This window comes from Coffea eugenioides, chromosome 11, assembly GCF_003713205.1.
Source record: "Coffea eugenioides isolate CCC68of chromosome 11, Ceug_1.0, whole genome shotgun sequence".
In the NCBI taxonomy this organism is placed as follows: domain Eukaryota; kingdom Viridiplantae; phylum Streptophyta; class Magnoliopsida; order Gentianales; family Rubiaceae; genus Coffea; species Coffea eugenioides.
In genome coordinates, this window is record NC_040045.1 from 43648647 (window position 1) to 43719391 (window position 70745).

Genomic DNA, 70745 nt, shown 5'->3' on the forward strand with positions numbered 1-70745 from the left:
ATATGGCGTATGTCTACACTCGTTCATGTATATTTTGAAAAAAATTACTCTTATGTATTTGTTTATTTGCCGAGGCATTTGAGATGCAAATATAACTAGTTGTTCTTTCTATTTTCCCTTCTTGATAAATTAGAATTAGGAGGCACAAGTAGAGGACGAGCTAAGTATGAATATAATTTAAAGATTGCTCTCCGAAAAAAAAAAAGGAATTATATATCATCACAATTGGCTTAACCATTGCTCTCTATCATGGTGCTATTTGGCAATGGTACAAAATCTTTCTAGTATGCTTCGTAATTAACTGAAATTCATCCTAAGAATGAATGAAAAGGAAGATTCTGGTTTAGCTTTAGTAATCATCAAAAGGATTCTCTCTATAGATGTAATCTTAATGCTGGTACTATTTGTTTTGTTTTCTCCTTAATTCACCGCTAAGATGTTTCCCCGTCCCGGCACGGTAGTCAATCATTCGGCATTATTGAGGAGGAGATGGAACAGAATCAAAGGTCCTATTCCAAAAACAATTAATGGATGTGGTTTCCAATAAAATTTTAATTAATACTAGTGTTTGAGTTTTCGTACCGATGCAATCGGACGCTGGTGCCAGTTCTCAGTCAGTTTTTGGGGTCTAATGCAAATATTTTATGTATTCTCTGACCGGATTGCTACCTTTGAAGCTGTTCTGAGACAATAATGAAATCGCCGGTCCATTTCTGGAATCTAGAGTTAGATCCCATTAAGTGAGCCAATCAAGCAGAACAAGAAACTGCACTGTTTTAAGCCAGCCGCATCGGGGTGCTTCATTTATTCAAAAAGAACAATTCTAGCATCTTATTCATTCATTCAAGGTTCAGTTTTTTTTTCTTCTTCTTTCAACACCAGTACAATCTTTAAGCTGCTAAAGCAACGGAAAGAAAGTTAAATGCAGACTATTCTCTTTTATTGTTTTCTTTGCCTTGTCGGCTTTATTATTATTATTATTTTTTTTAAAAAAAAAAGAAATTTGATACAAGGACTGTGTATAATTTTTCATGGACGAACACGTAGAGTGTGTTAAGATACTCGAACAGAAAAGAGTTAGTATTTGCTTTTTACAAGACAAGAAGCATCGGACAAACAGCTCCTTCTTTTTTTTTTTTTTTGGTAATTGGTCAGGATTCATATTCGTATTCCCACCATAAAATAAAACCTCTTGATTTCAAGAATAACTCTCCAAGTCTCAAAGCATTCAAGACTTTTTTTTTTTTTTACAAAAGAAAAAAATGAAGGTTGACTGAACAGCTAGGGAGGCCTACTGAGGTAAGATCTCCATTTCGTGCAACGACAAATATGCTACTATTAACTTAAGCATGTGTATATATAATTGAGCAATCATCTACAAAGATGTAGATGGCATGTGATGTACATAACCAACATCTGATTTGCAGTTTCCTTTGAATCTGCAAATTTGACGTGCACAAGCCCCACCTCAGATGAACCATTGATTTGGAACTAATTGATGAGAGAAGTAGTGATTTGAGGGGCTAGCAACTTAGCATTATTGTTAATGTGAATTGAGTGGCACTTGTCTGGATTCTTGCCGATGCTTCCGGTTCATTAGCTTTGCTTAATTAATTGCGAAATGAGTAAAAAAGCATTTGTTTGCTTGATTGATTTGTTTATGAGATGGTGGAGACACAAAACCCCAGATGATCTATCATCTGACTGCACACCGTAGTAAGAATTTTACTGGCCAAATTCTTTCAACTTCCACAATACAATTCCTCAACCATTAACTTAGCCTCAAAAATTCATGATGATGCTAAGTAGAAACTGGATGCAGAGGGAGTGTTACGAATAAGATATACGTACATTGAATAATGAGGTGGTCAGGTGTGCGGTCTATTACTTGTATACTACTAAAAGACAACAAACGTTTTGTTTAGCATCCGATGTTAATAAATATATGGTACTGCTACTTGCACCATTCCAGCACCATGGATGGTGATGATGATGATGATGATGATGATGAACAAGGAGACCCCACGTGGACAGCCAGTGGTAAGAATGGGATCATATTCCCATGCAATTGTGTCATGCACGTGGTAAGTGGACCGTCTTCTACTTTCATTCATCAAGTGCTCTCCTAAACTAAATGTAGCCAAAAAAAAAAAAAAAAAAAACACTTGCAACATTGGGCTCCAATCCAAGGCCCCAGACCAGTACCATAGGAGTACTATCTCAGCTGTCGTCTTAAATTGTCGATCCATTCTGGCATTAGTTATACTCCGTAGTCAGGTTCATAAAAGCCAACTAAATCCAGGTCACGGCCGAAGCATGAAGATGTTGCTGCAACTTTGCATAAGACAGCTGCGTCTCAACCACTCGGCAGATTGGACCACGTTATGGGACGTCGGTTGCCGCGCCCCTCTGGGTTCAATCATTCTGTTAGAAATGTTCTTCATGACCTGTTTGGATTGAAAAAATTTTTATTTTTGGCTGGAGCTTTTATAGAAAAATATACTGTAAATACTTTTAGCAATTCAACAAAAGGTTCTAGTAAATTTATCCCAAATTGAGATTCCATGTTCTTGTTACTGCATAAAATGGCCATATAAAAGAATAATATCTTGTTCCCCAGTGAAGATTTTGATGCTTACAAAATTCCACCACAAAAAAAAAAAAAAAGTCTGTGGACAAATTTGTTTGCTCAAAATAAGATGATTATAAGTTTTCCAAACCAGAAACTGTTGATTTCTTCTTATTCACTTGTCACCTCTTCATCTGAATTCAGAGCACAAGTAAAAGTTGAAACAGCCCGAAACAGGCAGATAATAGTAGTAATTTATTTGGAATAGTTTTTTGAGACAAAAAAAAATACTGTAACACATTTTTAATATAACGTATGCAAGATAAAAAGATGATTGAAAAATGTGTTGATGATGCAAGCGAAGCGAATAAAATAAAGATCAGAAAATAAACTATAATCCAAACAAACCCGCAGCGTTGTTTCATGTCACATTCGGATTGCTATTGCTTTTAATTATCAATTGTAATGGTTTGTGATGATTAATATCAAAAGGGATTCGATATCTACCTTTTATTTTTAGGTCGCATATCATGAAAGATTGGATATGGAAGCCATGATTAAGGCATCATCAAAGAGGTTCCCACTAGACACCGCTATATAAAGTGGCAGCTGTCAAGTTCAGTTGAGGGGGGGTGGGGGTTATATGCTAAACTAAATAATGTGCCACATGCTTTTTGATGTTTTATGCACTAAGTAAAGCACTAAGCAGTCGATAACCATAGTACTTCCTCTTGCAAGTCAAATGACACATGAACCTAGTCTTGAACAATATGGAACTCATACATGCAAAAGGCTATTGGTCGTTGAAGATTCTTGGAGGATTTTTACCATTTCTTAACTAAATTTGACGCTGTTTAAAACTGTTTGTTTGAGCTGTTAATGAACTCAGTTACGGCTCAAAACTTTGATATGCTAAGCAAAAGAAGAAGACAGTGGCCGGTTTTTACGTCTACAAGTTGGCAGCTTAGGTGGTCCGGTCCGCTCCTCTTTATCTACTACTTAAGCTTTTTATCAACTTGCTGGTTGCAACTTGGCTACTTGCTAGCTGTCCTTTTCGGGTTCGGTAACTGTCTTGTTTTTGTTTTTATGTTAGATTTTGATGGACACAATTGTTTGTTGTCGGCTATATCAAAAAAATAAATAAATAAAAAACCGTCTATGTTTATGTCAAGCATTTTAAGATGGGTTTTTTTTTCCCAAAAAAAAAAAAAAGTTTTCGATTCAAACCTTATTATTATTATTATCGGACAAGGTAATTTTACAAGACAACTATATACACATGCTGAATCCCATATGGTTGCTTTGATTTCTCCCAAAATAGAACAAGAAACAAGCACCAGAGCGACATGCACCATTGAGCATTAGAAAAACTTCTCTTTCCCCTTGTTGTTATTGGGAATGAGATTGCGCCGATTGCAATTAAAGGTTGTGGGCTATGTGATTACATGTGATTTTTACAGCTAATAACGCCAATTGTCTTTTGCTTTGTTAGACAATTATAGGACCTAAATCATACACTTCACAAAAGTTCATTTAAACTTACTAGTGTGCATCAAACTGAGGACCCATTTGAATTGGTGAGTTTTTCAAGTGTTGGTAATAAACTTTATTATAGAAGCTGTAGAAAAACTTTGTGTAATTGAGGGTTAACGAAAAAATTTCTCTTTTTTTTTTGTTTTCTTTTTTTTTTTCCTCCTTTCTTCTCCTTCCTCCCCACACCACCACTACTCTTCCTCCTCCCTCCCTCCCTACAGAAAACTTACAGGCCCTAAATTTTGGGCGGAAACTTATTTTTCCTGCGGACCCATCCCGCTACCAAACATGGATTGAGGAGGACAAATTCACTAAAGTTTAGTACTTGCATGTGTTCCAATTTCCCATCACGTTTTTCGTCTGTTGTCCACAAAAAGCGTTGTTGATTAGTTTTGTCTAGGGGTGAGCAGACGGTACAAATTTGGTAATTCAGTTAGTTGAATTCGGTTATTTGACTTATAGAAATCTAAACCGCTTTCAATTTCGAATTGGTTATAACCGAATTCATTTCGCAACCGATTTCGAACTCGGAAATGGTAATGAATTCGGTTATAAAAAAAAATTGATTTTTAAAAAATTATTACTGATTTGATCCCCAAATTTATTCATAATTTAACACATTACTTATGTTCTGATCATTTTGTGGTTTAATTTAATTGGCATTTATTTGATCACTTATACCTAGAATCCTTAGTCTATGATTTATGGAACACATAAAAAGTGATTAATTTAAACTAGAATAAACCTTAGACTATACAATGATTAGTTATAATTTATGAATTTATAATTTACAATGATTAATAATAAGTAATATTAGTTACAAACTTACAAATTACAATGATTAGTGATAAGTTATATTAGTTACAAACTTATAATTTATTTCAAATCAAAATAAAACTTATTTACTTACATATGTTATTGTGAAAGTCAATACACATTAATACTTGCAAGTTATAGGTTACGCATTCAAATATTCAATAATTCAAACATGAATGATGTATCAAATTACCAATATCTAAATTCTAATTACTAATTATGTTTATAGTTTAATATTTAGTATTATACATATATGTATTAATTATTATCTGATTCTAGTCATGTTACTCATGCATAAAATAATAAGTATTATAGTTATGTTATATTGTTATGTATTACTATATATTTGTATTATTATAGTCATATAACAATTAACAAATACTAAAATAATATATTGTACATTATTATTATTATAAGTGCATGATAATACCATATACTAACTATTATTAATAGCATTTACCTATATAATATAATAATATATTAGTAGTATATACTAATACTAAATAGCATTTATCTATATATTATATAATTTTATAAACTAATTTGGTATTCAAATGTGGTAATGCGATACCCTATTTCATATTACAGAATTTGAATACGAAATCGGTTATTACCAAATTCATAATCTCATTACCTATTTAATACCATATTAGAATTCGGTGAATTCGGTATGTACCGAATTTGTACCAAATTACCAAATACCCGATTTCAAATTACCAAATTGAATTTGAATTCAGTTATGAATTCGGTATGTACCGAATTTGCTCACCCCTAGTTTTGTCTTGCGTACCAGCTTAGGTATTAAAACTGAAGTATCTTTCCCTGTTTGTTTTTGTCCAATTTTCTTGTGTTAAACTTGATCATGTAAAGTATATATATAAAAATAATAATAATAAGGAGCCGTTTGGTTCAAATTCCACAATCACTATCGCTATCGGTATCATAAGGTGGTCAATAATAATTAATTTTGATGAAAACCCATAGTGTGTTTATTAATGTTGGAATGGGTTTTACAATTCATTATTTTTCTTTTTCATTATTTTTTTCTTTTCTTTTTTTACATATGTTGAAATCAACAAAAACGGTGGCATTTTGTTTTCTCGTTTTCACATTTAAGGAGAATAAAACAGAAAATCTAAAGATGATCACCTTATATCCCAAGATAACAGTCAAAACGTTTCAAGACTTCAGCCCATCTGGGTACAAAATCCAGCTTTTAACTGATGGGCTTCCGACGACCAACTTAAAAAATCGTTGGACTGGGTGTCCTGGCTGGGCTTCCAAACTTGGTCAGCCGAAATGCTCTAGTGGATAAGAATCTTTGTTTTCCAGGGATCCAGTTCTGAACAGTGGAAAACAAAATTTCAGAAAAATAAACCCAAAAAATCGATCAATACAACCTAGATGAGATACTTAGATTTTGGTAAAATCGATTTATTTTCTATTTCAAAAGTTTGATAAAACAGTTCTTGATTACCAGCCAAATCACCAAATGTAATACGTTAATAGTATGAATTAATCTTCCATACACTAACATTGTATACACTTACACCATTAAAATGCATGACACATAATCCGAATTTGAATTTGAAACCCAAATTTTTGCAAATGTGTCATGCACCCGATCGTGATAGTGTATATACTGTCAGTGTATATAAAATTTACTCTAATAGTATATCATATGCTGCTGGCAAACTTCAAGACCCTCTTATCTATCTTTAGTCACTTTTGCAACTCACAACCTTGTAGTTGCAGCATTCCGCGAGGCCAGTCCACATTATGCTATTGCTCCATCTCTGGGGAATTCTCTGAAATGGTCCACTGCTCCTCCTCATTTGAAGATTAATTTTGATGCTTCCATCTCCACTGCAGTAGAGTCTTTGATATTGGAGTAGTCATCCGTGACCACGAAGGATCATTCATTGCTGGTTTATCAGAGAAATTTGATGGTATAGCGAGTGCGGAATTGGCTAAAGCTTATATTGCTAGAGAAGCTGTTAACCCTGCAGAAATTTTGATGATCCCAAGTTTTTTTTTTTTTTTGGGGAGGGAGGGAGATGCCGCCTCTATTATCGAGCTAACTTATAAGTGATAAAGAGGACATCACGTCTAATTTAGGTCCGATAATAGAGAAAGTTCGTCTAATTTTGTTAACCAACATTACATTACATTGATGTTAATTGGGATTTCAAGAAAAGCAAATAAGGTCGCACACTTCAACCACCATGCTAAATGCGCCAACCTTTTTGAATCTCTTTGAAATTCCTCCTCAAAATTTGTCAAACAATTCGTGCTGAACGAAGCTCGTTAATAGAATTTTGTTTGTCTTTTTGTTAAAAGAATAATACTCTATATCATGTGCATTACGTACCGTTTAATGCATCATGTTGCCATAAACTAATCTACTAATGTTATAAATTAAAACGCTTGTTGCCATAAACTTATTTTGTTCCTTACTAAATCGGCATGTAATCTGAAGGCTAAAAGCAGCACACTTCTGAACGAGATCCTCACTCACCAAAAAATGATTAGAAGCCTAGCAATTTCTTTAAACAAAAGTATTTAATATAGAATTTTTTCCAACCTCGGGAACATCATGCCGACTGCATATAAATGCAAGGAGGGTAATAATTGTTGGCGTGTGCACATTAATAATGTGATTAGTGTGGAAAGGTTAGTGGCGGTAGCATAGCATAGCATAGGGACGATGAAGAGATGGAGTAAACTTCTGTCGTGTACACAATTCCGAATAAAGTAAACACCCACCATCTATTAAATCCACTTTCAGTAGAAAGGTACACAATTCTTGGTTCACTTGCACAGCAACACTTGGCCTTTTGAATTATTCTACCAAAGGACATGGCAAGGAGACTGGAAAGATGACGACGAACCAAATTGTTATCTGTATAATGTATTACTGCAACAAAATCAAGTATCAAAGAGAGAGAGAGAGAGAGAGATGAAACATTAAACGTCTGTTGACTGCAAATAGTGGGGAACTACTCGTCAACAAACTAATTGTACTTGCTAGATGCGAAGCGGTCCGGTAGAGTAGCAATGTAGCGGTTAAACCTCCTACTGCTTATGGATATTAAGTGCAATGCAGCTTCCATACTAGACATATAAATGCCAAAAAAGCCAACAATCCCAAAACTCAGTACATATTTCTTCTTGGAGTAGGCCATATAAAACTGGAAGATCAGAAGACCTATATAAATTTGGTCCAATCTCACCAAAACCAACTTTATTGCCTGTTTAGGAGTAAATCCCACCAAGCCTAGGTATATTCTTGGCTCCACATGACTTTTGTTACCAAGCATAGAGCAGAACTTGTACCAGGGAAAAGACCATGCAAAACCCTGCGCATAGGATTTTGGGTAAATCTTCCATCTGTTATGATCTACTACTATAAAGGCTTGCCATGATACCATCCACGCTAAATAGCTTTTATACCATCATAATGAGGACGTACTACAGCTAGTATGCTCACAAGTCAAAACCAGAACACAAGAAAACGAAGTGGGACATAGTAGTACATTAAGGAGCATGTTGAAGAGCATGCAGATGATTTTTTTTTTTTTAAAAAAAAAAACAAATTCAACCATCCATAATCTGGTCAGAGAATTCAATTAAACGCAACCGCAGAACTCCATCAATATAACGATTTTCGGTTTAAAGCCCTATATCTTGAATCAAAAGGTACCAATGAAAAGCCCTATTTCCTGAATTAAAGCCCTATATCCCACCAACTCCAGTACCAATATATGTGCCACACCAGGAAGGTATCTCCTGTATGTGTTCATTGAAATGAAGCAAGTCTGATACTTTAAAGCTAATCCATTATAGTTCCTGCATTAGTCTCTTTGCTTTAGAGTAAACTTACAGCAAACTTGACAGTATCAAAAATTCCGAAATTATATATGGAATGACTAAATAGAACATGCAACTCGAAGTTAATACATTATGTTACAGAAGATTTTAATTTGAACATGAATCATGGACTAAAAACTAAATGTGATTTTGAGATGCATTAGGTGATTTTAATAGCTTGCAGTAAATGCAAATTCGAATTTCAGAAATTCCTTAGAGACAAACAGCGAGCATGCGAACATGGGAGCTTAAAAATCATTTATGCATCAGGAAAAATAGTTCACAGAGATCATTAAAAAGTATTCTATCCTACACCTTTTTTCCAGTTAAAACATTATTAATGTATCAACCAAAATCTAGGTAATATAACCGCCTGTGCTCCTATTCCTTGTAAAACTAAGCATGTTCCAACTTTTATAGGGGCCATGCAATACTCAACAATGAGAACACAAGCTATGATGCAGATGACCTACCATTTTGTCACTGTAAATGCCGTTAACAAAGTGTTGAAAAGTGAACACACGCTGAGAGTCCAGAGAATGTAGTTCAGTGCCATACTTGTTGAATACATATGCGTAACTGTACTTAGAATGCTTTCATTTCCTAACAAAACAGAGAACAGAACCCCAAAAAAAAAATAAAAAATCTAATGCAAAAATCTGTTGCTGAACTGCAATGATACCTCTTGATACCCCTGCTCAAGCATTCCCTTTACAATCATCACAGACTAGGAAATCAGGAGAGAGATATGAAACTTAATTCTAAGTAGGATATTATGCAATTATACAAAACCTGTTCTCCAGAAATGAAAACATCTTTGGAAGAAGTTTGTGGAAGGAAAAGCTCAAATTTGTAGCCCATGAATTCCAACAATAAATGTATTCAGTACATATGTCATGTTCCTAGAGAACGACCTTGCATCCTTTATTTTCTCTCCTCACGACAAAGCCAAGAAGATAAAGGATTATAATACTCCAATGACCTAAATTCTTTGATTTTTCGGAAAAGCTCCAACAAATGCTATTCAAAACCTACCAATGTATGGCTCCGTAAAGTTATTAAAACTATCTCTTTGCCTGTGTTAATAAAAAATGGGGGAAGACAATTCCAAGGAAAGAAAATATAGATAGAAATTTGAAAAATGTACTCAAGATCTCTTCCCAAAGAAAACATTCTGTTGAATCTCGAGTCGAATCTGCTAATCCTCCCTATCCTTCCTCCCCCCACTTGGAAAAGGAAAAATATGATTAAAAAGAGTTGGGATAAATTACCCATTAGCAAGAATATTGTGCCACTGAATCAACCTTGTATCCGTTAGAAAAGGCACCATTTAAGTACACATGATGCCCACTGAGTCCAACTCCTCAGCATCCCATTACAGCACAGTTATAGACAAAACTTCCAGACTGCTTTTGGCCAAGCAAGTTCCACTCTGGTGGGCCTTCGCTTGGAACCCATGAATTGACTTCAATGTAGCCTTCACCAACAGTCCTTGGTCCACCAATCACAATAAGTCTGTCACCACATGCCCTAAAAGCCAACCCCCAACCATTCATTGAAACTGCTCGTTCAGGCAATCTTCCAACTGTAAACCATGCTTTATTATGTTTGTCATACTTCCTTACAGCCATATCAGCATAATCAGCAGCATACAGTTCATCATTTACAACAGCAACCAAAGGTGGTGCTTCAGAAGTAGCAGGTGTCTCAGTATCCCTAGCTGCGCCAGTCCGCACAGGGGACATATTTGGAATTTCAGTCCAAATTCTTCTGTCCAAGTCATATTCCTCGCCACAAGTCAGAAGCTTTGAATCAGGTCCTCCAATACCTCCAATTACATAAAATTTTTTATCCATGAAAACCCCGGAACACATCTTCCGTGGTTTATTCATACTTGGAAGTGTATTCCATTGTCCTGTTTCTGAATTATACAGCTCAGCAGAACTAAGGATGTTCCCCTGAGAGTCACAGCCACCAGCTAAAATTGCAACCTCTCCAAGGCTTGCAGAACCAAACAAACATCTAGGTGCATTCATCCTCATTCCAGAAGTCCACATGTTTGTCAACAAGCTGTAACAGTAAATGACATGAGACAGAACTTCCTTTCCGAAAACAAGAAGTTCAGTGCCAACTGCCAAAGATTCCTTGTCTGAAAACACAAAACACTCATTGGGATTCATTGTTGGTAAATGCATCCAACGGCGACGAGAAGGATCAAATGCTTCCCATTCGAGCAACTGGCATGAAAAATAAACCCAGTGCTCAATGACACCAGACTGCCGCCTCAATCTATAAAGCTCACCATTCCTAACTAGGGAGCGAAAACTCCTATTCAATGATGCAATGGCACCATAGTCTGATCTTGAACAATGAATTAGACAGCTAATAGAGTTGTCCCGGCCAATAGCGTGAATGAGGGAACTCGAATCAGAATTACTTCCAGCATGACGCTGATTAGTGGATTCGTCAGCTGGGGACATCGAAAGAGCCCCCAAAGTCAGAGCTGTCTCTAAACTTTTATCAGCATCTGATTGCTTAGGAACCTTTGTAGCAACAAGTTCTTCCTGCCCATCATTTTCTAGCGGCCGCTTCCCACGCAGAATGTCAATTTTTTCCCGCCTGTACATGCAAGCCCAGCTACCTTCTTGGTCACAGGTTCTTGGATAGTCCCGAGAAACCAAACAAGACCTGTCTTCTAACATGTCTTCCTTAATCAACCCAGAAAAGGAAGCTTTATGGACCTCCCTTTGATCCAAAAAAAACCTCGTCACCAGGCAGGATCCACTGCAGAAAAAACAGTAACCGAAATCCAAAAAATCCGGGAAATTTGTCAACAGAAACAAACTTGACATAAACAGCCAAAGGACAAAAAGGGGGCAAAAAATGGAAGGTTAACAGCAGCCTCCAGTTGTCGAACTGGGATAGGAATCGAAGGCCTAAATCAACAGTTCCAGATAATTTTCTTTAATAATTAGGAGCATCGAAGAACACCAGCTTATATTTAAACAGGTATTGCCGAACAGAGTAACGCAAAAATAGAAAAACTGCGACGAAGCTTCTAGTTTTAGGGCCCTATCCATAACTTTAGCTGATCCAAGTTCATCTAAAAACGATCTAAACAGATAAACATCCACAAAAATCCGACCTTGAAATCAAAGCTAATTACTTGGCAGCTCAGAGGACCCTCTGAAACAATCAAATTCCGAAATAATTTCAGCATCCCAAAATCAAAATCACCATCAAAATCAAGTCCTTTTTTTTACCAAATGAGCAAAAGGAATAAACCATAGAGCTAAACTTGCAGACACCAGATCTCTTAAATTCAGATCAGGCCCAGAAATCAAAACCTCCCAAAGTATTAACTACCAATCAAAGATAATCTTGCATTGTTTTCAATCACATGCAGTCCAATTAGATCTATTTATCAAGCTTCTTTCAGCTAAAAACAGATAGAAATTGACTTAAACAACTAATAGAATGAAAGCACAAACAGCAAACCGAGGGGAAAAAAATACAGAGGTACTTAATCGATTAACTGGGATGATAAAAGAAGAAACTTACGGATTGGATAAGAAGGAAGAAAAGGGAAGGAAAGACTCGATTGGAATATGAATACAGAGAGGGAGCTATCCCTCCTCTTTCTTTCTTTATCCTGTATGTCTGTATATCTGTAACTGAAAAAAGTCTCTCTGTTTTTTGGGTTTTTTTCCTCTCTTTTTCGCTGTATATTTGTATGTATGTTTGCGGAGTATAAGATATGGAGATGATATATATGTGTTATAAGTGCAGTTTCAGTTGTTGGCGTTCTGGCTTGGCTTTCTCTTGAGACTGATTCTCCCTTCTGTCACTGCAAATTTAAGACAGGCTTTGGCTTAGTAGGCTTGGGGCATAATCTTGCACTTTGGACTTTGGAGGACCCCCTTTATCTCTCTCTCTCTCTTTCTTCATCTTCTCTCTTTCTCACTCCCTTCTTCCCATTTCTTTCTTTCTATCTTCTCTCTTCTCTCTCTCTCTCTGTCCTCCAGTTTTACTTTTGGTGTTAGTGTCAAACTTTTATTTACAGGTAGTTAAAAATTAAAACACTCAGACATTGGTGCATAACTATCTGTACACAGATATATGTTTCCACGTATATCCCTTTTATCATCAAGACAAAAAAAGACTATGGCCGGAAATAAAACTGTACTTTAAAATTTCTAATCTAGTCCCTAAACTATTTTAAGATCTCCATGTAATCTCAAAACTTTGAAATTAATGGCCTTGTTTGGGATATAAGAAATAAGAAGCGGGAGGAGTGGGGAAGAAGAAGGGGGGAGCTCAAACTCTTGTTTTAAGATGACGAACAAGTACTACTCTTTATCTTATGCATCTTGTTATAACTGATTTTACCGTTTTGATTATTTCTCTCCTAACATCGCATCATATAAAAAGCTCCTACATGATGATATTATTGTCAAAATATTCTTTCAAATAAAAGCTTTCCATATGATGATGTTGTCAAAATATTCTTTCACCTTTTGTTAGATGGGCATGTTTGCATTTTTTGTTTTTTTTACTTTTTTGTCATACTTGTTCAAGATAATTATATTTGGAATTAAGGACCTGCAAAGTATCCTTTTTTTTAAAAAAAAAAAAAAACGAATGACCAATATAGCGTATGTAGAATTACGTGAATATCACCATGTCAAAAGGATTACTGGAATGCCAAATGAGAAGATTCGTGGATTAGTATTTCCAAAAACGGGAAAAGGTTAGGGAGAGTGTTTGGATAGATAAATTATTTCACATATTATTTCATTTGTATTATAAACACATTTTTTAATTCATTTTTTTATATTTTTTATCACCTTTTATCTCGCATATATTACATCGCATCACAAAAAGTGTTACAGTAATTATTTTAAATAATACTCTATCCAATCTCAAACGCAACATAGTTCGGAATAAGGCAAGCAAGAACGTGTAGAAATATTTGACAAGAAAATTATTTGTTTGAGAGGAAATATTTTATTGGAGTTTGATTAGCCCGAACTAGCAAAACTAGCAAACCAACCAAACTCATTTATAATTTCATTTCTTAAAAAGGGAGTAATTGGTTATTCTTGTAAAAAGATGAAAAAGGACATGTACCTTAAATTGTCTTTGCAACAATATACGTGCCAATAAATACATTTCATTTCAAAAGTTGTCAAGTCTATGTGGATAAGTTGTTATGTCTACCATCCTAAGCTCGCAGTTGTCAATTCTTAGCCCCTACATCATCATTTTTTTCCCCTAGAATTTCGTACTACTTTTTTCTTTTAACAAACAGAAGACAGGTCAAATGTAATTTTTTGTTGTCCCTCCTGCGTTTTGCTAAAGGATGAAAGAAGCTAAAAATCACCAGGTCGCACTTTGTTTTGGGAGGTTCTCTATTAAATTGCAGTCTCAGTCAAGTTTGGCCCAAGCACAACATGCATTGAGTTACATCTCGAATTGGCCATCTCGTTAAAAAGCACAAGATTTGACAAAACAAGAAAAAGAAACACAAAAAAAAAAAAAAGGCAGAAGAGGAATCAATGAATACTTTGAATTAGAGCAGCAAATGCCAATATTGCTTGTGAACGCAGAAAGTGTGCTAATGTTGAAATTTAAAGCACAGTTTGAAGATAAGGCCAGACAAAATTAGCCAACAATTGTAGAAAAGTAGTATCATTTGACACCAAATAGCGATCGATGATTATACCGCGTGTATTCAACAAAAAAGAAGGCTCTCAAGAGTTTTTCTTCTTCTTCTTTTTTTTTTTCTTTATTTCATACTGGCAGCAAAAAAAAAAAAAAAAAAAAAAGATTGAGAATGAAAAATACGCAGCAGAGAGAAGGAAAGGTGATATTATTAATTTATTATTAGAGGGCAGCAGGGAGAAAGAAGGGAACTAAGAAGAAGTGTGTAAATTTGAACAGTGGATAGATTCTGAACAATCATTTCATCTTTTTTAATTAGACACAAACAACTTTATTCTATAGGTTAAGGGATAGGGTGGTCGGCTTCAAACTTTCTTGCCTATCACCTTGAAAAATAATCATCACATTCGCCTACCAGTGTCTCTCCTCTTTTCCTTTCTTTTCTTTTCTTTTCTTTTCAAAGAAATCACAAAGGCCATTAAACTAAAAAAAACCCAACCAACCTACTTCACTTGTTGTATATATGGTCCAAGTCATCCAGACACGGGTCAATCACAAAAAGGAAAGGAGCCATTAAGCAAATGTGTTTTCATTTGGTCATCCCTGATTAATTAAGATTGACCATTGATGTGATCACGTTTTTTTGTACTATTAGGCGCCCATAATCCAAAAGCCAACTCCTTTCAAATCCCAACTTTAGCCTTTTGATCCCTAACTACTATAATCCATTCGCCATTTCTGTTCAACATTATTATTAATTTGTCGACGCCACCTTCTTCCTTCTTCTCTCTTTTAATTTGTGCCAGCAGCCTCCTCCTAATTTCTTTCCCTTTTTTTCTTCTCTTTTTTTTTTTTTTTGCCCTTTTTCCTGTGGAGAGACACAAAAGCTGACCAGATGTCCTTCACACTAATTAAATTAACTTATCAATTCTTAAGATTTCATGGACACTGGTAATCCGTAGGAGTATGATGTATGTCGTTATCTGAATGTGAAAATGACCATTATCCAGCTCTAATCTAATCTTTTACAATCACCAAACAAGCAAGGGATGGTGATGGTGATGGTATGGGTATGGTGGTATACATACAATACATATACATATATATATATATATATCTCTGCGAATGCTAATCAAAAGATTTCTGTAATTATTTTACATGTTCGTAAAATGGTCTTTCTGTAGCAGTGGTCACACCGACCCTTGCCGTGTCTTACATAATAGTTAGTTACAGTAGTCTGATCCAGCAGCTCCACCTGAGCCTGAGCGATTAATCTTCTTCCCAGCTGGAGATTTTGACCATATCTAAAGACATGCCTTTTGCTAATATATATGTGTATTTTTATAAAATAACAAAGAAATATAATGGGGGATGCGCAAGTGTTTTTTTTTTCTTTTGTTTGACTTGGCCCCCACCAATAGTCTATAGAGAGCCGTTCAAAGGCAAAACATCAGCTGCAAGATATTCCTATCAACGCAGCCCTAAGTCTAATGTTGATCCTCGCCAAACTCACCCCGTCCCAAAAGAAAAAGGGGAAAAAAAAGGCGTTTAAACCGTTTCCATCTAATCCATTTTTTCCTCAGCTGCAAGATATGATGGTTTCTTTATCTTGAATTCCCTATCAAAGTTGAGGGTTGAGGTCCCAAAAACAAAAAGAAAAAAAAAGAAAAAAAAAAGCACATGAAGTAGCCAGCCATTCGTCGGTTTTGGCAAGCGCCTAACAGAGATGATGGATGGCTACCACTTCCCAACTCTGGATTTGTTTTCTTTTTTCCCCATCATTTTCCCTTTCAAGAAGAAGATAAAAGGAGGTGGGTAGAATTCATATTCCAATTTCCAAATCAAGTATGAAACTTTTGACTGTCTTATCGCCTTCTCAATTCTCATTCCCATCCTCATGCAGATGCAGGGGTAATTTGAGGAAATTGGAAGCCAAACAAAAATAAACATAAAAACAAAAACATGGATTGATTGGTGCATCGGGACCTTAAGGTTTTTTGGCATTTGATGTACTTGACCAATTGCGTGTACGACTCGACTCGACGGCGTCGTGCAATCGTGTAGTGCAGCAGTTGTTGTACCACAAAATTCTGCCAGCTCGAAACCAACGCTTTGAGAAACATCACGTTTGCTTGCTGACCAAAGCCAAAAAGCAGAGAAACGGTAAAAGGGACAGAGTCGTCCTGGTGACGACTCGCTCGCGCGGGCGCGCCAACCGCTTGCGATTTACGATCCCCTCCCATTTCCAGTTTTTTGCATTTTTGCACAGCATAAATGCTGGAGTAGTACGCACGTGCCAGGGAAATCGGATTTTTTGGGGGCCAAAGACACTGCTGGCTTCGATCCACGAGCCACGTGTCGGCGCACGTGGGAACCCCTCTGTGCAAACATGTGTCCAAAAAGCACTATATCTTTTCTCACTTTCTTTTCTCTCTCTCCCTCTCTTTTTTTTTGTTCCTCCACCGAAACTGTTGGTGCTAAATTGTAAGTATTAATGTTTTCTCCGTTACCTTTATCCCTTGTGCGCGTAATTTCTTGCAACATTTTTAATCCTCCAAAATCAATAAATATCACTAATTAGCAACTAAAATCAATAAATACTAAAAGTTAGCTACAAATAAAAATTTTAACAACTATCACTAATTATAATTTTTTTTTAAAAAAAAAAAGAGAAAGAGATATCACTAATTATAATCAAAATTTTTCTCTGTAACCCCACGTCCACGAGAAAATGATCTTCACCTCACTCTATCCCATTTTCCATCACTTTTTTTTTTCTACACAACTTTCTCTCTATATATTCAGACAAGCAAAGTCTTAGTGATTCCAAATTATATTAATATTAGTTTTTTTTTTTTTGGCTTGTAACAGAATCGAAAGTTATGTGCCATCAATTTCTTCTGGTGATGTTTCAGAACTAATTAAATGGTGATACAGCAGAAAAATTAAAGTTAGTAGTCGTAATTGTCCCAAAACATTAATATTATATTGTCTCTTATGAATGTGAGTCAAAATCTATGAACCGCCAAGAATAGTCGAATGAAAGTTCAATTTCTAGAAATTTCAGTCAAACCACATAATTCGGTTGCATTGAAACAATAATAATAATATAAATGCAGAGGCAGTAATCCTGATTAAATAAATGCGTTCTAAGCCAACGGGTCAATAAGGATGGGAATGACTAATGAGGAGTAGGTTAGCTTAACTTTATGGGAAGCAGTGATTTGTTCTAAACTATAATTAATTACTCTCCGCCTCAGTTAATCCCTCCCCCCAAAACAGTTTTTTTTTTTTTTTAAAAAAAAAAAAAAAAAAAAAATGAGGAAGATAAGTACAATGAGTAAGAGGGTCGCATGTGTGAGAATGTCCGCCCCCTGCCGGCCTTTGCTTCCGTGTTTGCTTCGATAATTTATCCTCCCTACCCAAAAAAGATAAAAGAGAAAGAGAAATGACACTTTATTCTTTTTCATTTCTTTTAATTTTCCCGGTAATAAGAGAACTTTATGCTTGCGTCCGGAATTTTGCTGCCAGCCATTAGCAAAATTCTTCACGACAGATCGATCTTTGAAAATGTCGTCCTGTGTTTATTGAAAGTACACCAGATTAGTGAGACCTTTAACTTTTGCTTATAGGGCCAAAAGATAAGCTCAAATAGACCCAAAAAAAAAAAACCCGTATTGCAACAGCTCTCTTTTTTCAAGAGACTGTTTTGTGTGTGTGTGTACTATCTGCATTTTATTACTTTGCCCTTTTATGTATAATTTAATTCTAGCTTCATATTATATGATTGTCATTCTTTTTGGCTTTGCTCAATCCTAGCTACCACATCACTACTACTTTAAAGCTTGGCTTGATCATAATTATCTTTGTGGAGCTAGTTAAGCTTAAGCATAAGTAGCTTGATAAATTAATACGACCCTTAATCCATATTCATTATAGTAACTAAACTGGTGTACGCACATTTTATTTATTTATATCCATGGATCGATGTAGCTTTGTAAGTTAATCAACGCTAATTAAATGATATGATCAAACACGTACAACAGTCTTGCGATGCCAAAGGAAAAGCATATCCACGCTGATTGATTTTCATTCTTGAGAACTAGTAGTGCATGATTAGATTAGATTGGAATATATGAGAGAGAGAGAGCAGGGAAATTTTGAGGAAGAGAAAAAATGGTAAACAGGGGCACGTGCAGACATATGGATCATCTTTCGGGGCATATATATGGAATAGAATATTAAAGTAATAATTATGATGATTATATAAAATCTGTGAGGGTACAATAATAATAAACAAACTTGAAAACCAAGCAACTCCACTATATCATGCTCCATGCACTACTATACATACATCTATATGTATATATATATATATATATCCCAACCCACAAAAAGATACTGGTGGCGTGCACTAACCCACTTCATAATACTCTCTCCCTCATGGTTTCGAGGCACTAATTTCTCCAATCTTATCCATCCACGTGTCTACCACTTGTCTAAAGACGTGTGGTCATGTGAAGCATTATTGGATGGTGAGAAAGTTGTTCTCTCGTTTATGTATGTGGACTCTGCTTAACCCTCATCTCAATTAATCTCAAACAAACACGCACTACAATTTATGTAGTACTGTACAAAATATTTGCTAAGGTTAATGTTAATACGAGAAAATTAACCATTGATTGACTTGAATGATCCGTCCTTTGACTTCCACTCATGCTGCACAATGCATCATCGATCATTTTTACTTCTCTCTCTCTCTCTCTCTCTATATATATATATGTTACATGATGATCTGAATTCTGCATAACGTTTCTGTGAACAAAACGTACGTCTCTGAGTTGCCCTTGATTTAAAATGTTGAGGATGTACACTTGTACTCGCAGTTGGATAATCATCTCTCGAGTGCGATAGATTCTCTTTGCGTTGCATTTGATAAAAAAAGTATGGCCGGTCTAGTAGTGAAACAAAAAACCAACAAGGTTGCAACAAGAAAGTTATTCAAATTAGTACCTACCTAATTGTGTGCTTTATAAAAGAATTAATTTGACACTAATTAAACTGCTATTTATTACACTAGAAATCGATCCTAACAACAATAATATTCTTCATCGATAGCAATAGTAGTACGTAATTAGTAAAAGACTAATTAAAGTCACCGTCAAGCAGTCTTAAATTCTCAACACAGTAATATATCCCAGTTTAATTTGTTGCTCTTGAGGGCTTCTGTCAACTGGAGGCGCCATGTTATATATAGTTTTAACGGTAACCCAAATGCATATATAGTTGACGGACGATCTATACAAAACAATTAAAGTGAATTCTAGAATAGGAGTAAAATTCAAGAGGGTAAATCCCAGTCTGTCTACGTACGGCCTTTTGTCTTCATCATATATGTAAAAGTTGATCCTACAACAACAAAAATTCAAGTTGGCCATTAATGGTGGTTGGAGTTACGCAATCTTATGGATTACAACTCGAACGACAAGCTGCCAATAATATTTTGTTCATTTGCAGCACGCAATCTACGAAGCAAAGAGATGGGGCGTGCTTTTTTTTTTCCCGTTTCTGCACTCCCATTTAAGTTAACTCATCTCAGTGGCGGGCGAGATGGGTTTCTCTCCTATATGGATTGGTGCTGCTCGTTTATTTACTAATTTAGTAGGTAGCATTGTATCAGAAAGTACGTTGTTGCATTGCATTTGCTTGTGGAAGTTAAAAAAACCCTAGTGTGTGGCAAAAGGTGACACATTGCTGATGAGAGCTAGTTCTTAACATTATCGAAATCTTTTTGTCTTGCTCTTACGACTCTAAAGTCAATTTAATTAATTACTACTCGATCATCATTTTCCTTAATTAGGAAAATATTATTATTCGTTCTAATTAAGACTACATTTATCGCTGATCAGTTATCTTGATCGGCATTGGCTATATATAATATGACAGCCTAATTAAGATGCGATTTTAGTACTATGAGAAAGAGAAGGGGAATCACGTACGTACTAGCTGGATGATCATCTGATACTTTGTACTTGTTGATGAGTAGGTGCAAATTTGAGCTGTCGACCGACTAGAATGGTTTACAAATTCTTGTCAGTAAAATTGCTGAATGATTAATTTGAGTTCAAGTGAAAGATTGTCGACGGAGTATTTATTGAATGATTTGTGTTGTAAACCTAACGTACACCTGAGCATGCACGAGGGGAAGGCAGGCTAGCTTGATGACTTGCTGATAATAAATCTGATTTTTCTTTCTTCTTCGTTGTATTTTTTTGGGGTTGGGGGAGGAGGAGGAAGAGGGCTTCTGTCACTATTATTAAATTCGTTTTCGCATAATAATTTGCTTGCGTCGGTTGATGGTGTTATTTGTTGCTTGGTTTGGGGTGAGAAAGAAGGGAAGAAGAAAATGAGGTGTGGCTGTCCATGTGACATGTATGGGGTTTCCATGACATGGATTGCATTTGTTAGTTTGAGATTAGTATCTGTCAAGGTCCCACTTTTAACAAATAAAGTTTATGTGTTTAGGACCAAAATTCTTTGAGAGATACAGAAACAAATCAATAATATTTGCTGTGTTATATATATATATATATACACACACACACTGAGTATACCTCATTAATATGCTTTCCTTTGACAAAGTAATCCTTCTTTATTTCAAAAAAAATTAATTCTTCAAATCGAGGTAATTACCCCATCATCAAATTATTGCATGTCATAGTGATTTTGTAGTATATATATATATGATTTTCTATAGCTAATACCCCATCATCAAACTCAAGTATATATTTACGTCTGTTTTCTCTTTGTAACTTTTTGGCTAGGATCAATATTCATATTCATGTGTGGCGTGGGCGGAATTAATTGGCTACCAGGTAAACAATACTCGACACGTTTGGTTGGGGTGTTAAGTACTATATCGGAGAATTCAATCCACACTTCACTTGATGATTAAAAACATTGAACCTTTTACTTGTCATAATTACTATCATTAGTCACGACGTGGATACACTTTTCAATAATTAATTAGAGTTAGAGCTCTTGCTCTTAATGTAATGTAAGACTAAATACTCAATATAAATCTACGACAGCATGTACGCGAGAATTCTAACTTTTCTATCTAATGATTGTTAGGGTCATTAAATACCGGTTGTTAACATCAAATTAAATTTAAAAAAAAAAGAGAAGTATTTCTCTTGCATAATAATTGTTGGGTTTGAATTTTATCAAACGGTTGGTTTGGTTGATGGGATAAAATTCAAATTCAGCAATAATCTCCATCTTCCCGATCTGATCTGAAGACAGATGATTTAATTCCTCGCAAAACAATTTGGTTAGGCAAGTGTCAATTTTCAGGGCTTAATTAATCGTCCCCCTTTTCAAATTAATTAAAAAGAAAGTCTTCCCTCCCGTCCAATTCATCTCCTATCTCCATCCCAAGCACTGTTGTCCCTTAAAAGAATTCTGCAGTCTTGAGAGATAATAAAGAAAGGGAGGCATGAAATCCGTGAATTTCGCCAAACCAAGCAAAGAGACTATTATTATTACGATCACAAACCCCAAACTCTACGAGGCCATTTAAGCGGCCACATACATGAAAACGACGTTGCCCCATTTGAAGACTTTGCCTAAAGATATTTCATTCTGCTGATTAAAAGCATCTTTAATTCTTAAGCTCTCGGTATCTTTTTCTAATTGGCCATCACCGCCCCAATAAAAAGCCATTTTTGATGCCTCCATGGCCTCCCTCCTCTCTCTCTCTCTCTAATAGGACGGACCCAATTAATGACGTGACTTGGAACATTGCCCATCACATTTCCACTATGGCCAATCATCAAAGTCCCAATCAAACCCTAAAGTCCTTGCAATATATTAAAAAAGTGGGAGATTCCCCCCACCTTCTAGTCTCTCAAAAATCATCCACCTCCCTTAATTATGCCTAGCTCCGATTTTAATTTTAATGGCGAATCTAATGTCGTATTATAGTTGAGAGTTAGCTCCTCTAATATGATGGGCTGATGTGAATTGATCTTGATCAGCAGAGAATAATGCATTTTAGTTTATTCTCCTCCTGCATTTTGTCATGTCAATCAGGAATATATATATACATATATATATATATGAAATTATATATGAGAGGACATCCATCTAGATCTAGGTCTAGCCATGCATGAGTGAGCTAAGATGTGATTCAAGTTGTGCTGCAAGATTTGAAGTATCGCGCGCATAGTTTAGGAGTTCAACTAAATAAATTTATAACGAATCCAGCAGGCATCTGAACTCTCCAATAATAATCCATTTTACAAAAACAATTAAGTTGGATCGATGTTCCGCAATCGCATTGGACACTACTTTTGACATAGTCTCACGCCCATTAATATATGCCTGGAGCTAGGTTTAATGCACAACTTCAAACTTATCTTTCTTTCATCATTAATTCTTCTTCATCATCAACGACAAATTTATACAACTTCAATGGTTGGAACTGATCAGCTTCATATTCCAAGTCCTAATACCAGTACAGCACTTGGAATCCCCCTCCCTCATTGCTCATTGTGCAAATTAAAATTATTGGAACATGATCATGTCTATAATTTTGTTTTTGAGCGAACAGATAGTTCCAAACGCTTGAGTTGGACAAACTGCCAGCTTAAAATTGGTCCGTTAGTTGATTAATTCTTTAAACTCGTTGAGTTCCAAATCTCCACCACCAAAATGAACGTACTTTACGTGATTCTACCAAGTTTAGAGGACAGAATTTTGGAATTAATTTCCGGAAACAAAAGTACAAATAATAGTTTGAAGAATCAGAATCTGGTTCTGAAAGAATATGTGGCCATTTGTTTTCCTTTCATGTGTCTGTATCAAATATGAAATTCACTTTCCATCGATCATATTTAGTTGTCCTCCCGCTGTATTCACTCTAGTAACTAGAACAAAAGGGTAGTCCAATCATGGCCTCTTTTAGCACCGGGCATATACCCGAGAAATGCCCCAACTACACGCAATGCCTTCAAGCCAGGATATCTAATCTAATAGTAGCAGAGATGCCAGCAGCAGAACATATATATACATAGCAATTTCCAGGGAGCCCACGATATATAAGAGGATCCTTCTTCTTTTCTCGCATCTTGTCCAGCGATGACGTCCTACAAAAAAACAAATTAAAAAATCAGTGACTTTTCTGTATCCAGAATGTAGTTTCCCTCGTTCGCAGAAGACCTACGCATCTTCCTGTGATTTATAATTTTGCACGCATGCGTCATGCACGAAATATCTTGAAAATTAAAAATTCAAATTTTACATATATGTTATGTACTGATATCTATATGTTAGCGTATAAAAGAAAGATTAATCAGTATGTTATGTATATATATAGCGGGTAATTTATCAACCTTTTGCAGAGGAGGAATTGATCAAGCGGCAATCTCGAAATGAACTTCCATTCCAGAGGAGGGGGATCGGATACGATGACAAAAGAATGATTGAATATTGTAGGCTCGTGGCTGCGACCTATTAACCTTTTGGAGGAAAGTTATGAGGAGCAGAAAAATCATTGCTACGCTACGTATAGGGGCGGTAGTCTAATATGATCATCTTTGAAAAATGAAATCTTGCACGCACTTTCCTTAAATGGTGGACCTTTATAGCATTGTCGTGCAAAGATTGCCAGCTCCCAGGAGATGAGTCTTTAACTAACTCCTAATGGGTGACTATTAAGACTTTTATGATTTGATTTTTCAACAAATTTGAAATATTGAGTTTCAATTAGTCTCGTGAGGACCACTCAACGCTTTCAATCAAGATTGCTGTCAATCCAGTTTACCGGTGGAGGATGATTGATTCCTTTTCTTGCTTCTACAATGCAGCTTGCAGCCAGCTCCAGCTGCGGCCGACTTCTTTATTCTCTCCAACCTCGGCTGAAGCTTGTGTCGTGCTCCAGTTACCACGCTTTAAAGCTGTTTGTTATATGTGTCAGTTGAACTACTTTCCAGAGATGCACCACACTGAGCTAATAGCCCAACATTCTTGAATAAATGGGCCAAAATTAGCTGCGGTTCCCGGTAAAAACTCAGTGATAAGATCTTAAGTCAAGTGGGCCTGTGTCCTTAATAGATTGGGCTTTGGAGTGTTTGGATAGGAACTATTTTTTAAAACTTTATTCGTTGGCATCAAAAATATATTTTTTTATCTTTCTAATTACATATTTATCTTATCTCACGTATAAAAAAAAAGTTTCGGTGACTATTTTTAATAATGTTCTATCCATACACCCTCTGTGTTTGACATTGAATCCATATTTTGTGTAACAAAAAGGTCAAAAAATGTCAATATTTTTTGATAGACTTTACTGACATATTTTAATATCTAAAAATTGGGGTGAATGAATGCGTTCAATTGTTCAACACCCATCCTTGTTTGTATAACTTGTACAGTCAAAATCACTTTTGTCATCTAAATGTATTTGCTCTTTGAAATTTTTACGAACTTAAGAATTCTTCGATTCAGCACATAAAGCAATACAAATTAATTGCAAGTGTACATTTTCAATTGTCAATGAATGATTTCAGTTGATAATTATCTTCAGATGATGACATATCTGATCCGAAAAAGATATCCTTATGTCAAGAATTTATATCAAATGTACAACTAAACAAAAACATTAAATTGGAGTTCATGCAATTGAATGAGAAATAGACCCTTCTCTTTGATTTTAATCACATAAACTCCATTGTTATCTTCCACATTTTCGAGAAAACATCCATTAATGTCTTGACTGGAATATGCATCAAAAAGCCAAAAGAAGAAATTGACTTCTTTTTTTTTTTTTTGGGAAGAAAAAATGAAATTCACTTCTTAGATGATTAAACAAACACATTGGACGATCACAAACGCAGATGTGCCCATTAAAATACTTGTAGAAGCTAATTGTCATGGTCCGACGACCATGTAACAGGCTAGTTAGAGAAGGGACTTCTAAATATATCTCCTCGGGTCCTTCCTCACCTACTACAATTAAAAATATATATAAAAAGAGAAAAAATAGTACAGTAACGAAAAACTTTATCCCCTAATTCTTCTGTAAAGCAGTCTGTAGAGTGTAGATAAATTTACACAGAGCTGAAAATTGGTAGAAAATCAGGCGCCAAGGTCAACTGTCCACCGTGATGGGAAGATGCAAAAGGGTGAAGGAGTTGATCCCTCTTGTCTCCTGTGCATTTCTTCTCTGTTGGGGCTTCAATGATGCCTTTGCTGCAGAACCCGAGATGGGTACCGCCCGTGTTGTCTTTCAGGTTCAAACTTTAACCCCTGTATAAGCCTTGTACCTTCAAAGACAGCAACTTTATTATTATGTGTTCCGTATTCAAATGTGAAATGTAGATTCATTCACCGTAGATTCTTGATGCAATGTTGATTACCAGCTCTTTGGGAATAGTAAGTTAGTTAAGTGATGTATTGTGCCGAATTTTCGCGACACTCGGATCGAGATTCAATTTTTAGTTGGCGTTTTCTTTGGTATGATTGTCTAATCCTCGTACTGGGAATAATTGAGTTCATTTATAGCTTGATGAAAAGATTGGATTTGTTGCATGTTGATGCCATGCCTCATTCTAGAAGAGTAACAAAAATAATCATATATTAATCGTTTTGATGAATTTCAAGAGAGATTTTTTTTTTAGGCAGAGCTTAGTGGGTTTGTGATATTCGCCAAAAATGGAAAACAAGGAAATTCCTTTGCTTCTTCTGTATTACATGGAGTTTGAGAAGTTTTGGATTAAGTTGATCGAGTATTTTAGAGTTTATATACTGTTAATACAAATACAGGAGTCAATAAGTGGGGCAAATAAATTTTGCCTTGGCATGCCTCGTACTACTCGGTAACTTAGGCAAGGGAAACGACTCTGTTTGAGAAAGTTCTGTTGTTTGATGTAAATATGTAATTCTGCACGTGTACTCCTTGCAGAAGAAGTGAACAATATAAATCTGTATTGATGCTATTACTACTACACCCTAGTGACCCCATTTGAGGCAAACCATGGTTGATACGCAGCACAAAATTCCCCTTGCAATTCATGTTTCTCCATTTGCATTAAATTCATTGTCTTACTTATCACTTCTGACTCCCCAATTCTATACTCAACAGCCTCTTTCCAAATAAGAAAGGAAAGGATGAAAAAAGAGATGGAAAAGAAAAGGAATGCCTGAGAAGCGTTTCATTTTTGCTCTCTCTCTCTCTCTCTCTCTCTGACACAGCTTTTCTCTCAGGGAAATGCACCTGGGGAGTGGTAGGGGATTTTTTTCATGCTTTAATTGAAGGAGGTTTTAATGTGGTTTGATGCATTTCAATGCAGACCAATTATGGGGATATTGAATTTGGCTTCTACCCTAGTGTTGCTCCAAAAACAGTGGACCATATATTCAAGCTTGTTCGCTTGGGATGCTATAATACCAATCACTTTTTCCGGGTATTTACAAGGAAGTAAAGAACAAATAAATTTCTAATAAATCACTGGGTGCATTTTTGCATAAAATTATGGAACATTTATCTGCCTGAATGCAGGTTGACAAGGGATTTGTGGCCCAAGTGGCGGATGTTGTAGGAGGAAGAAGTGCTCCATTGAATGAAGAGCAAAGGGTGCTTGCTCAAAAAACTATTGTTGGTGAATTCAGTGATGTCAAACATGTAAGAGGAATTCTTTCTATGGGAAGGTAATGGTTTTCCACAATGTAATCATGTTGGATGGTCAGTGGCAAACTTTGCTTGGGGAAATATGGATGTTGGCATAAAATTTGTTATACAAAATTAGATGCTTAAGTTGTTTTGGTATTGCTGTTCTAATCTAAGAAAAAAAACATGGTTTAGCCTTGAGAGTTTTTGTTTTTAACCATTGTTTGCTCTATACTTACTCTTTCGCATATTGCCTCCTTGTAATATGCTGTTCTGCTCCATCCATCTGATCTAATTGAATTCATTTACATGGAAAGTTAGAGCTCTTAACCATGATCAGAGACTTTTGAAGTGGACTAAAGACTTCTTAAGAGCAGTAGGATCTTTCAGTACAGTAGAACAAAACTCATGCATACATCTCTTCTTTTGGTACTGCACATCAAATGTATGTGATACTGTGCAAAGAGAAAATTATAGCTTTTTTATGACTTAGCAAAATGCTGAAAATACACGTATGCTTGTCTAGTAATTGCCTTGGAATGCCACCTCTGATGACAGTGGTTGCAAACTCTAATTGTATATATGAACTCATTTATTTGCCTAAACATCTTCTAGTCTTCTTGCGTAGGTATTCTGATCCAGACAGCGCTCAATCCTCATTTTCTGTACTCCTTGGAGATGCACCTCACCTTGATGGCCAAGTATGCCAGAGGAATCTCTCGTCCTTCAAATTTTGTTTTTCACACCACTCAGTTATGTCACATGATCACTAACCTCTTTTGCTCACCTTCAGTATGCAATATTCGGGAAACTTACTAAAGGTGACGAAACATTAAGAAAGCTTGAGCAACTCCCTACTAAGAAGGAAGGGATTTTTGTAATGGTATGATTCATAGTTCATCATTTTTCCAGTTCTAGATGTTTAGGATAATTGCACTTGCTTAGAACAGTGAGCTAAAGTTTGCTTATAACTGGATGATATTTTACGTTGAAATGCTGAGGCAGAGGGTGGAAGGGGGATGAAGGTTTATCTTCATTCTGTCCTTGAGATGAGATTGACCAACTGGGCCATCAGCAACCTTTGTGTCTGTGATCAACTAAGTATACTTATTGGGATAGCTTCTTTTCACTGTATTGCTTACACGTTTTGCATAATGAAGGCATATAAATGCATATAGGTGGGTCGATTGCGTTCTTCTAAGTTGGTTTTGGCTGTGGCTTCAGTGCTTTGGAGTATTTAAATACATGCTTGTTTGGTTAGTCGCCGTATAGGCTAAATGTTTGAACTGTCAACTCACCAATTTTTCATCATATGATCACTAAATGTATGAAAGTTCTGGAGTCTTTCTGTACTTGTATGTGTGGATCCATAATGACTTTATGCCTTCATATTTGGTTGCACAATACTTCTTGGTCTTTTCTGTTTGTAAAAACCAAAAGCCTCGTTTTCAATCCTTGTCATCTCTAGTTGCTTTGTGTATGTAACTAATGTGTTCCACTATGAAACTTTTCAGCCCACTGAACGCATCACCATCTTGTCATCATATTATTATGGTAAGACCTTGGTATTCTCTGCAGATTTGTATGAATTATAGCTGATATATATCCCAAAATTGGCTTGAACTGTCAAACTTACTGGGTGTGAGTGCAGGAAATAGCACTTGGAATGTTGGTAAATATTTGTCTCTCGCACATTGCAATATTTAGATGCAGATTTTTTCTTTTAAAGGCAATATTGTTTTTTCTGAGTTTCTGTTCAAGCTGAGTACTCTCCTACGGGCATCAGCTATTTACCTTAGATTTCAGCTTGTTGGTTAAGCAAATCACTTTGTAGCACGAAACGAATACACAACAAGCTACGTTTTTGTTATAAAAGTTATCAGTTGGATTTCAGCTTGTTGGTTAAGCAAATCACTTTGAAGCACGAAACGAATACACAACAAGCTACGTTTTTGTTATAAAAGTTATCAGTCGGAAAGGATGAACTGTCTCTATGCTCATTATATATGCCGAACATTCACATGAAACTTATATTCTATGACTGTAGCCAAAATATGATATTTGGAAAAAAATTGTTTCTTTAATAATGTTTTGACTGTCTGTCGGACTTCAAGTGTCCAGTAATTCAAATAAGAATACAAGAATCTTTTTCAAATGATTTTTTTTTAATGAGTTAGATGTCAACTGTCTTGGTGTTCTGGAAACAGTAAAAGAAATTTCCTGCTTCATTGATTGTTTAACTCTTTCATGTAGTTGTTCTTAGTATTGCAAAATGGAACAAAAATAAGATGACCACATTCGTGAAAGAATTAATTAAAAAAGGGCTCAAATTGTCTCTATATCTAGCTTCATAAGAATAAATGTATGTCTATTTTGTTTACTTAATGCAAATTATTTTCTCATTAATTTGTTCATAATGTGATTGTTGGTGATGAATTGTTAAAAATGGTACTGGAGCAAAACATAAATCTTATGAGAGCTGAATAGCCATAACGTAAATTTTCCATTTTGATCTATCAGCCTACTATTGTAACCTAATTGCAGACAAAATAAATTTTTTTTTTTTTATTTCAACTAATCAGTTACCTTTTGTCCTTTTTTTTTTAAATCATCATCAGCCTTCTCTCGTTCAATATTGTTACTTGGTCATTTCATTTATCTTTAGACACCGAGATGGAAATATGTGAACCAGATAGGTCATTGTTGAAACGGAGGCTTGCTGCATCTGCTATCGAAATTGAGAGACAGGTATCTGCTTTACAAAATTTTACACAAGTCAACATGCATTTCAAAATCTACTCCTCAACGAGGATTTAATTAACATTGCAGAGAATGAAATGCTTTCCTTAACCGAGAAAAAATGAAGTCAGTCCAGTGACGCTCATCTGTAAGTTTTCTTCTGCTATTTGATCAATGTAAAATATCTTTTGTACTTGCTGTGTGTTAAGCTTAAGTTTCAAAAGGTTCCTATGAGTATCGTAGTCCCATCAGGATGGTGCTAACAAGCAATCAACAGGTGCAGATACAATGAAATTTTATGTTGCACATCAGCAGGCATCTCATATGATATCTGAATGATAAAGAAGCAACTAGCTAGTATGCTTGAATTTACAACTTCTTGTGGTCTTTGACTTTGCTGATAAAATATCAGTTTCATCTGTATATATGCATTTAGTGTGTGGCATACACCTTGTCCATGTTCTGTAAATTTGTCTACAGAGTCCTACCTTATGCTTCCTCTGACAGACTCATGTGAAGCACATGTCGGGCAGACATGAATAGAACTTAATTGTCTGAAATGTGGCACCAATGGATTGACTAAAGTTCTTGCAGTTTTGCAGTGGATACATCTCCATTACATTAATATCATGTCTTCAGTGTTTAATTGACAATGGTAGTCTTACTCTTTCTCAGTATTAGTGTTGCATGGTTCTAAAATGCGTGGAGTTGTTTCAACTGAGGGCAGGGAGGGAAAACTGCAAGACCTAGACTTGACAAAATAAAATTTTGTTGGATGTCCCAAACATGATGGTTTGAGATGTCTGTCATTGGTCATGCTTTGTCCCACTGAGAGGATGGATTTCATGTCTCCCTACTGTGTTTGTAGCCTGGGGTGCAAGGTCTCAAGTCATAAAATAAATTGTTGTTTCTCAAAAAGTAACTTCATCAGTGATCCTTGAACCTTATGCTTGGCCTTTGGCTGACCACTATCTCTCCGATCTTGGTTGCACATAAAGTGCAAGGCGACAAGCTGAAGCTGTTGGACGGGTGACTTGTTGGTCTACTGATTGAAATCTAAAATTTTTATTGGGATGTTTATTATACTTACTCTATGCATAAAAAGAAACCAGAGATAAATACGCCGGGGTAAAAGTTGAAGTGCTTCTAATTGTTAGTCCAATCTAACTGAATCAAATGGTGCTCTTATTCATCTATATGGTTGTTATACTCTGTGCCCTTGCATGACCTATACTCTGGTTTTTGGACAAGTGGTGATATAACTTGTCAAAAGGCTGTCATTTCTTTTGGGATGTCATGCTTATTTGATTAGGCATTCTTGATTCACATAATTCTTCTAATCTGATGAGACTTCTTGCAGAATAGGGAACGAATGAGTGAATTAGCTGTAAGCCATCTTTCTTTGCTTAGATGGTAATTAACCGTTACAAGTTGCAGGCATTGGTCAACGGAAAGAGATCTAGATAACTGTTGTAATATTTCTTGATCAGCTAGTTATATTAGGATATTGGAGATTGACTAAAGGTCGTATTAGAAAGAGAATCAGGTAAAATAGCTTCTGTAGGGCCCTTTGCCACCCTTGCTGCTCCTCTGTGTTGCTCTTAACAAATCATGGTCATAGTGCAACTCAGTTAAGAGGTTAATGTTCTTGATGAATTTGGATGATAAGATATTGTTGACGTGTGGTTACTTGTGTTCCAGGAGGAAAGCTGAAAGCCCTGATGCGGTGGATAATCAGAAAGCTATCCGCGAGAAGGTATTCGAATCTGATGATCAAGATGTAGGGGGAGAGAGAATGAAGCATAACCTAGAAGACCTCGGAGCTGACTGGCTTCGGAACAATTACTGAATTTTTTCTTCTGTAATTAGAACTTTTAACTGGTTAATATGCTTTTTCACTCGAGGGATGCTATTTGGCCTGTTGAGAGACGATTGTCGTCACAGGAAGGTTTCAATATTCGTGACCTACTAACCTTGATGCATGATTAATTTCACAGAAATTTTCCGCAGAGAGTAGGGTGCTAGAAGGTGCCTTCCCGGAGAATGTGATTGAGCTTTTTCCGTTCCTCACACATCCCTGAAATATGCGATGGTGAGATGTATACTATAGCAACATGTGGTGCCTTGTCTTAGAAAGCGAGTTCAGCTTTGTCTTCATCGCTGGGAAGAAAATTATTGTTTCGAAAAGTGAGTGCAGTACGTCGATCAAGTTGCACAGTACTGTAACTATCTGTCACACAGTGTGGAAGATCTCAACTTAAACCATATCTTCACCCCAGCCAATGGTCCAGATTCCTGGGCTCTTTCCTCGCGCGTGATTTTTTTCAGGAGTAATTTGTTCGTTTCCTGTCTTGTGTCTGTGGATTCTCGAAGCTCGACGACAGGCCTCTTCACTATTTAGTCTCTACAGAAAACGATTTTGAGCCAATTATTGATCAATCGATGTGTATGCAGACGTGCTACCATATAGAGGACGCGTTCTGCAACAGTGACTCCTGAACCTAACCTCCGAGCTTCAATTACCCCAAGAACTCTCAGGATCATCAGGAACTAACTAAAGTTCCAACCCCCTCCATGGTGGTGGCACTATTCATCATTTAGGAATTTCCAATCTTCCAAGATCTAAACCAAAGTCTTAGTTTGACTCTGGAGGAATCGAAAAAAATGACCGCTTGAAAATTGATGAAAAAACAAAAAAACCAAAAAGGCTTTTTGTCATCCTCGTTTGGCTGTCGAATTCGAACACAGAGTCTCATCACTGCATGGAGTTCTAGCAACATCTATGCTGTTGCAGACATAGGATGCAGAAATGCGCCAAACCTCAGCCCCTAGAATTTGTGTCCCAGCACATGAAATGAGGGGAACAGACCACATGCTTAAATTACAATGCATCGAGGTGTAGATGACTCCGTGCTGGTCCACCGTTGACAAATGTGTCAAACACCTTTGTTTCGTTACATGCACTGTTGGGTTCTCTACAGTGTAAATGCCTAGAAATTTTAAGAGACAAAAGAGCAGACCTCACATGACCATTGGAAGAAGAAAACAATACTACTACTACTACTACTACTACTACTTTGTTGTTGTGTTGTGCCCCAAATCATCTCTGCAAACTCTTCCGAAATATGGGCTTCACAATCTTTGTTTTCTTGGAGTCTGACTTCAAATTTGTGCAGCTTACACTCTGCGGTCACGAGAAAGCAAGAAATAGATTGCTACAAATGTAAGATTTTGCATGTGTGTGACATCATACATAGTAGCTCAATAAATTGATTGAAGATGATGCATGCGTAGGGAGGTCCCCCGCCCCGTTGCACACTAATTCCCCCATGCCCCCACTTCGTCCCCCGCCTCGCCCCACTTCCCCCCGTAGGGACACCAGTGAAATTAATAAAATTTTGTTATATAATTTTATTATAGTCAAATTTTTGTAAATAATCAATTACTATAATATCAACACATCACCAAAATATAATTCATTGTAATTTCACAATTAAAATTCATAAAAACAATCAAACAAAAGCTATTATACAAGCCAACCATTTAAAACAAATATAACTAAAATAGCCAAATTTTCACTTTTGATACAAATACAATCACTAAATCATTATTATGTTTTTTTTTTTTGCAAAAAAGTGTTATTGTTTTAAGTGAAATTAGAGATTTAGTATAAATGTATTAGTAAATTTAGTATAAATAATTAATAATTTCTATTAGTATACATGTATAATTATTAGTATAATTGATAATATCAATTATATTACATATACTAATATGCATTATATAATACATATAACTAATAATATCATTATTATAAGTTTGTAAGTAATTAAATTAAATATTATATACATATAATTATGTACATACATATATATATTTATATATTTATTAATTTTTTTAAAACTACACCTCCACCGGTCCTGCCTCATTAGCCCCCACAGACATCCGTCCCAATTGCCATCCCTATGCATGGTGACCTCAAAGTTAAGCAACATCAATCGAGGAGTCCCAAAGATCTTGAAAGTTTCGTTAATTCAAAAACACAAAATAACGTGCATTTCGGTTTTTTTTTTCCTTTTTAATAATTCGAGTATACTAAATTGATAAGAACACTATGATCTGGGGCCCTAAAAAATTTGTCTCAAGACTGAAGGTTCCTCTTAACTCCTCTACATGCTGCATTTATCTTCTCTGAACTCTCAAATTCTGAGGTAAGTATTTCTTGACAAAAGGTCACGTGACTGATGTCGGCAGACTAAAGTTAAAAACTAAGGAAACGTGGAAGCTTAATATAGAAATGGAGACCATATGCATATCGAGCGAGGTCAAGCGGTCTCATTGGCAAATGGAACTTACATTTTTTGCATGGGTTTGGACAAAGCAGAGTGGCTTGTCATGGCGTTTGAAACATTGATCATGGAAGAGCCTCTTAAGTACTACTTTGCTAATGGCTCCAAAATTTATCGAGGAAAAAACCCTCTGCATATCCTAATTGCCACGATTTGAATGTCTCCATTGGCTTAAACTTTAAAGGCATTAAGGCCCACGAGCCAGCAGAAAACGTCTTAAGACTATAAGAAAGAAACAACAAATCAGGATCTGATGTTCCTAATGAATTCTAATTGTAATTAGTTAACACGGGAAAGATAGTCCAACTATGCGACTCTCTCCTCTTTAGTCCGAGTAACGCCTACGTAACATCCGGTGTCTACTTAGTATTTCTTTTCCTTTTGATACATTGGTGTGTTTGACCAATAACTAAATGGCTGCCACATCGTGACTGCACATATGTATGTGAGCGCGCGGTGTACCCTTGTTCTTTCGGATGATTAGTGTGAACCCTACTCTTATCCCTTCATTTAATGATTAAGGTATACTCTGATGTTTGTAACTAATATAAAAATATGTATATAAATTATTTCCCTTCTTTTAGTGGATCTAGTGAGAAAATAATACAATTGCGTGAGATGATAAAGGGGTCTAGAATGAAGAATTAAAGGGGTTTATGACTGTGGAGTTGGGAATAATGTCATAGGTTGGTCGCTTTACAATTGTGCAGATAACCATAAATAGATTGGGATGATTTTAATTTTATTAGTAAGAATATTGATAGAAGTATAAAAAGTGATCACTATATGTTAGCACACACCGTGAAGCTCAACGGCTCAAGCTTTACAAATTGTACGTATTAGATGAATTGATACCTAAATCTGGTTGGGGTTGTAGTTATTTATTAAAAAAAAAAAAAAACACTTTCGACACAAGTACTTTTAACAAAAGTGTTTTCAAGTTATTAAAAGTTGGACTCCTTAAATTACAAGAAATTAGTTGCCAAACACCTTATAAGTATTTTTACCGTTTACAAGTGTTTTTTTTTTAAATTTTTTTATAAACACCATGTAACCTCAAATGAATTGTCTGACCTGCCTTCTTAGGTTTTCCACACACATTCAAGCCTATCTCTATCTCAGCAGGAGATCATCTTCATCGACGAACATATACCCAACGTTAATTCCTGTCCATCCTCTTTACTTTCAACGATGATATCTGTGAGGGTGTTGCGAGTGCGAATGTGAGTATTTATATATGCTGCTCCTTCCGTTGTATTCTAGAGATGCAGATTTGAAGAGGGAAAGAATTAAAAAAAAAGAAGAAAGAAAAGAAAAAGCAAGCATTAAATGATTATCTGTGATTTAGGTTACATGATGAAGATTAAAAAAGAAAATTAGAGTATTTTGTGCAAACCTAGTAGGATTAGCACGTGCAAATAATATGATTGCATGTTGATGATGATACTGAGGGTCTGCCCTGAAAGATCTTCTGTGCGTTTTGTCTTGCAACATCACCGCCATTAATTCCTTCAGCTCAAGCTCATGTGACCAGCTTGCATCATACGTACTCTACATCTTTCAATTATGTGCTAAACCTTATTTAAAAGATGGGATCTTAACCACGCGGATCGGGGTTAACTTTTTTCTTTTCTTTTTTTTAACAAAGAATAATTACCCTCTCAAAAGTCAAAATTAAGGGAATTCGAAAATACGGAAGTTTTTCATCTGAGTATAATATGTTATACCTAGTGTTTTTAGTCAACCAAAAAAAAAATGCAAAGAAATTCAGCAAAAAAACTCTTATATACAATTCTATCGATTGTCATTTATTGGTTCAACTGATGCTCCCATTGGAAAAAAAAAAGGATAAACGAAGGGAGCTAGGATTACAAATTAATTTCAGTTATCATGCTAAAATTAAAGATTTGATTCCATAAAACAGCTATATATATATATATATATATATATTTTTTTTTTTTAAACCAAGGGAGGGGCGAGATTTAAAGAACGGAGAGGAGTCAGGAGAATTGAAACTCAAGACTTCTAATTTTTGAGTCTCGTCTTTAACCATCAGAGCATAATACAGTTTTTATTCTCGTTACACTACGTTAATGTACATTGTACACTGATTAATTCTTGACCCTCTATGTCATATAGCCTGCTAACAGAATTATTAGATGAAATAATTGAAATGCGCAGTTTTTCTCTCTTTGCTATATATTTACGCTGATTCTGGCCGTCCGTCAATGGAAACAAACAAACAAACAGGATTTGAAAACGCTAATGGATGATTGATTCGTGGATTTTTCATGCATAACCAGGTTAATTTGTTTAACCACTAGTTTATATAGCAACGCAACGGAAAGTGAACTCGTTTCCACATGCAAGTTCTTTTTGTTATGACCCTTCATTTTCGTGAAAGGATTGTTTCAAAGGCTAGTCGACTGCATTTTTCGTACATTAATTTGATTCTCTGTCTGGACACAGTGTTGAAGGCATCAATACAACTTGCTCAAGTTTGACACCGTACCAGTATAATAGTTGGATCAATCTAATGGGACAAGTAAAGAAGAAAAAAAAAATAGTAAAATGTGCTGTTCTAGTTAGTCATGCAGATTATTCAACTCCAAAATGTTAAAGGCACAAACTGTATTTCTTACTATTCAATTGTGTGCAGTAATTAATGGCCACAGGATACAAATAATCGCATGCAATCTTCATCTGCACCTTCTGAAGATACACACAGGTTCTGCAGAGCGCCACCAATTAATTTACGGGACTGCTTCTGTCGGTGAAATGCAAGTTTTAGAAAGAGAGAGAGAGATGTCAAATAGATAATTAGGCTAAACAAAATAAAAATATTTTAGTTCTGACAAATTTTTATTTTTTATGTTTGGCTTTTCAGCAGAAATTTTTTTTGGATATATGACAGTGATTGTTAATGGCTCCAATTCAAATAAAGAAATTCATCTACGCAGAGCTATTCAGTGAAGGATCTTTACGCTAATTTTGATGATTAAACTTTCAAAATTATATATCAAATAATATATAGTTATAAGTGCAAAATCCCACATTTGCTACTAACTCTTTCCTTTGATTGGTCCTCGATCGGCATAAGTAAGAATGTAGGAGATGTCAATTAACCATAACCTTGGATTAATTAACGAATAGGTGTTGTCATGCACGTGTCGATGGAGATTGCATGTTTCCTCTCATATATATATATATATATATATATATATAGTACAACAAAATAACTATATAAACAAAATCCCCATAATATTATTATTAACCATCTCAAATTTTGATTGTGTGCCATCACCCTGACTTCATGATCATGTGTTCTTACTTTTTAAATTCTCTTTCTTGGCTTCTCAGGAACCTTCTTAGTATCTGATATTACAAAATTAAATATTTCCAGCTTCTGATGTAACTAAAATTAGCACATATTATATAGTTTTGCAACTTTCTCAAACAAAATAAATTTTGATTGAACATACTAAAAGCGAGTCGTAATAGACTTTGTGCGATATTCATAGCAACTGGTCGCTTAAAATTAAAATGCATCAGTTTTTTTTTTTTTACTCCATCGATCAATAATCACCAGAGGCATAAAGTTACAAGTAAACAATTGACTAGTCTTACAAAGCTCCAAATGCAGCTCGTTTTTTTAAGGATGAAAAAGAAGAGAAATCAACTGATATGGAAGGAGCGCAGTCAAAGAAAGTTTTTCCGCCCAGATATGAGAGAAAAACGAAGGAAAGTTGGCAGAAGCTTGATAAATTCTTTACAAATACAAATTCTGTCCTTGAATGACCATTGACCAAATTTTAATGACATATGTGTCCAACATCATTTCATTTCTTTTCTAAACTCTTAAATAACATATTAAAATCTCTTCCCTTCTGTCAATTACTTGTATGATTTAAGGTTGTGTTTGGATTGCATTTTCCGTCATTTTTCATGGAAAAATTACTGTAGCAATTTGATATATGTGAGGAAAAAAGGTGATAGGGAAATGTGATCACGTAAAACGACAATATTTTTCGACGGAAACAAGCAATCCAAGCATGGCTTAAGACTCCTCGTGGTGGTACTGGTAAAAAGTAGAAAGGGAGAAGAGGGATTTTATTAACTTTTAAATTTTAAACATTATACTGAGGTGCGGTCTCATCCACCACGGGGTTGATTGCTAGTATTTCTGAACCCTTGGTTGGTGTATCAAAATACTAACCATTTTTTTTCTCAAAGCCAAGATGACTTTTGATAACTTTACAAACCTTGATCCAGTATGAAATCACAAAAGCCGGTAACTTTTATGGTTTCTGTAGGAGACTTATAAACCTACCCCAAACCCTCCCCAACTATCGATGTGGGATACCAACCTATGCAGGGAATCTGCTGCTAAGACCTAAAGAGACCAATTACCCCGAAAGGCTGATGTCTTTTTTTATCAAAGCCAAGATGACTTACTAACTAGTGAGTACAAAATAAGAATTGCCGCATAAATTCAAATATCTCGGTTTCGCAGGGTGGCAGCTGTCTCAACTCCCAAGCCTCTGGCAAGTCCCAAGTGTTCATTTTGTCGACAGAACTCTACGTACCCAGGAATCTCGCCGGAAAAAAATGCCACATATTCCCATCACGTGCGGCCATGTAAGCCCCCCGATGCATTCACAAAAACCCACCACTGTTTCACCAACTGAACTCAACTCTCTAGGTCACAGGTAACATATATATTCTTACTACCAAACAAAACAACCTCTACCCTTTTCTTTTCTTTTCTTTGTTGCATCAATACTTCCTCCTTCCCTGTTAACTGAGAGATTCCTTGACTCGTTGAAATGAGTAGAAAGCAGGCAAGAAAACACATCACGGCCACAATGACCGCTGTTTCGGTGACCGGTTTTGAACTGTTAATTAGTCCCGGCTAAGTTCATTGATCAATACATCCATATCTTCTCGAAGAAGTAGGAGGTTCACCATTATTAGGCCAGTAATCCAAACACGCCGTATATTTTGCAGAGATTACTAGATAGCACGTGCATGTTTTCTTTTTTTTTTTTTTTCGTGGCTCAAATGATGAAAAGCTTGATGAAAAAGTACTTAATGCATGATTGTTTATTTGCAGTCCGTATTCTAAACTAATATTTAGTCGTACAAGCACGATAGATGCTAGCTAGACATGCTCAATTACTTAGTACAAAATGGTACTTTTGCGTCTCATAGCACAGTTCATGTGTTTGAAAGCTATGATTTATGTGCAACAAAAAATAAAAATAGATTTTAATACCGTTAATTTCAAGCATTATAACTTTAAAAATATACTAAAATTCTTCCCTATTTATTATTTTTGATATATACCATTTGGGGCCGTAATTAAGATTGTTAAAGCATCTAAAATTCAGGGATAAAAAATACTTAAAATATAAAAATAAGAATTATCGAATAATGATAAATAAATTTGGAAAACCAGTCATTAAAATTTAAAAGTAGTAGTATGTAAATTTCATGGTCACGCGATCGTATTTTGCAATTAAAAAAAATGTATGTATGACAAATTTTTTGGACTGAGGCGAGGCGAGATCAGAGATCAGAGATCAGAGATGAGAACGCGCGCTATCCAATATTTTCCAATGTTATTGGTCAGTGGTCAACAATGCCATACTCGCCACTCGTCTAGCCCAAGGCAAGTAGGTAGGCTCTAGCATCTACTAGCTTGGTAAAAGTGAAAAGTATTCACAACAAGAAGATTTTTTTTTTTTCCTTTCTATTTCCATTGCAGAAGATATATTTACTTGTATCCTACTACTACTAAATAGACCACGTTACAAATCTAACATGCCAAAGGTGAGTTAGGCAACAAGTAAAGAGTTAAATCCTCTCTAGACTGTAAATTTAGGGTATCTTACGGTTAAAACAAATTTAGAGGGCGTATTAAAGTACCACTTCAGTCGATACGGGTTTTTCTTCTACTCTCTTCCTATATAATGTAACATGCTAGTATAGATGCTGTACCCCCAAAAAAAAAAAACCAGAAAACACGGTATAGATGGTGTTGAATGTTGATATATATATATATATACACACGCACTACTGCTGCTACTGCTGCTGCTGCTGCTGCTGCTTCTGCTAGTAGTACTAGTAGTAGTAGTTTAGTTCCGACTTCAGACTCCAGAATCAAATAAACAAGAGGTTGATGCAAATTTTGACAGTTAAAAATATTTAAATGAGAAAAAGATAAAAAAGATAACATGGGCTTGCGTGCTGATACTGACACAAAGAGGCCCGCAAAGATGGCTGATACACAACCAAATTTCTCTGAACCCACTTGAACTCTAACCCCAGTCCGGAGACACAGAGAGAAGGATCAGTATGGCTCTCCGCCCTCATTCCTCTATTTAAAAAACCAACACTTCGCCCACTGCTTTCACCCCCCATGCATTTGTCTTCATCACCTCCAACACTCCTACCGCCCTTCACTTGTGTGTCCCTTTCCAGCTTTCCTCATTCCTCTCTCTCTCTCTCTCGATTCCCTCAGCTATTAATGGCCGCCTTATCCCCATGTCCATAACTTGTCTTCCAACAGTAACATTCCCTCCCCTCTTTTAAGCCCTCCAGTTAGCGCCCCCTTCCTTCCCTCACACTACTAACCTAAGCTGGGCTTTTCCCTCTCCTGACAAGTTTCCAAGATTTTACATTTTTTACTTCTAGTATTTTCTTGCTGCCAAGTTTCGAATATCTCCGCTGCTCCATCCTCAGAGACGTTAACTTAGTTTCTGACAATGTCTAGCCGAAGATCACGTTCCAGGCAGTCGGGAGCTTCCAGGATAACTGATGATCAGATCGCCGATCTTGTCACAAAGTTGCAGCAACTTATTCCTGAACTTCGCAGAAGGCGTTCAGACAAGGTAATTAACTAACTCACTCGTGAACACGTTACGTTGGTGGTTATAGTCAGTTAAAGTATCCAGTTTTTTTTTAAAATTTTTTTTTCTAGCCAATTTACTCGCAAGAGCTAGTCCCTATACCATACATTCATTCCCTGTAATTAAAGTCATATATTTTTGTGTGGCCATCATTTTCCTTTCTTGGATAAGTTGGGGTCATCGTAACCCAAGCTCATTCTCATTTGCGTATATATACGCCCAAATGCCACTAGACCACAACCCACATTTATTGTTCTGCTGTACTCTTCTTGCGCGCTGAAGATTAATATGTGGGACTCCGCTGTTCCCCTCTTCCTATTCATATGTGTTGTGCTGTGCGCGTAACTTCTTGGCATGCCCGTCTGTAAAAGTACACACAACACACGCACATGTACATTACTAGCAACTAGGAAGTGCAATGTATTGATGGCATGTGTGTACTTTCTGCTATCAGGTCTCTGCATCAAAGGTCCTGCAGGAAACTTGCAACTATATCAGGAGCTTGCACAGAGAAGTCGATGACTTAAGTGATCGATTGTCAGAACTGTTAGAGTCAACAGACAGTGACAGTGCTCAAGCAGCAATAATTAGAAGCCTACTAATGTGATAGAATAATCCTTCAATATTAGGCGATATTCCTTTCTTGTACTAGTATTTCCGTCTTCATTATCCGACTAGGGTTTGGTCACTATGGGCCAACCAACATACATAGGAGTTAGCTTCAACTCTTATGATGATATATATCTGCTAATATTTATCCACTATTTAGCAGCATCTAGTTATCTACTCTTCTTGGGTAGCTTTGCATAGACCAGCTATATAATAAAATTAATGCTTGCTCCCAAATTTTGATTTCTTTATTTAAGTTCTGTTGTCTTCATATTTGTGTAACGCATGCTCATTTTTTATGATGACTGCGAGGCTGTCCGTTGCTCATAATTGTGCTGTATGTATGCTGTACTTAGGTAATTATGTGCTTCTCCTACTGTTACATTTGCTTTACGATCGAGGAATTCAAGGCCTCACAAGTTTAAGTTGTACCTAATTCAAACCCGTTCATGCTATTCTTATTACATCTCATTGTTATATCAACTTAAATATATAAATGAACAAATTCAAATTCATACTTAAATTGTTTGAACTTACATAAAAAAAAAATTGTAAAAATTACATCAATCGGTTTGAAGTCGAGAAAACTCCGCACGCAAGGACCCCGATCTTGAGCTACTATGGTCTTTTTCATACTATTGACAAAATCAACTAAGGCATATCTTTTCATAGTTTCCTCCTTGAAAATGCGATGGCCTAGGCTTGGCGACGTCGTTTATTCAGAGGAGAAGTTAATCCTTCCTTGGCATGGCATGCTGTGAAACAAATTGAATGAAGTATATATAGTACTACTATAGTATTATATAGTAATTAGAAATGATTGATTAATGAACGTGGAAACTTAGAAGAATTCATAGACACAGGTTGGTGAGTTGGTGGCCTTTTACGCGGTCATCCAAGACTGTTTGCCTTTTTTTATTTTTAGTAATTATATGCATTAATAATTCGGTCAAACTTAATTACTATTCTTTTCATCTCCAGAGTTCCTCATACTTGGAACAATAAAATATGCAAAAACAGTAAACCGACCAAATCTTTTTTTGTTCTTCAAATATTTGCCTAGTATTGACTCTGGATTCATTGACTCGCTCTCGTAGCCCTGTAGGCCGAAGCTGTTTAAGTCAATTGTTGTTGTTGGAGTTGGACCCATGCGTTTTCGAGTATTCATTGGTCACAGTTTGTGATTTTCTTCCCGAAAAGTTAAAATGAGGATTACAAATACGCCATACAAGAGAAGATTTTGAACATATTTTGTACCTGCGTTGAGCACATAGGGCTCCTTCAACTAAATTTCTCCCAAAGAAAAAGAGGTGCCAGTAATTAAGTATCTCCTCCAGTAGTAGACATGCATAATCTGGTCTGCGATTTTGCACTAGTGTTTTAAGTTGAAGTCCGTCCGTCTCTTTTCAAGGGTTGGATTAAATGATAAGATGAAAAAGATTGTAAATACGGGATTCTGTACTCAAAGGCCTTCCATTTAAACAAAAAAAGAAAAAGAGATCGAAGTCCTTCTCTTTTCTAGCTCACATGGTACCATAAATCTGGATAAATTCCTGATTTTTTTTTTTTTTACATCGCTTGTCGGTTGCCGCATAGTCAAAATTAATCGATCTCATAGCTAGCAAAAAGGGAAAAAAATTGTAAAAGAAAGAAGTGAGTACTGCCCCCTTTTTTTTTTTGAAAAAAAAAAAACCTCTCTGAAATAAATAACAAGCCCTCTTGGTCTCCATAATATAAGATTTTTTTTATCAATTAACAAGAGCCTATTAATTAATAGGTCTCCTACTTAAGCCAAGACAAGTTATTTTCCAATCCATTTGAAAATCCAGCCAGAAGAGAAACACTCCTGTAACATACGAGCCCAATCCTCTGGTATCAGTGAAAGGCCCAAAAAACATAATCTGGAGTTTCCCTGTGGATTCGTTGTTCAGTCGTCCATGGGTCCATTACAATCTCTGGTGCACTTTTAAGAGTTCCCCTTCCGCCCAAGTCTGACCCCATATTTCGGTCACACTTTGTTCTGAAAGTCAACATATATTCCATTTTTTGCCTCCTGCACTTTTCTACTACTGCATTAATAAAAGTTCTCCATTTTCTTTGAATCTGAACTTAACGATAGAAATCAACTTAAGAGTCACCCTTTTCTGATCATTGGATTAAGATTCTTCTTAACCACTACTATAGCACAATTCACAGAAATTCTTTTTTGTTTAATGCATGTGTTAATTTGTTATCTTCAACCAATATATATTCTTTTGAATCAACATCATGTCTTCAATTTATAAGCGTTAATAATTGACACAAGTTGGTGCTATATTGGTTGATAATCCAATCACACTAGAATTCAATTACAGTCAGCTTCTCAAGTTTCTAGATTTAGCTCCGTAAGCCTAAAAATGGTTTGAGACTAATATATAGAAAACAAACCATTTGAGTATGTACTCGATCTTAAGATGTTTTGCCTAAAAATAGAAAAAAGGGAAAAAAAAAGCATGTACTCTGAGCTTTATGCTAAACTTGAACATAAGTGGAAACTCAATAAAAAATGAAATTAAATTGAAAATGATAATTTGATGTTACTTTATATCCTTAATAAAAAGGATGTTTAATTGGTTATCAATTTCTAATAAGATTACCTTTTTTTTTTTTAATTTAAGCTATAGAAGTACATTAATGGGAATTTCCTTTTGGACGTCATAGTGTTTATTTATCACATAAGCATTACGAAACCATAAACCTCGGCGGTCACTAACTCAGCATGCCAGCAGCCAGCCTATATAATGAACGTAAAATCAAATAGTCAGTTTTTTTTTTTTATTCAGTTCTCGAAGCTTCTCTTCTTTCTCAATCAACCGAATTCACACACCAGCTCTCTTCTCCAGACATCGTTCTTCTTTTACGATTAAAGCAAAGGTACGTCATAGATGATTTCTATGTAAAGATACTGAATTTAGGTTAATTGTTCGAATTTTTTGGTTTGATTAAAATTTACATCTTTCGTGAGTTCTAGGGCAATTACCGGGTATGCTGGTTATTATAGGATATTGGATTTAAAGCTAGTTCAAAATCTTGTAGAATTTTGATCATTATGATGTTTTCTGGCTGGTGTAAAGCGGGAAGAATTGCGTACTTGAACTCCGTCCATGGTGAATGTAAAACCCTTAGATCAATTTAGCCTGATTCTTTTTTTTTTCTTTTTTAATTTTGTCTATGCAAAGAGAGTAATTGGAATATTATTATTGTTAAAAAATGCAAAAAAAAGGACGAAAAAGATGAAAGATTCTGTTTTGGCATCCGTACACATCTGTCGAATAAATCAGGAGTTGAATTACTCTAGTTCTCGTGAAGAATTCTGGAGAGCTAATTGGAACTCTACGGATTGTCCATTCAACATAAATTTCCAAGCTTCAACTATTACATATTGTTTTGGATGGGTTTTGGTTAAGTTGAGGAATGGTTTTGGTCGACCAATCGTCAGTATGATCTCTCTCTTTCTGATTAAATGATTCATAAGCAACTTATTATGATGTTTGCCAGGTTTTGTTTGTAAGCAAGCAGCCTGTTGTTACCGTGGACTTTTTTTTTTTTTTTTGTATGTAGTGAAAAGTGATTTTAGTTTTCAATAAAATTTTTGAACTTTGTTAGTTAGCGCATTTCATAACTTTCATCCATCTTATTATGGGACCAGATTATGAATCTGTACCATGATATATACTACTTGTTTAATAAAAGAATGGTTGTGCTGGCCTCGGTCATATGTTTTGACCAAATATTCTGTAAAAATGTTTTGCTTTAATTAGTTTTTGTAGGATTCAGTTGTTTGTTTCTTTTCTCTGTGTCAGCAGTTCTGCTGAATAAGCATGAATCCTGGTGATTATACAGCAGAGGTAACTGGTCTATCACCAAATGCAACAGAGAAGGATGTCCATGATTTCTTTGCTTTCTGTGGGGCAATTGAACATGTTGAGATTGTCAGGTAGCCTATGATTAGTTTAGTTCGTTTTTGAAGTAATCACCTTGAGCTCTTTCTGTTGCATGTGTGTATGTGACCTTGTTTATTTTTCTTTTCTTTGTCTCAGCATAAATGGCCTGTGAATAGACTTAAGCAGTTTTGTCTACAGATTTTTTTTCCCCTTTATGGTAGCACTTCTATCTTTCAGTATACTTATAAATTAGCTTCTTTTCATGGTGCTAAGCTAATCACTTCCAATACATGCGATGTAGGATATTCTGAAAAGGCTTGTTGTTAGAAGGAAAAACCATAGTTATTATGTTGGTCTGGGTTGTGCTTGACCTTTAGATGAGATGAAGATTATCTTCAGTAGATCGTAAACTCATTTGATGATTTCTAAATGTCTTAATCATTATGTTTGTTTACTTTATTCAGATCCTATAGATGGTTTCTTTCCAATTAATTACCACAAAAGTTACTGTTGCCTTTAATAATAGCAATCCTTGATTTTTTGTATGCAGAGCTGGTGAGTATGCGTGCACGGCCTATGTAACATTTAAAAATCCTCATGCTCTGGAGACAGCAGTCCTGCTCAGTGTAAGCTCTGTTTGTTACTAGATTTCTGGAATACTTGCAGGTGTTTATGGATGGGGTATCATATTAATGTCCTTCACTACCTAATTGCTTGTTCATCTTTGTACATTTCCATTCTCTTCATTCTTCTAGGTCCAATTTCCAGTAACTCTATAAATGTCTCTCCTTGAAGAACTGTCTTAAGTCCTGCTGAATACTGTGAGTTAAGGGTTACAATAGCTTTTGAAGATCAATCTAGTATGAGAGCAATTTAATGTCGAACCAATTCCACCATTTTTTGTCACAGTGAATACAAGTTCTGTGTACTTTTTCTGGAAAGATAAAGAATCTTTTAGTTGGTTTTTGAATGCAAACTTATTTTCCCTTGGAGTTCCTGTACTGTGCCATTGTTGGATATGGTTGTTTCAGCCATCGCTTAATTTGTTTATGGTTGCTGGGAGCCTGTGACTTAACAACTGCAAACTTGTTTGTATAATTTGAACCAGTGGGCCCTTAGGTTGCTCATAATAGAATTTTAAGTGTGTTTATTTATCTCAATTTAGCCATGTGGTTTGTGGTTGGTTTGTGGTGTATGCAATGTTTCTACCAACCTTGTTTGCTTATTTTTAGACACTGTTATTCAATTGCTAATTGCAGTCTTTTGTTCTTCCTTTGAGTTATCTGTGCTGGATATGGATATTCATCATCTTTGAACTGCATATCTTCTCAGGGAGCTACGATCTTGGATCAGCGTGTCTGCATTACTCGTTGGGGGCGCTATGACGACGAATATGACGTTTGGACACGTTCTACATGGACTGATGGAGCTGAAAGTGGTCCCACTGTATGTGTCAATGTGCTTTTAAGTTTGTCACTGATAATTTTAGTAGCTGATGCCAGGAGACTAGTTTCTATATTATCCTGCGATCTAGTCATATGATGTCTTTACTGTCTTTGCAGCAGTCAAATAGGCACCAATTTGTTTCTTCTGCTGGTGAAGCCATCACTTTAGCACAAGATGTTGTCAAAACGATGCTAGCCAGAGGATATGTTCTTGGGAAAGATGCATTAAGCAAAGCCAAGGCTTTTGATGAATCTCATCAGGTTTCAGCAACTGCAGCAGCCAGGGTATCTGAATTCAGTGACAGAATTGGCCTCACAGATAAGATTTGTGCAGGGGTTGAAGCGGTTAAATCAGTTGACCAGAGGTATCATGTAAGCGATACCACAAAATCGGCTGTATCAGCTACGGGAAGAACGGCAGCTGCTGCTGCAAATGCTGTTGTCAACAGTAGTTACTTCTCCAAGGGAGCTTTTTGGCTTTCAGGCGCTCTAAGCAGAGCTGCACAAGCTGCTGCTGATTTGGGTGGTAGAGGACAAAACAAATGAAGATGTTTTTTGGGGACATAGGTGCAGTTTCTTGCTTTCCATGTTAGATACGTACATACTACAGTTTACTGTACATCAATAAGTTGGCGGTTGACTTGTTAATGAGAGGCATTTTTGTGTTTTCCTTTCGATTTGCCGGTCCCATGTACAGGCATATAGCTCAAAGTTCTGTGTTTGTCCTGCATATGAACCACACCTTAGGTGGTATATGTGTGCGTTGTGTATCGGCATTACAGAGATGCTAGGTATTCTAGTAGTACATGACACTGGTAGCGAGGTAATCGCCAGAAAAGCAAAGATCCTAAAGCCATGTCAAGGAAGGCTTCGTCTTATTAATACTTGAGGAAAATTTTCGTCCATGACGAAAGAAATGCGTTCGTGTTGCTCGGTTATCCTGCAAATGGTGGTGTGGTGTAAGGGAACCGTATAGCCTAATACCGCGAACCTGAATTCGTGACAGCTTATAACTATAAATAGACTGTCGGCTTCCTTCGCCCAAAAGCCACGCACATACTTATCCTTTCCCATCTCTCAATCAATTTTGGAGGGGTATTTATTTTAAATCTGACGCTGTTGTGCTGCTGTATTTGGATCCGTATAAGAAGGTGAGTCAATCACGCGCTAAAGGTTGTCTGCGGAATTACGTGTTGGCCGTGGGTCCATTAAGTTGCAGAAGATCCGTCAATTAAATAATCATTAAGAATGAAACAAGTCAAGGATCGGGCCAGCTTCGGTGTTCAACCCAAATAGAGCCCAAATAAAAAAGGTTTGTTATTATTATTATTATTATTACCACCACCAGCTTCGGGCCTGAGTTTGGGTTACCCCGGCCCTGACCATTAAAATCCGACGTCACAAAATACCTCCTTTGCATCGACCCTCATGCTGCTGCGAGCCACCTTAACTGACTAACAATCCCAGATTCAGTTGATCACCGTTTCATCTCACCCGCCCATATTTGATGACAATTCGTAATTTCTCCCTCCCCATTTCTCCTCTCTGTATCCATTTCCGAACCCTAAATATCTTCGTCTGTTCAAATCCGCATTCCAACAATTAAGACCCATCACCGCACAAATAATGCAATAATTACACAATTTTCTCATTAATTTTTTTGTCTGTATTAAATCCAAATTTTCCAGCTTAAGCTAATGAGTGGTAATTCCAGCAAGATGGATGCGGTATCGATCCGCGTGCCCTACAGGAGTTTAAAGCAAGAAGTTGAACTCGTCGGAGTCGATCAAGCTCAGCTACGTCGTTTACAGATCGCGACTCAAAATCGTCACAACAGAATTGTTAGTAGTTTGCTTAATAATAGTGATATGAACAGTAGCAGTAATTCTCCATCGCCACCGCCGCCGCCGCCTACGGCTAACGGTGATGCTGAAAATCAGCAGGAGAAGCGTAGTAGTTTATTAGCGTTGATACTGAGTTGTACGGTGGCCGCCGGCGTACAATTCGGCTGGGCGTTGCAGCTCTCTCTCCTGACTCCTTATATTCAGGTCAGTATTTTAGTAATATTAAATAGCTGAATTGATCTGTATAATATGATCTACATTGCTTTGTTATGCTGATATTGAGGTAAATGTGATGTTTTCCAGTGCTTTGTGAATTGGCTGTTCTTACGTTTGATGATTAAAATCCACACTCTATTAGCATTTTGAATTCTAGCCATAGTTGTATTGTTCTGTATAACATAATCGTTCATTTCCATTAGGTTTATTGCTTGAGTTTGTTTGCTTTTATGTAAGTGAAATACTTTGTCAACCGTTAACATGTCCTCAATTTTAGAAAGATAGGAGAAAGAGGACTGGCTGAGGCATGAATGCTGTGCAATCTATTTGATTGCTATTTAAGCTCGGGAATATCATCTTGTTGACTTTTTACTGTGTTTTTGCTTAAAACATTAACTAGATCACTTCAGTCTGATCGTGTCCAATAAGTTGAATTAAACAAGAATTCTGGCTCATATAGTAGTGGATTACTTTGGCTTGTATAATGACAAGGTTATGGTCTCAAACATGTTGAATTTCTAACTAGTTCATGGCCTTCGATGAGCACATGTTCAACCATTAGACGCTATAACCTTGCCAGCCAACATCTCATTCCTAAAAGAATGAGACATAATGATATTAGTTGCATTTGAATTCATGTCACTTGTTTTTGGACGAATATGGTTCTAGTTTTTTTTTTTTTTTTTTTTTGTATTGCTAACCATACTTTCTCCCTACTTATATTTGCAGACGCTTGGTATACAGCATGCTTTTTCTTCATTTATATGGCTCTGTGGCCCCATCACAGGTCTCGTGGTAGGTAAATGCCTCAGTTGATTATTTCACCTTCCAAGATTTATTAATGTTAAATTTGCATTCTTTTAGTTGTCCATGGTCACCAATAGCTGTGAAGAGAATAAGTAGTAAGCCACGGTGGTTAAGCGAAAAATAAGCATCTCATACTTGTCACTCCATCTTCAGGTGTAACATTGAAAGAGAGAGAAAGAGAGAGAGAGAGAGAGTAATAATTTGAGGTTTGGTAAGATGGAGCATGCAGGTGCATTTGTCATGCATTTTGTATTACATATTTAACAACATGAGGCTCTCCATCCTCGTATAACTTTCATGATGGAGAACATACCTGAGGGTAGAAAGACTGCTGACTTCAGGGCTCTACAAGCCCTGAGATTTGAACTAACGCTCATAACTCACAGTTGAAAGCTTCAAGTTGATAATCCTCCTGTCATTTGAGATTGTAAGGTTCATGTTTGCAAATGCATTTTGTGGACATGATAGTGCACTTATATCATATCTCAGCTCAGGTGCTAACTACCAAATTTGCAAATGTTCCCTCGAGACTCCATTTTGTAAAATTCTCGACGGTATTGAGTAGCCAGTCCTGTTATCTTTCAGGTCCAACCTTGTGTTGGTATATGGAGTGACAAATGCACTTCAAAATATGGCAGAAGGCGACCTTTTATATTTGTTGGATCTCTCATGATCTCATTTGCTGTAAGCATTTGGTTAGTTTCTTGTATTGATTTTCCCAAGGTATGCTATTCGGATTCACTAAACTGGATTCTGTAATATAGGTGATAATAATCGGGTTTTCTGCAGACATAGGATACTTTTTAGGGGATACAAAAGAACACTGCAGGTAATGGTTGCCTTGTGTAATTTTTTATTTTGTTATCATTCATTTCAGAGATGAAATTTCATTAACTTATGCAAATGCAGCACATTCAAAGGTACTCGCACAAGGGCAGCTATTGTATTTATCATTGGCTTTTGGATGCTGGATCTTGCAAACAACACAGTACAGGTAAATTGGTAAATGAAGGAAAACTATGGTCCCTCATCTGATGAATGCCTTCAAATTTATTTACAATGGCTAAATTTTGATTAAATGTTTATAGGGCCCAGCTCGTGCTCTTTTGGCTGATCTGGCAGGTAAGCTTTACTGCTTCTTCTAAAGAACAAGATTACAGGGTCAACGAAGATGTGAGAGAGATATAGATTGAGAGACCCATTATCTCTCTATATGTTCCTCTTGTACTTCTTGCTTTAGTTGATAACACTATTCTGATGTAAATATAAGTATTGTATCTTTTGTAATTCAATTGCAGGGCCTGATCAGCTAAACTCTGCAAATGCTGTATATTGCTCATGGATGGCTGTTGGTAATATTCTAGGATTTTCTTCCGGAGCCAGTGGGAATTGGCATAGGTGAAATAGTTGTCCACTCATAGCTAGACTTTATAGCGGCCTCTAGGCCTTTGTGCTATTATGTTTTTTGTACTCTGTAGAGCCTACTTTGATATGAACTATTTTCTTTTGAGCTTTGTTCTTATTGCTAAATCATCTTAACCAACAATAGTGTTATCTTAAGCATCTCTTGTTAAATCTTCTTTAATTTGTTGTGATTTTTCTATGTTTATCTCCAAATTTCTCAATTACTTAGAAATAGAGATCATAATATACTTACTTCTTTGGTATAAATCTGATGAGGGATTTGCTCTTACCAGGTGGTTTCCATTTTTGTTGAGTAGAGCTTGTTGTGAAGCCTGTGGAAATCTTAAAGCAGCATTTTTAGTTGCTGTGGTGAGTTACTGGTCCAAACAGGTTCCTTGGAAGAAATTTGATATCCAGTACTTTTTGTGTAAAGCACAGATTTATATTAGTGACATTCTAAATTGCATTTTGACATATCAGCTGTAGAAATTGTTCATTGTTATTGACAACAATACCGGTTACAATATATGGTGATGAACTAGTCAGCAACTATGGTTTGAAAAAGAAATGGTGAAATATAGAGTAAATAAAGAAGTTTGGTTTAGTCATTGTTAATCTTGGGAAAGAAATTTTTGCAGTTCGCAAGAATACAAGAAAGCTGAAAAATCTTCCTCTACTGAATTAGGTGTTCTTGACTCTATGCATGCTTGTCACCCTCCACTTTGCAAAAGAGGTTCCCTTGGCCCCAAAGCAACCTCCTCGTTTATCAGATGCTGCTCCTCTCTTGGATAACCCTGAACAAATTGGCTTTGACCTATCAAAATCAGAAGTACAAAATGGTAATGCAATGGAGATCAAATCCAAGGATGACACTTTGATGGGGGATGGTAATGTGAGGAGTGAAAACCAAGAAGTTGTGGAAGATGCAGTTGAAAGTTTCAGTGATAGTCCTGGAGCAGTTTTAGTCAATTTACTAACTAGCTTGCGGAAGTTGCCTCCAGCCATGCATTCTGTGCTACTTGTGATGGCCTTGACCTGGGTGAGTTCTTTTAATTGGTTCTTTGTCTGTTAAATCAAATGCCCCATAAGACCAAATTATTAATTTTCTCTGGTTGCTCTTTTATTATGGACAATATTTGCAACTACTTTTGCAATCAGCTATCCTGGTTCCCATTTTTCCTCTTTGACACCGATTGGATGGGAAGAGAAGTTTATCATGGTGATCCCAAAGGAGATGTATCAGAAGTCAAAGCTTATGGTCAGGGTGTCAGAGAAGGTGCATTTGGTTTGCTATTGAATTCAGTAAGAACTCAAAATTGAGCAACAGTACATTTATAGGTTTAACCACAAGTGTTTTGTTCTGGGTCTCCTTGATGCCTCATTTATCTCTGATACTAAACTTTCACTGAACTTTCTTGGTTTTTCCTTTTATTAGGTTGTTCTTGGGATCAGTTCCTTTTTTATTGAGCCAATGTGCCAGTGGATGGGTGCTGGAATAGTATGGGCTATGAGCAATTTCATGGTATTTGTTTGCATGGCAGGCACTGCTATCATTAGTTTGGTTTCTGTTAGAGGATATTCAGAAGGGGTCCAACATGTTGTCGGGGCGAATGGAGCTACAAAAGTTGCCTCCTTGGTTGTTTTTGGGCTTCTTGGCCTACCATTAGCTGTAAGTGCTCTCTCACTGGCCTATTTTTATTTTCTTTTTGTGCTTGAATATTCAAGCCATCTTAAGCATTCTTCTTTGACAAGAATTGCTTGTCGTACCTCCCACTGTGAATTCCTACATAAAAGTTTTCTCATTATATTGAACTTTATATGGATTGTAGATCACTTACAGTGTTCCTTTCTCTGTCACGGCGGAGTTAACTGCTGATAGTGGGGGTGGCCAAGGTATGTTTTGGCTTGGCTTACTGTAGTTTTTCCTCCACAATGTGATGACTAATCCTTTGATTTTTGGGCTTTTAACATCTGGCCAGGATTGGCAATTGGAGTACTAAATCTAGCAATTGTTCTACCCCAGGTACTTATTACTCTTTGGTTGCCAGGCACGCTTGATATAAAAATTCCGTGACATCTTTGCTTTGATGTTTCTTTGTTATAAGCACTAGTTGACTGATTAAACTGCGGTAATATCATGGATGACAGAGGATCTCATTTGTTGTCCTTTTCATGTTATGTCTTAGATGGTTGTGTCCCTTGGTGCGGGTCCGTGGGATGCGTTATTTGGTGGAGGAAATATACCAGCATTTGTTTTGGCGTCATTATGCGCCCTTGCAGCTGGTATTCTTGCAACTCGAAAGTTGCCAAATATTGCAAGCAGTTCTTATAGATCGACTGGCCTCCACTTTGGTTAGAATCCTAGATTAGAAGATGACAAGATGCGTATCATATTCATCAATTATTTGGTGAAATCCGTTGGCCTATCAGAAAATGCTCCAAGTGCGCTTTTGTTTGCCACGGTGCCTATTTCCTTCCTTAAGACTGATATCGAATGGCAGAGCCTGACGCACAAATTCTTTCAATTTTTTCCTCCCGGTAACGGGGATGAATATATCGTACATGAAATGTAGACTTGTATCAATTCCAGAAAAGGTAGTTGCAGTGATATAATATCTTACGGCCTTTTACCTTGTAATTTTTTACGCCATTCCATATGCTTGAAAAGAATGCCTTGAGGACACTGTTTTTCGGCATCAAAACATTTCCTCATCACAGATATGTAATTAAGCTGATTTTCCGTGTCCGAGTCTAAATTTCACTTAAAAAGTGGTAGATGGGGTGTGATGGAAGTAAGCAGAGTCTTACTAATCGTAACAAAATTCAAGTTACCCGAGGCGAGTCCTTTTGTATTTCGATCTATGTATTGCCGCTCAGGCTTCAATCTTGATTGCTTCAAGTTTGTAATTTGGCATGCATCTGGTTTAAGCTCAGCAGAAGTTGAGCGTCTAAAGTGCCTGATCTATCATCATGCCTTGCTGATAGAGTTAATCTCCATGCAGGAAAGAAAAGGAAGAAGAAGAATGTCGATGACCCGAAGGACATGAATCAAAATCGTCCTTGACGTAATGCGCAACAAAGTTGAGGAAATTAGTTAAATATTAAGAAAGTTTGGGTAAAATCAACGCAGTAACCCATTTTATTTTTTTGGGAACGGAGAACGCAGGAACCTTGAATTCCCCCGAGATATATTGTTGAATAAAATGCTCCGATCTTCTCAGAGAGACGGATCAAAGTTTAAGCATGATAAAGATAATTCAAGGAACAGTTCGAGAAGAAGAAATCAAACCAGTCTTTACATGATCCGGTAATGGACATTTGCACTATGAAAGAAAGCTGCATAGGGTGTAAACGAATCTAATCAAACCGAATATCTTAGTATTCATGTTTACTTGATTATTTTAACGAATTTAAAATTTTATTTAAACTTGACTTGTTTATTTTGCGAACTAAATTTGAACGAATTTTTTTAAATTGAGATTGAATGTTATTGAATACTCGATTTGATTAGTTGGTGAATCAAGTTCAAACAAGTTCTAACTAAATTGAATTCATTTGGAGTATTGAATAGTTTGATTTATTTTATAATTTGAAAGCTACTTGTAAAAATCCTGCCTAGCATGTCATTTAAGTTGTTTTAACCCATCTAACGGGCTTACTGGTGAAATTTTGCTTGAGGAGGAAGAACTACATTTTAAGGACCAAGTTCTTATCAGGCCCTATATCAATGGGCTACCTGCTTTTTGTTGAAACTTATCAGATTGCAGAGCTAGGAAAAAAAAGGACAAGGGGTCGGAACGGTTTGTCAGAAAATCGTTCCGATCAGTTTTGTGCAAAATGAATAAGATATAATTTTGTATGTATACTGTATAATTTACTTTCAACAACGTGTAACTATAGCACAAAATTTTATGAGCCCTACACATTATGTGAAAAACGATGTACAAGATGTAATTTAGATCTTATATTTTTTTTTGGCTAAATCTTGGCCATGAACCTTCAGCTGGTTCCTGCAACCGTTCCTGCCTCTCCTCCGGTAAAAAACCAGTGCTTCTACTCATTATCAGTTAAATTAAAACCAAATCCAATCCCTTGCCAAAAAAAAAAAAAAGAAGAACTAATCCGAGATTGAAGACCGTATTAGAGCTAGGATTTCGAAAGTATATAATGACCTTTTACAGTTTCACCAAACCAATTTTTTCCCTACAAAGGGGGAAAGAAAAACTATGCCGCGTTCTAGGTCTATTCCAGTTTGGAGCAAGCAACATGTTTTGTCAAACCCACCCAACTGTACTCTGTACCCACGAAATGCCCAGCTAAGGACCAGCCCCTTGGTTCCCTCAATTAAATACCAGTACTACTGATACTCTTTTAAGCAGGTACTACATAGAAAGTAAAATCTTCTTACAGTTTTAAAAGGAAGAAAAAAAAATCCTTTTACCTCAAAAAGATGCCAAGACTAAATAGTCTTTATACTATTCATTCCAAACCAATTCATTGTATCATAACTGTAGAATACAATGAAGTATCATGAGTGGGCATATGCATGGGGTCCGATTAAACAAACATAAACAGGATAGGAGCTAACTTCAATCAATCAATCAGGTTTGTTACTCGCTTAATGTCCAAGAAAACAGGAGAAAGTTGTCATCTGATATCAATCAAACAACATCGCCTGAGAATATTTTGGTCTCAAAACACACAAATGTTTGTGTGGTTGGTTGAATTGGCAATTCTTTCATGAAACAGAGCTTTTAGTCCAATCAATCCCCTTTGCTACTGCTAGTGGGAGACTTCGTCCTTCACTTCCTTGGTGAATTGCCAACGTTGAACTGTCCTACGTTAAGTAACATATAATTGAGCACCGGCAGATTCCAAAATTTATTCATTACCCACTTTTAGATGAATGTCTATCCATTTACAGCCATGAAATGTAACTTTCACTGAATTGGATGGAGCATCTATCCCCCACAGTCCGTAAGTTTCTTTTACCTGGTCAATTTCACTCTAGACGTGTGACGTTCATGCATCTTGATACGTGCACAGTAAGAGCCCAGAAATAGGAAGAGCAACTTGTTGATTGTTTGAGTGCCACTTACCTACTACTATCAATTAGGGATTGGCCACGGGAATTTACAGCACTTTCATGATCTTATCATACCCATATCTTTAAACCAATCATCAAGTGCAAGAAGTGTCCTATCTGCACAACCATCGTAATAATAATGATCAACGTTTTATCAACTGAACGGGGCTTCATTATCAACTGAACGGCGCTTCGTAAACAAATTACTTTTGTTGACATTTTATTTTGCCCGTTGGTTTTAATATCTAAAGGTAATCGTCATTTCAGACTCAATGTTTACATAACACAAACCGATTCAGGACGCAATTGACGATTTGCCAGAGCATTTTGATCCAGAAACTCAGTAGTATTGATTGAGTAGTGCGTGTCGATTATCAGATATGCCACATTTTTATGCAAGATGTTAGCTTTCGAATTCACACGCTGTGATATTGCAAGTGTGGGGCTGACTAATATTATATCAGCCATTAGAGTGAGTGAAATAGCATTTTTACTATAAATAAAGGAAATCAAATATGAAGATGCACAAATAAACGTCCTGCCAATCAACAGTTCCCTGTGGCCCAATTTGAAAGCAAAAAAAAAAAAAAGGGCTAAACAAATCAACTGAAAAGGTATATAAAAATACACAAGGCCAAAGAGGACGGAAAGCAGTAGTTGATGTATCACTTTCAAGAGGAAGAAAAGAAGGGAACGAGTGACGTCAAGCATAGACGGCACATGGGATCAGGTTTTTAGGCTGAAAGAAGCACAAGAGCGAGCTGGGAATGCATGTGGAGGAGAAGATTCAGCTATTTCTTTACTATTTTCTCTTTGTATTCTGAGAGCTATTTTATTTAGTAAAATTCAAAATATGTATAACCCACCAGCAGGGGGAAGAAGAAGGAGCTAAGAACATGGATCCACCCCATTCCAATTGGGTACCCCTTTCTTTCACCTTCCAACTAATAAAGTCATGTGATGCAGTGATACTATCTTGTCTTTGGCCTCTACAAAAACTCAATTTGTGTACATAATGGGACCCTCCTTCTCCCCTATCCTGATCATCAATTCAATAAGATTGGTGGGCTCTCTATTTTTTCTGTCATTCAATTTCAGATGAAAGTTGCATTGCATATTCCAATCGCCAGTTTTGTTGATCCAGACATACATTGGACATTAATTTTACTAGTACTTTGTTTTTTTTTTGTTGGGGGGGGGGGGTTGGAAGAGGGAGAACCCTCCCATGCATGCTTCTTCTTCTTTTTATCAATTTGATTTTTCCTAGGTAAATGCTTTTCTTTATTGCGTCACATATATGCCTATTCTTCTATCTACTAATAATTAAACAGTAAATGGTACTGTTCGAACCTTGCTGCCAGCAAGTTGCTGAGGGTGGTGAATAGTCTGCGGGATCCACTCCTTGCGGGACACACCTAAAAAAAAAAAAAAAGTAAATGGTACTGCATGTAGTGTTTGATCATGTTACTTAATAATTTTGAAATTGAGAACTAGAATGTCATTAGTCATTGGTTGTTAATGTAAAAATTAGGTTTCAGTTTAGCCACAAAAGTTCAATCAATGTTGATGTTTATCGATCATATAATTGTTCCAAACGACATGTTATATCATCAACAAATTTCTGGCACAAGCGTTTGTGGCCAACATATCTCTTGTGGACGACATTTTGCTGGGTTATCAACTATAGCATTTCGACTTTATGGTACTAGTAGCTTTGCTTATTCAATAGTGGAAAAGAATGAACCTTAATTTAGGAAGAAAGAATCAAGCATTCAAGGACAACGAGAGAAGAAAACAGTTGTGTGGGGAAATTGGATACTATATAATTAGGATTATACAGGGTTCACTTCGTCCTTGCCATTTAACTAGGTAACATTTGACGAAACTTTTGCTGGCTGATTGGGACCTCCAACCTTCTTCTTTATTCTTCTAGTAAATGTATACGTCAATTTACCACCTTAAGATTGAAGAAGCACTCAATAATTTTAACCTACTTACAATACTGGTTAAGCTCATTTCAGGGGATAATGCTTCTTTTTTTTTTTTTTAATGGTGTAAAATACGTCTTGTTTCACGAGGTGCTTAGTTTACTCTTTTCTGGTAACAGTGGTGTGGTATCATTCATTGCCATCCATATATCTTAACCACAGGCGCAAGAAAATGCTAGTTGTTTTTACGTTCTTTATAAGTTTTTGATCTTTTTTTTTCTCCAAGGATATGAAACGTATGTATCATCTGAACAAGCAGACAAACTTAGATGACTGAAATGAATTACGGACTAATTTTACTTAATTTACACCTACTGAACACTGGATCCGTATTACTTGATGCGAAAAACTATATATATAGTTTTGAAATTTCCGGCCTTTGAAGTTATTATATTCTCCAATTGATCACAGTAACGTATTTCGATTCGAGTGGAAATTTTGCCATTTGATTAGTTGGAATTATGCTGCAAAGCGTTTATTCAACATACCGATATTACGAGTGGAATTGTTTGATGGTAGACCATGAGAATACTGCAAAGCTTATTTGTCATGCATGTTCGTTCGACAAGAGATTATTTGGAATCACTGTAGCATTTTTTTTGGATGATATTTTTGATGTAACAAGAAGGGTTGAAAAAAAATATGTATTAAAACGCACTTATGTTCAAAATAAATGATGTTGTTATGATTTCCTCATAAAGTTGCATAAAACTGACTCGAATATAGAACTTGGGAACAAAGATGAAAGATGGAAAAAGGAGAAACATTAGGGATACCCAGCCAGACAGCTTTATCTCAAGGTCATCTCATGAAACAGCAATAGAGGATATACATGTACAACGGAGGCACCAAGACAAATAACACCAGGTAAGTAGGCTTATTTGTGTGTGTGTGTGTGTGTGGGGGGGGAAGGGTACTTAAAAAGCTTTCTTGTTTCTTCAGAATTCTTGCTATGCCCTTAATTTCTTTCTCTCCTTCTCCAGCACTAGACGTTGCCATGGCTCTCAAGCCTAAACGTTGGATGTGTATTTTGCATGTTGAGGGGATAATGGATGGGATAGGGCTTCGTCCTGGTGCACGATACCTGTTGGTGGGTTAGGTGGCAACCCCTGCCCTCTGTAGTGGACCCATCCCTAGATTCCTGCCTCTTCTCTGTACACCCCTTTCTAAAACCCACCCCCACCCCCTTCCCATCTCAGGCTCTCCCCACCACCCAGCCCTACCCCAAAATAAATCCCTCCAAGAACCAAAAGATTTAGACACCTCATTTCTCTAATGCATGTCTCAAGAAAGTCTCTTAGTTGACAAAACTAGCTAGATCGATAGCATAAAAATATAACTTGTGCAGGTCTCATTTCTAAGTCACTCACTCAATCTTCAAGGAGATAATTGACACATAAGCACCTAGAGCAAGAGGAAGTACTTGAAAAAAAAAAATTTATAGTCTTTAAGGAATTATTTTTTCTCTTTAAGCACCCACTTCTCATCCGAAAACACGTATTATAATATGAACCCATTTTCTCTCCTTTAGCTAGGGAATCAAAGTATTTCAAAACGTTTGCTGCCATCCCATTTTTATTCAAACATGGACAACTGTCCTTCGTTGAAAACACACAGTCCACTTTTGTCGCTTAACCAAAGAAAAAGAAAAAGAAAAATGACTAATGATCAAAAACTTTTGAGCCCTTTAAACGGTTTTTAACTTTTGAAAGTCATATCAAGAGATGAGAGGAAATATATATACACACACTTACTTATAGATATACTTACACCTTTTTAACATCAAATGTGCCTCTCTATTTTCAATTGAAATGAAAGAGTTAAAATTTATGCTTCTTGCTTGCTCATCTGAATATCAGTATCTGATCCAAAACAAACGAGTGAACTGAAAACTACTTGCGTAATTGCCACTTGAATTTTGTGTTGCCAATCCAAAATTTTGATGAATTGAGGGAACAAGATTTAATCAAGTTTAACCTAAAAAGAAAAGAAAGGATTTTGTATTCAAATTAAACTTATTATTGTAGTATATAAAATCCTTCTTCACGCAAAGAAAAAGAGACCCTACTGCTATCTTAACCCTTCTCTCTCTTATTCTCTCTCAGAAGAAGGATGTGCATATTTTTGCATATACCAAAGGAAAAAGCTTTGTGACGCTGATAAGGTATATAAGCTTCCATCACCAGTACAATGAGTGTCATCTCCATCCACCTGACCATATTACTATAATTTTCTCCTCCAAAAGTTTCCTAAGAAGAGGCCTACGTAGAAGTAACATACCTCCTTCAACTTCAAGTGCTCATAAACTTCCTTCTCTCCCTCAAATTCAATCTCAGCTGCCAAAACACTTGAGCATGGTTTTGGTCAGATCGCAACAAGCTCTGTATTCAAGACTGCTGCAGGCAGAAGCCTACTAGGTCATGACTTGTACTGCTGCAATGGCCTTCTTCCCTGCCAATTTCATGCTGCAAACTTCTCATCATGATCAAGATCATCATGATTCTCAACAACCTCCCACCTCCCTTAGCACCCCAATTCTCTCCTCTTGCGCCCCTCAGGACTTCCACGGTACACTACTTTCTCTCTATTTTCTTGAAACTACTTGCAAGGACTTGATTGGATTTATACATATATCTGCATGCATGAATTTATCTGTTTTTGTTGGGCGGATTTAGGTGTTGCTTCGCTTCTAGGGAAGAGATCTATGTCTTTTTCGGGTGTGGATGTGTGTGATCAAGAAAATCATGGGGAGGACGATTTATCTGATGATGGATCACAAATGGGGGAGAAGAAGAGGAGGCTGAATATGGAGCAAGTTAAGACTCTTGAGAAGAATTTTGAGTTGGGAAATAAGCTTGAGCCCGAGAGAAAAATGCAGCTGGCAAGAGCTCTTGGTTTGCAACCTAGACAGATAGCTATATGGTTCCAGAACAGGAGGGCTAGATGGAAGACTAAGCAGTTGGAGAAAGATTATGAAGTTCTCAAGAGACAATTTGAAGCTATCAAAGCTGAAAATGATGCTCTCCAAGCTCAGAACCAGAAGCTTCATGCAGAGGTATGTTATTTTTTTTTTTTTTCTTTTAAAGCAACATTTCAAAATGATGCATGAATTTAGCAAAAACTGGACCAGTTTCTTGATTATGGTAGGTTTAGAAAAATGTTGCATGTATTGGCTAGCTTGTGTTGATATATTCGATGTCATGCTTTCTGAAATCTGGTTTACATTTTTGTGAGTTTTTTCTTTCTTTCTTTCTTTTTATAAAAGAGAAACGCTATTGATTGCTGCAAAATTGTTCCGATCAATGACGTTTCATGCTTTTAGTGTAGCAACTATCATGGGGTTTTTTTTTTTTTTTTTTTGTTTATACTAGTATTTGTTTTTATGAATGGAAATAAAAATTGTGTGCGCGACTCTATGAAAGTTAGTTTTGAAGATTTTTTACCTTCCACAAGTTTTGGTTTGCATCACACCAATAATTCTAAGCAAGAATTTGACAATGATTGATGGTAAATCATGTGATGATATATCTGTCTTGGCAAGATTCAACACATCGTTCCTATATTTTAACAATTTAGTCTCAAATGTCCAAGTATTCTTAGTTAAAAGATAGTGAATTCGAGTAAGGGGGAGGTTGAGTAATTGACTTTGAATTGTCAAGTCAGTGATTGAAATTAATGGCCGAAAAAGAAAAGGGGAAAAAAAATCTAAATCTTGATTGGTGGGCTGGCAGATATCGGCACTAAAAAATAGGGAACCGACGGAATCAATCAACCTCAACAAAGAAACAGAAGGATCTTGCAGTAATAGAAGTGAAAACAGCTCTGATATCAAGCTGGACATCTCAAGAACACCAGCAATAGACAGAGACAGCCCTCTATCTTCCCATCCAACAGCTAGCCGATCCCTCTTTCCTACGTCCATCAGGTCTACTGGAGGGATGACTACTACACAGCTCTTCCACAACTCAACGAGACCCGATCTTCAGTGCCAGAAAATGGATCACAGTACTGTTAAAGAAGAAAGCTTGTGCAATATGTTTGGCATTGATGATCAAGCTGGATTTTGGCCCTGGCTCGAGCAGCAGCATTTCAATTGAGAACCCAAGTATTATGATCATATACATTGGCTGGCACCATGCATGTTGTTTATGATTTTTCAATTCTTGTTTTCGTACCTAGACTGGTGTAAAGTAAAAAGGTAGCGTAATTATGATGTTGAACTCGAAGCGGATGAGGATTTTCAGGGACTTTATGGAAGAATAAAAGGAAAAAGAAATCCATCATATACTCCAATGTTTTTTCTTGAAATGAAAGAAGTGTTTGATAGAGGAAAACATAAACATCCCTCCTCGAGTTTTACTCTATGCCGCTGATCTCTTTGTCTAGGCTCTCTACCATGTGGTAGGAAAGGAGAGGGACGACACATTTTACTTAATTAGAATGTGTTACTTTTTTTTGTTCACTTTATTTATGATTTACGTACCTTCTAAGAAGTAGTGCATATATAATGGATTTGATTAATTGAGTATAATATGAAATAAAAACTAGTTTTATTTTTTTTCTTGTAGTCGCTGCTCTTCTTCTGATTATATATACTTGCAAAATTTTTCAAAGATTGGCTAATTTTTTCAAAAGGGGAGGCCCGGGGGGGGGGGGCATATTGTAGTTGGAAATGGTGAAGAAAATCTAGTTGAGAGGGGTTTGGTTGGTAAAAGATGATTGAAATCAAGAATAGTTTGAATTGAGGAAGAGAGAGCATCAAGCGCACATTCCGAGAGAGGAAGAGGACAAACAGATGGAAGGGTAGAAGAAAACAAGGAGAGTTGGAAATGGTCATTCTCGTGAAGGGGACGTTGGCAAAGCTTTGTCATGACAGGTGACAAGGAAACGGTATGGTAAAATGGTATCAAAGAAAAGAAAACTTTGTTGTACCCACTCTTTCCGTCTTTCTTTCTTTCTTTCTTTCTTTTCCCTCTTCCCTCCACTCTTCAGCAGCTCTTCTTCCCTTCCATTTTTATTAAAATCGCAGATTTGGAAAGAATTCATGTGACTCCCTCCCCCCCCGAATTCTCCCGGAAAGTTGACAACCATCCATCATTTACTTAGACACTATACATCATTAATTATTAATTATTAATGTACGTAGGCATAATTATTTAAAACAAATAAGTATAATTTTTGCTGCTTAAAAATTTGTGTCTATATATAAAAATTCAATCCTGAACATCCAATTTTAAAGTATTACATCTATCACACCATAGAAGAAGATCTGGATTGGATTCCACTTCTTGCCTCAAGTTCAAGTTCCCAACCCAACAAACAGGAAACAGCAGAAAAGTCTCCCTTTCACAACACAGCCCCCTTTTTCTTTCTTTCTTTCTTTCTTTCTTGCTTCACGTTCACAGACGCTACCCTACCCTACCCTTCCACACATTCATTATAATTATGGCCATTTTTTTCTTTTGTTTCGACATTTCACCCACTTCTTTATTTTCCTCCGCACGTTAATACTTCTTTCACACCGGGCAGAAGCAGATGCATCTCAATTTCTAAAAGAAAAAAAAAATCACATGTTCTGCGTGATATATACATGTATTCAAAACTTATAACCCCGTCAAAACAATTCGATCGGTCTTACTTTACATTTTGATTAGTATGGCAATCATTTTGTCGGTTGTTAATCAGTACAGTAAATCACACATGCAATATATGCTTGATGCATCCTTTCTAATGGATAACTTCGTGGATGATTCCAAGAAACAGATGAAGCAGAAGTTTTTTCTTAATATATGTATATAAAAGAACCTAGTACAAACATCTATCTGCACAGAGGTAGTTTTTTTCTTCTAACCCTCTGTAGATTTCATTCACAGCTGTTTTTGCATGAACTGTCTTAAACAGAACAGGATGGGGGGTATGAGCTATACAGACTCAACAACCTTGTCATAAAAAGCCAATGAAAGACAAACAAGCATGTGACAACATTTTTTGTGTACATTACATTAACATTGTAGAAACACATTCATATATATATATATATATATGTCCAATCAAACTCGACAGAAATGGATGGAAGATCAAACTTGTAAATCGCGCATGATTACTGTGATCCTATTCTTGTTTATGGGATCATGTGAAGAAGATTAAAGAAACTCTGGCAATAAACTGATGGCTGCAGATTTGTGGGACAATTTTAAATGCCACTTTTCTTTTATCGCCAAAAAAAATTATCAAAATTAACAATGCTTGGTGGTTAAGTGTGGAGTCCACTGGTGGCCACGTGCATGGTGGGTTCGCACCTTAATAAATAAATAAGAACATGCGATGGTGCTGGGAATAGGAGAATTTTGAGCCATGTTCTGGAGGACATGTGCCTCCCAATAGCGTACAATTATTGAGTTTCTTTACGTTGGAAACGGCTGCTTCCAAAATTCATAGGGGGTTGAAACAACGAAGTCTACGTCTAACTTTTTTTTTAAAAATCAGGAATCTTGTGATTACTTAAGATTACAATACCTGATCGAGAAGAGTAATACAACTACTATATCTGTTTGTAGCATATAATAAAAGTATTTCGTTTCTAGCTTCCAGGTTGTTTCGACTCTAGCAAATAATTGACAACCAATTAATTAAGGCACACTGCTCCCGTGGTAGCTCGGCTGGGACTGATCGTCTGTAATTACAGTAAGATCCCAAGTTCAACTCCCACGTGCTAGTGCTACTGTTGCTAGACATTTTTGGGACGAAACTCTGTCCAACTTGGAGGAATTAGTCTTAGTGATTCTGGAATACCCCTCCAAACCTGAAAAAAAAAAATTAATTAAGGTACACTTGTGACTAGCAGAAGCAGAAGCAGACTTCCTTAATTCATTGGACTCTAATGATTATAAGTATAATAACAATTAGAGTAGTCTTGAAACGAAAATTTCCGCTTGCAATGTTTATGCATTAGATATCAAAAACCAAAAATACTGTATCAGTCAGAATAGCTAGATTCGAAGAAAATGCTTTTGGAGTACGTACGTGAAACGGTGTTCTAGTACTAGTATTAGGTACTCTCTTTATTTGCGTCTTGTTCAACATATATAGTCCATATGCCTTGTAATCAGCAAATACTTGGATGCATAGTTTATAAAAATCTGCAATAAAAATTTCATGCTGCAATTTTCCGAACCTAAACGAAAATTTGAGTTTTTGCATATCTTACGAATGGAAAACTCCTTTAAAAAAAAAAAGGGGGGGGGGGGGTACGACTAGGACTCTATAGGATAATCTGCTTCTGATTTTAGATTTCTTTTGTTTGTACTATGAAACCAAAATACCCAAAATACTCTAGCAGCATAGGGTAGTCAGTCCTGACTGTTGGGTCATGGACCATGGTCTTTTCCATTTCCACACACCTATCCTACCAAAGCCCACTATCTGTGCCTTCAAAAAGCCCACGAAGCAAGAAGAAGGAAGATTCATAGTTCTGATGTAACAGGCTGTAGGCCCATTCTCAGTGAATTCGAGTTTCTGTTCAATAGCCCGTTTGGCTTACTTTTTGGCCTTTTTTAAAGCAGCAAATCCTCCCAGACTACTACTTGCTAGGCAAACAGCTTTTCTATTTTGGGATAACTAGTCTAAGCACCCGTGCTACGGATATTAGATCATATTTTTGGAAAAAATTATAATCAATAAAGGAATTTAAAAAGAGTAAGAAATGTATGTAATTGTTCGTATAGTTTATGGCACATGATAGTATAGTTAAAAAATGAGATTTTGTATTAATAATTCAATATATGATAAAAACATATTTATAAACTATCACATTGATGGAAGTTGGATCCTGCAAAAAAAAAAGTAGAAATCTATATCATAAATTGAGCCACATAAGGGTTCAATTAAATGTAACTAAATATTTAATTTGATAAGTAAATGAAATACTTACAAATATTTTGCCTTCAATTTGATAATCTTCTATGAAGGTGGGAACATTTTTCACACCAATCAACTCTGAGTAGAATGCTAGTATTAGGGGCTATTAAATTTTGTAAAATTTGTACTATAAATAAGAATGCACGATTTTTGCATGAATTAATGAGTTGGTTGAACAATGTATCTCGAATTTCCTAACAATGAAGAGCATACGGAATTCAAAATTATCATTTGTTTTAGAAAGTTTGTAAATAATATTGTATAAAAATATATACGTATAATAATTTATACCTTTCTTTTTAAATCTCTAAGATAAGAAGCATTACAACGAAATATGAATCGTGCATGCCTATCTTGAAGGGCGAGGTATATGTTACCATTGAAATCTCTAACTTGTATTTTAATATTATATATGTTAAAAAGAAATTGTGATAAATAATAAAAATATATATATAATTAAAATTAAAGATATATGAAAATAATTATCTAACAATAGTGTCGACTACGTCATTACAATGGATACACACCATTTTTTAAAAATGAGATTGACATGGTTGTCCACAATTTTTGCATAACTCAGGGAACATATTGTCTATATTAATACTTTGAATGTAAGCAAGTATCCAAAAATATTTAACCTAAAGGCTAAAACCATTCAAAAAATGTATAGATTACAATTATTAATTCAAAATAATATGTAGATAATTGTTCATTAATAATTAATTGAGAGCATTTTTACTGTAGGTGTGACTGCATATTCATATATCCGTATTCTCTTAGCATTTGATATCAGCAATGTTTGCGACATTGTAAGATTGCATGATCGCAACCACGTCATAAGATTGGATCTTACAACTGATGATTAGCAGATCTGACGATTACAGCATACACAAAGAGAGCTGCAGCGACTTATTCTATGATGAAATGTTTTTCAAATTTATGGTACTATTTAGATCTGTTCTTAATTTCTCAAATCTTATGTATTTGTTAAATTACAGATCTATAATTTTAGTGCATGTTTATCTGCCATCAGGGCAGCAATGTATATCAATTGTGCTGGACGATTTCCAGTAATCCTTTAATGAAATATGCTTTATTATCAAAAAAAACTTCTGAGCACATTTATCATTTTCAAACCTACAAATTTTTCAAATACATATTCATAAGTGTATGAAATATTATTAATAATTTAATAATTTGTTATTTTTAAAACTTACCAACTGTGTAGATATTGAGCAAAATTCAAGTAGTGATTGACATACAATTTGCTTGCTCGAATTGTACAAAGTGATGGTCCTGCACAATATGCTATATTTATTAATAAACTATAAAAATTATATAAAATAAAGTGAAAAGAAATTGAATTACCTTTGTAATTTCTTGCACAAATACCACAGGCTAGTAAAACATTATTTTTTTGCAACAGTTTGATGCAGATATGCACCATCATCAGTAGCAAAGTTATCACATAAAGTCAACTGACCTACTGTCAAGCTTCATTTAGAGAATTTTGGTAAGTATAAATCAAAATTTGTAGAATATAAAATGTTTTGAAAATATTGAATTTATTACAATCAAAATGCCAATATTTAAAGAATAAATAGTACCAGAATTTCTAATTTGGTTTGTGCAACATTTGAATCGGTGTAGTTGGGATTTTATCTATCATAGTTGACGTGAGATTTCTCGTTCGTCAAGGCAAAGTTGCTGGAACTTTTCGAATTGTTGTGTGGGATTGTAGTAATGTATGTTTCATACTGTAAGCAAATGTTTCCTCCTTCTGCAATCTGGCGAATTTGAAATTTAGGCGTTGGTGGAATGCTTATAGGCGGGTATATTCCATGGTGAAATTAATTTGAGGGCTCAGATTGATATCAGAAAAAAGTTGAAAGAGATAGTAAACTTTTTGGTGAAATTATATTGTTATCTCTTATTATTGGGTTGGAGGAGTTTTAATCGGAATGGAATTGTTAATTGGAGGAGTATTAATTGGAGTGGAAAGGTGTGTGAAGAAGGAGCGTTAGTTGCAGTGGAATTTTTATTTGATGAAAACGTGGTGGTGTGTTTCAAATGTGGATACGATGCATTTTACGAAATAAATTAAATTTAAAATGCTAAAAAAATGAAATTGAGAGTGGAAAGGTGTGTGAAGGTTTGTTGCTAAAAACCCCTTCTCAAATTTATGTAAATATAGATATAGATAATTGATTGCCAGTCACCAAAAGCGCAAAATCCCTTATTCCTAAATCATTCTTATTTTGAATATTATTTCGAGAAACCTCAAAATCTTAATATTGAGGTACATTTTTTTTGTTTTAAAATGATCAGACTCTGATTACAATTGCTTTCATCTAATGCAGTTAATAGATATTTATGTTATTCATAAACTCAAAAAAAAAGAATGTTTATCTTATTCTCCTCTCGAGAAAGAAATTGCTTTTCAGGGAAAAGAGAAATGGAAATTAAAAAGGTTCAAAAACGTTCCTTTTATGTGGCATGAACGTCTAGCGTAGAAAGGCTCACTTTAACACTACTGGTATAATCTTTGCGCATGCATTACAATACCAAGAGAGAATATCTCAAAAGTGTATTTGTAAGTTGATTTGCTTTTCTAGATTTAACAAAAATCAAAAGAAAATTTTGCTCAAATCAGCATAAAGTTAGAAATGAACAAGGCAAAATTAGAGGATAAGAAACAAAGCAGAAAATAATTTCAGGATTTCCCCAGAAATTGTGACTGAGTGCATGCCACGTAGACAATTGTATCCACTCAAAATTGGAGAGAGAAGAAAAACTCCAAAATCTATCGAGAACAACTACCATAACCGTTTATGTCTGAACGGATAAACCATGGCAATGGCCAGCGCCACCACTTCGGCCAGCTCCACCACCCCAATTCTCTCCCCCACCACCGCCACCACCACCTCAATCTTCCACCAATCCCTCCACACAGTTTCCAAACTGCCTTTCTCCAAACTCACCTCAAAATCCGTCATTAGACCAACCACCAAGCTCCAAGTGTCTAGCTCCAAGCCCACCACCACCACAACCACCACCACCTCCAAAGTCGCCCAAGAAACCGTCTTTTTTGATGGTGGAGCCCACTATGGTGACCTCTTAGCAAACCTTCTTCTGGGTTTCACTCTTCTTTGGCTGCCATTAACTTTAGCTGCAGTTTTGAGGGCATTTTTCTTAAGGTACAGGTTTACCAATTTGAGGGTCACAGTTATTTCTGGCCTAACTGGTCAAGATAGAAGTGATTTTTCATATAAGGTGATTAAAGATGTCCAGGCTGTACCGAGATTTATTGGTGAATGGGGTGATATCATCATTACTTTGAAAGATGGAACTAAGGTGGACTTGAGAAGTGTTCCCAAGTTTAGGGAAATTGCAAAGTATTGCCTGAAAATGGCTGAGCAGCCTGTGGTTTTGAAGGAAAGTGGACCTAAAGGGTTTTGATTTGTGGGTTCCTTTTGGGAGAGGTATGTAACGATACATGGTTTCTAAGGATTATTTGTCTAATGTTGAGTACTTGTGTGGTACATTGGTTTTGGCAGATGCTTTTGTATACAAATTCATGATTTAATTATTCAGTTTTCTTCAAATCCTGATCTTTTGTTGGATTGTGGTTCGCCTGTAGTTATTGTAAGTTTAGCTTGTGAGAAAGGCTTGGTGGCTAGACTGTGAAATGCAATCTTCTTTATGTATCTATGTTATCAGTGTTCACGGCGATACTCTGAAGCCCAATTCCACATAAGTTTTTTTACTACTGCTTTCAAGGTAAGAACGGAGAAATCGAGCAGAACAAAAAGAAGAAAAATAAAAAATAGAAAATACCAAAAAATTAAAGAGGTCCATATCCAGGCACTAAGATAATACACATAAAAAAGTGCCATGGTAGATTCGATCCATCAATGGTTAATCCCAGTCTTAGAGTTGCGCCAATGATCCATCAAAAAAATTTTCTCCACCAGTGGGATTGCGTGATCCTTATTCATCAAGGTGGTAGGGTGAAGACAGTGCAATCTGATGAAGAAATAAAATGAAACGGTAGACTCCTTCATGGCTCACAAAAATGCAATTATCTCAATACAACACCTTTGTTTTTTTTTTTTTCCCTTTCACGACGTCTACTAAATCTCCTTCATCTGTAACCCACCTACTCCTTAATTTTTCTGAGGGGCTTCTTGACCATTTTCATGGCCTCTTGAAGCTTTTTCCAGGTAGATGAAGCTTTTTCAGCTGCACTAATATTGTGTTGTATGATCATCTCTTTCGAAAGAAGCTTTTTGTGGATAATTCAGACCTTTTGGTCGCTTATGGTGGACATCTTCTCATTTTAGGATAGAGCATAATTTTGTTTTTCCAGAACCTATATCATGACT

The 70745-nt window shown here is 36.1% G+C and overlaps 7 protein-coding genes across 10 annotated transcripts; 6 read left to right on the plus strand and 1 right to left on the minus strand.

The window, feature by feature from the left end:
- Window positions 1-7738: 7738 nt before the first annotated feature.
- LOC113753119 (F-box/kelch-repeat protein SKIP11-like) lies at window positions 7739-12707 on the minus strand. 2 transcript variants are annotated; one of them, XR_003464975.1, is made up of 3 exons: window positions 12350-12707; window positions 10060-11572; window positions 7739-8277 (listed from the first exon to the last, which is right to left on the minus strand). XR_003464975.1 is itself a non-coding variant. In XM_027297217.1 (2 exons), exon 2 carries the CDS (start codon window positions 11488-11490, stop codon window positions 10153-10155), a length of 1338 nt encoding a protein of 445 aa, XP_027153018.1. In that variant the 5' UTR covers window positions 11491-11572; window positions 12350-12707; the 3' UTR covers window positions 9320-10152. The 2 variants fall into 2 exon arrangements, 1 of the variants encoding a protein (XP_027153018.1); XM_027297217.1 differs by lacking the exon at window positions 7739-8277 and having other exon boundaries at window positions 9320-11572.
- A 12747-nt stretch (window positions 12708-25454) lies between these two features.
- LOC113754250 (peptidyl-prolyl cis-trans isomerase CYP23) lies at window positions 25455-31870 on the plus strand. Its single transcript, XM_027298619.1, has 9 exons — window positions 25455-25746; window positions 26806-26919; window positions 27015-27163; window positions 27751-27823; window positions 27916-28005; window positions 28637-28676; window positions 29788-29870; window positions 29952-30009; window positions 31563-31870. The coding sequence occupies exons 1-8, from the start codon at window positions 25621-25623 to the stop codon at window positions 29970-29972; spliced, it is 696 nt and encodes a 231-aa protein (XP_027154420.1). The 5' UTR covers window positions 25455-25620; the 3' UTR covers window positions 29973-30009; window positions 31563-31870.
- An 8678-nt stretch (window positions 31871-40548) lies between these two features.
- On the plus strand, window positions 40549-42001 carry LOC113753475 (transcription factor PRE6). The gene is made up of 2 exons (XM_027297634.1): window positions 40549-41103; window positions 41576-42001. The coding sequence occupies exons 1-2, from the start codon at window positions 40978-40980 to the stop codon at window positions 41726-41728; spliced, it is 279 nt and encodes a 92-aa protein (XP_027153435.1). The 5' UTR covers window positions 40549-40977; the 3' UTR covers window positions 41729-42001.
- A 2530-nt stretch (window positions 42002-44531) lies between these two features.
- Window positions 44532-47980, plus strand: LOC113754097 (binding partner of ACD11 1). Of its 2 annotated transcripts, none has more exons than XM_027298430.1 (5): window positions 44532-44643; window positions 45576-45706; window positions 46204-46279; window positions 46986-47099; window positions 47219-47980. In XM_027298430.1, exons 2-5 carry the CDS (start codon window positions 45591-45593, stop codon window positions 47642-47644), a joined length of 732 nt encoding a protein of 243 aa, XP_027154231.1. In that variant the 5' UTR covers window positions 44532-44643; window positions 45576-45590; the 3' UTR covers window positions 47645-47980. The 2 variants fall into 2 exon arrangements, with proteins under 2 accessions (XP_027154231.1, XP_027154230.1); XM_027298429.1 differs by having other exon boundaries at window positions 44533-44643; window positions 47216-47979.
- Window positions 47981-48528: 548 nt separating this feature from the next.
- Window positions 48529-54125, plus strand: LOC113754449 (sucrose transport protein SUC3). 2 transcript variants are annotated; one of them, XM_027298861.1, is made up of 14 exons: window positions 48529-49146; window positions 49888-49953; window positions 50551-50649; window positions 50730-50794; window positions 50875-50959; window positions 51054-51087; window positions 51264-51363; window positions 51663-51738; window positions 52055-52408; window positions 52528-52671; window positions 52805-53038; window positions 53199-53262; window positions 53349-53392; window positions 53556-54125. In XM_027298861.1, the coding sequence occupies exons 1-14, from the start codon at window positions 48796-48798 to the stop codon at window positions 53724-53726; spliced, it is 1887 nt and encodes a 628-aa protein (XP_027154662.1). In that variant the 5' UTR covers window positions 48529-48795; the 3' UTR covers window positions 53727-54125. The 2 variants fall into 2 exon arrangements, with proteins under 2 accessions (XP_027154662.1, XP_027154663.1); XM_027298862.1 differs by lacking the exons at window positions 48529-49146; window positions 49888-49953 and having other exon boundaries at window positions 50583-50649; window positions 50755-50794.
- A 6371-nt stretch (window positions 54126-60496) lies between these two features.
- LOC113751762 (homeobox-leucine zipper protein ATHB-13) lies at window positions 60497-62726 on the plus strand. Its single transcript, XM_027295883.1, has 3 exons — window positions 60497-61011; window positions 61119-61498; window positions 62175-62726. Exons 1-3 carry the CDS (start codon window positions 60864-60866, stop codon window positions 62538-62540), a joined length of 894 nt encoding a protein of 297 aa, XP_027151684.1. The 5' UTR covers window positions 60497-60863; the 3' UTR covers window positions 62541-62726.
- A 6440-nt stretch (window positions 62727-69166) lies between these two features.
- LOC113751763 lies at window positions 69167-70076 on the plus strand. The gene has a single exon (XM_027295884.1). The coding sequence runs from the start codon at window positions 69211-69213 to the stop codon at window positions 69817-69819; it is 609 nt and encodes a 202-aa protein (XP_027151685.1). The 5' UTR covers window positions 69167-69210; the 3' UTR covers window positions 69820-70076.
- Window positions 70077-70745: the final 669 nt, after the last annotated feature.

Excerpts from the sequence above, each read along its gene's own strand:
- LOC113753119 (XM_027297217.1), bottom strand. The coding sequence starts at position 11,490 with ATGTTAGAAGACAGGTCTTGTTTGGTTTCTCGGGACTATCCAAGAACC.
- LOC113754250 (XM_027298619.1), top strand. The coding sequence starts at position 25,621 with ATGGGAAGATGCAAAAGGGTGAAGGAGTTGATCCCTCTTGTCTCCTGT. Across the intron at positions 27,164-27,750 it reads GGAATTCTTTCTATGGGAAG|GTATTCTGATCCAGACAGCG; the intron begins GTAATGGTTTTC and ends CTTCTTGCGTAG. Across the intron at positions 29,871-29,951 it reads CTATCGAAATTGAGAGACAG|AGAATGAAATGCTTTCCTTA; the intron begins GTATCTGCTTTA and ends TTAACATTGCAG.
- LOC113753475 (XM_027297634.1), top strand. The coding sequence starts at position 40,978 with ATGTCTAGCCGAAGATCACGTTCCAGGCAGTCGGGAGCTTCCAGGATA. Across the intron at positions 41,104-41,575 it reads GCAGAAGGCGTTCAGACAAG|GTCTCTGCATCAAAGGTCCT; the intron begins GTAATTAACTAA and ends TTCTGCTATCAG.
- LOC113754097 (XM_027298429.1), top strand. The coding sequence starts at position 45,591 with ATGAATCCTGGTGATTATACAGCAGAGGTAACTGGTCTATCACCAAAT. Across the intron at positions 46,280-46,985 it reads AGACAGCAGTCCTGCTCAGT|GGAGCTACGATCTTGGATCA; the intron begins GTAAGCTCTGTT and ends ATATCTTCTCAG. Across the intron at positions 47,100-47,215 it reads GAGCTGAAAGTGGTCCCACT|CAGTCAAATAGGCACCAATT; the intron begins GTATGTGTCAAT and ends CTGTCTTTGCAG.
- LOC113754449 (XM_027298861.1), top strand. The coding sequence starts at position 48,796 with ATGAGTGGTAATTCCAGCAAGATGGATGCGGTATCGATCCGCGTGCCC. Across the intron at positions 49,147-49,887 it reads TCCTGACTCCTTATATTCAG|ACGCTTGGTATACAGCATGC; the intron begins GTCAGTATTTTA and ends TTATATTTGCAG. Across the intron at positions 49,954-50,550 it reads GCCCCATCACAGGTCTCGTG|GTCCAACCTTGTGTTGGTAT; the intron begins GTAGGTAAATGC and ends GTTATCTTTCAG.
- LOC113751762 (XM_027295883.1), top strand. The coding sequence starts at position 60,864 with ATGACTTGTACTGCTGCAATGGCCTTCTTCCCTGCCAATTTCATGCTG. Across the intron at positions 61,012-61,118 it reads CGCCCCTCAGGACTTCCACG|GTGTTGCTTCGCTTCTAGGG; the intron begins GTACACTACTTT and ends GGGCGGATTTAG. Across the intron at positions 61,499-62,174 it reads ACCAGAAGCTTCATGCAGAG|ATATCGGCACTAAAAAATAG; the intron begins GTATGTTATTTT and ends GTGGGCTGGCAG.
- LOC113751763 (XM_027295884.1), top strand. The coding sequence starts at position 69,211 with ATGGCAATGGCCAGCGCCACCACTTCGGCCAGCTCCACCACCCCAATT.